This window comes from Choloepus didactylus, chromosome 19 (genome assembly GCF_015220235.1).
Source record: "Choloepus didactylus isolate mChoDid1 chromosome 19, mChoDid1.pri, whole genome shotgun sequence".
NCBI classification, from domain to species: domain Eukaryota; kingdom Metazoa; phylum Chordata; class Mammalia; order Pilosa; family Megalonychidae; genus Choloepus; species Choloepus didactylus.
In genome coordinates, this window is record NC_051325.1 from 24,592,544 (window position 1) to 24,664,632 (window position 72,089).

A 72,089-nucleotide genomic window follows, 5' to 3' on the forward strand; every position below is an offset into this window, starting at 1 on the left:
TTCCAAGCACATGCAGATATGCACTGGAGACCATCTGATTCTGGTGGGCAAGTTTTTTGACATCCAGTTCACACCCAGGTGGTAGGTGGTGAATCTGTCCCAGGTGGGGAGGGAGGCGGATTCTGCCACTATGGCACACACACAAGAGAGGGGTACTGCACACTGAACACTTCCCTGTGTCGGGCAAAGACTGAGACCTGCTGGCTATGGGGAACCGAAGCCCACTCATAAAGTTGGCCTTGCTCTGTCTATTCTCTGTGAGTAAAACACTGTTCCATCCAGTGCTGCATGAGTCCTGCTTCTGTAGGTGACCCTGACACCTGTATTTAAGTGGGTTGGCATCTCCTTAGGTGTCTCTCCTGATCGACCAGAAGAAATTAGGCTCTAAAGAAAAAAAAATTTAAACCTTTGGGCCACTGTACACTGGAATTATGACTACTGGAATTAGTACCTATTTCTCATAGCTAATAGATGCTGTTCTGTGATTATCATAGACTAAAGAAAATGTCTACGTGTTTATATCATTTCAACTTACAGCTTGAAAGTAAATCTGCTCAAACAGACGTGTTGCTCTGATTGCCTACGTCTGGGTCCTCCTCCCCGTGCCTTCCTTTGGTTTACCTTGCAGTGTGAGACAGAAAGAAGGTTAAAAACTAAGCACTCATTGAGCACCACTGTGTGTACACCTGGAACTAGTAGCCCTACAGATGTGACTCTATTTGAGTCTCAGAGTATTTATTGAGCAGCATATTGTTATTCCTACTTAATAAATGAGGAAATTGAGACTAGGATAATCTGTAGCTTGATCCATGGAAATGCAGCTAGTAATAGGCAAGTGAGGACCTCAAACCCAGGTCTGCTACCTGCCCAAACAACTCTTAACAAGTTTACCGAAGTATTAATTTAAAGATAAGTATATGTACAGAGGAGAGTGTTCCTTTCTAAAGTCCATCTCCTCTATATACACTGCTGTAGCACACTCTGTTGGTGCCCCACCCAGATCCCCCTGAATCCCTTTACCTGTGCCAGGCACCAATCCCCCAGTTTTCTGCAGGGCAGCCCATAGTTCCCCACATGATCTTCATAGACCTGCCCGTGAGCACTGAATGGCCTTGTCACTCTCCCTCTAGCTGGTAGCCAGCAGCTGACGGATGCAGGAAACAGAAGTCCAGCGCCTTTGCCTGTGCGCTAGAGCTCCCCAGGGGTTAGACTGAAGCCAGGGCCTCAGTGCAAGCTCACCTTTATCTGCTTGCTCCACTTCCCTCCCTGCTTCCCCCTCCCTTCCTGGTCTCCCCTGGGAGCACTTCCTAACAAATCACTTGCTCCAGAATTCACAGTTCAGGATCTCCCCCGGGAGAACAGGAACTAAGGCACTACACACAAAAGAATAAAAGAGGTAAGTACCGATAAAATCACTTTGATATTCTGGATTTCTGAGCCAACATTTATTTTTTTTTCTTTTAAATAATATTTTGCTTTTTATTACAAAGTAATACATGTTCATTGTAGAAAAAGTAGATAATACAGCTAAGCCAAAATAAAAAAACACAAGTAAGATAATTCATAATTTTAACACCAAGAAATAATTACTATTTAAATGTGTGTACATATTTACTCTTGAGATTTTATATACACTATTTGTACAGTATATATATATATATATATATATATATATATATATATATATATAAAATTCTATTTGTAATTTTTTTGTTACATTGACAGATTGTCTTTTTGTGCCAGTAAAATTCCCTTTACAAAATCATTTCTATGCTTATATAAACTGCTGTACTATAATTTGGGGAGTGGGGGGCAAGTTTCCAGGTGGTGCTGTTGCGAGTCCAGAGACCACTCTTTGAATATAGGCCTTTTTTAGGACTTTGTCTTTGCTCTGTTAGGATTTGGTGTTAAACCCCAAATAAACTCAGCCACTTGAATGTCTCCTCGCAAATTCCCATTCAAACATGTCGGTGAACTTGTTAAAATGAATATAAACTCTTCATATATGGGGAACGAGAACTAATAAGGCCTAAATGAGCACATTCTCTCAATTTACTTTTGCAAACGGCTGAAAGGGAGTTCACTGTATGTGGAAAGTGTTGACCCACTAGTATGAAAGCAGAAAGTGACGGCTTCTGAAAACCTGCTTTTGTAGACTGGTTTTCCTTGTTCCCGAATGACAACATGGGTAGACATTTCTACTCACATTAAAAAAAAATAAGAGGCCTCTAGTTATTCTAGGAAATAACATATCTTGCTGTCAAAAGCCAGCTTGAAGGGACTTCAACTGGCCAAATCAAGGACAATTTGAGATTTAAGTAAAGGGTTATAACCATTATATAAAAAAAGAAGGCATGAGCTCATATTGATTTAAGTACATAAATTAATGGAGAAGAAGAGAAGTCTTCCCAAGAGAAGAGAAGACAGCTAAGTATAGAAAGAATGATGAAATTAGAAACTTACCTTATGGCAACCATCACTGTAATACTTATTTCAGGCAAGAATCATCCATGGATGTTAAAAGTAGTGGGTCAAAGTTGTGGAAGTAACAGGAAATTTAAAGTTTCAAAGGATCTATGAACAAAATACTTATTATATACAAAGGGAAAAATAACTTTACAGTGGAGAAACTCGGTAGACACCACTTCAACCACGGGATTAAATTTGCAAAGTTTCCATCTCACGTGCCTCCTGATAATCATCCAGAAGGGCAGAGTATCACATCTTTGGTATTCCTGCCTAAAATTCATCACCTGAATCTATTACGGAAATATCAAACGAAAACTGAGGATCATTTTACAAAATAACCAGACTGTATTTTTCAAATATACCAATGTCACAAAATGCAAAGGCTGAGGAACTGTTCCAAGCTAAAAGAGACTTAAAAGATGTCACAACTGAATGCTGCCCATGATCTGAAAGTTTCTTTTGCTATATTTTTGAGACAAAGGGCAAGATCAGAATAAGGCCTGTAGATTAAACAGCTAATTTAAATGTTAATTTCCTAATTTTGGCAATTGTAATGTGGTTATGTAACAGAACGCCCTTGCTTTTCGGAAATATACACTGAAGTATTTAGGAGTTAGGGACATCATGCCTGCAACTAACACTCAAATGGTTCAGGAAAAAATTACACACACATACACACACATGCACATATAGAGAGAAAGAGATAAAGCAAATGTGGAAAAATGTTAAAATTTAGGTAATCTGGGTGAGAGGTATGCAGACATTCTTTGTATAGTTCTTACATTTCCATAATCTAAAATTAAGTAAAAATTTAAAAAATGAAAAGACCCTCATATAATAAAAATCATTTCTAATAGCAAATTCCAGGCTCCATATATTATAAAAGTTATAAGGAAGCCTAGTTTAGGCCAGGCTTAAGGGAAAATGGGACTGATTAGTTGTTTCACTCTCTCTTATCCCACCTCCTCCTCCGGTCACTAGCTACTGTTAAAGGACCCTCAGTGGTTGGAAAGTGGGGGGCAGGGTGAGGGAAAAGGAGCTTCATGCTTTAAGGCCAGGAGAGAGTTGCAGTCTGGAGTTGGTGCCCTCTGGGTAAGGCAGATTCTAAAGTGGCCTCTGTCAGCTGGGCTCTTGTAGATGATTTTCAGAGCTTCTGCCCAGCACCCACTGCGTTTCCTGGTGTGGTGAAGTCGTCACTGGCTTTTTACTCATGAAGTACCTACAAGTCCTGTGATAGACAGTTTTACATGTCAGCCTGGCTGGGATATGGTACCCAGTCTTCAATCAACACTAATCTAGTGTTGCCATGAAGGTATTTTGTAAATGTGATTAATATCTATAATCAGTTATCTTTATGAGAGATTCTCCTTCAAAATCTGGGTGGGCCTGATCCAATCAGCTGAAAGGTCTTGAGATTAGAACTGAGGTTCCCCTGAGGAAAGAAAAGTTCACCTGTGGATTCTAAAATCAGCTTCTGCTCAAGCCTGCCCCTCCTCCTATTAGCCTGCCCTGTGGATTCTGGAATTGCCTAGAAGCCCCCACTACCATATAAGCCAATTCCTTGCAATGACTTTCTCTCTCTCTTTCAATCTATATCTATATCTGTATCATCTCTATCTCTATCTCTATTGATTTATCACCCATCTATCTATCTCTGTTTCTGTGTATTACACATGTCTGATGGTTCTGTCTCCACTGGAACTCTGACTGACAGACCTTTTCAAGCGTGAGTCAGGCCCCAGCCTGCATCCTCAAATCCCAATGGACACGTGATAAGGTTTCATGGTGGTTCTCTTAAATCACACACATGCAACCTCCCCCACACTTCCCATAAAGAAAAGTCCCATAAAATAGCTAATCATTCCCAATTATATATTTTTAACCGGCATCTGGGATTTTTGTCCCAACTACCGGCGATGGTTTGAATACCATCAAACTGCCCGTCAATTGCAGAAGATTCTGAGAGGAAATCCTCCATGCTGTGGAAAAGTTTAATTTGTAGTAAACAAAAGATAAACTTTTACTTTTAAAATGTTTGTTAGGGGACTCGGAATTGTAACTAATACCATAGACATTGTCTTGGTTTAAGCCCTCCTGAAACAACCTTAATACAAGGTTGAACTGTATGTGGTTCCCCTAAGAGATGATAGAATAAACACTGGAAGAGAAGGGGAAGGTGAGATGGGAAGGGAAGGAGGCCAGTGAGCAGTGGGTTATCAAGCAGTTTACCACCGCGAGCAACTTGATTTTGATCCAGCAGGAAGCTCGAGGAATCAGTGAGAACATGCCCTTAAGAGAAATCCCACCAGAGGGGTGAAGGAGCTGGGCTGTTTATCCACCTAATCTGCTCAGTCATTGGTTGGAGACTCTTCCAGGAGGAGCTGATCTCAGGCCCTCTGGGGATGCTGGACGAGTCTCCATGCATCAGGCAGCCCTGGGGCATCAGGCAGCCAGGCCTGTCAGCACTACAATTGCAAGGTCAAGGGGGAAATGGGTTATTTGACACAAGTTACCTACACGTCATTAATGTTGGTATACAGGACACAAACTCTTTACTTAAAGGACTAAAGACCACGGAAACTGTCATGTCTGCTCTCAGAAAGTGCCCGAGGTCTCGCCCTCCAGGTTCACTTAGAACTCAATGCCATTTCCTCACTTCTTTGCAGAATTTGCTCCTATTATCTTTAATGTTCTTCTCTGTTCTTCTACACCACAGTTCATCCTGAGGGACCACAACTAGAGTTTGCATCCTAATTGTCACCTTTTGGAAGACAGAGGAAATAATATTTTTGTTACATGTTTGGGAAAATGGATCTAAAATAGTCCTTATTGTTAGAGGTGCCTAGAGGTGGGGGAGTTGTTTAGACTGCCTCTGGCTCCACTCGTCCACCCTGAAGGCGGAGGGTATTACTATTTTGCCAAAAAGTCAGAGCATAGCAGCACCCAGGCTCACAGGCTGGGATGCCCAGAGAAACAGCTGGGAATGCTGGAGGGAGCCCTAGGCCATGGATCTGGGCTCTGATAGTGATGCTTCCTGTTGTTCTTCTGGGCTCAGTTACTCACTCTTTCTGATGCCAGCAGCAAATGGAATCACATTTGTATGCTGCAAAGTGCTATAGCAAAGCCACATAGTATAGTTTGCATTATCTAGTCCATCCCTTTGTCCTCAGGCAGAAACATACTTCATACAGAACTTGCTTGTGCCCCTAAAACTGTTCCATGTGCAATAAGCTGTTATCTGTGAGGCAGTGTATGAGAGAGGCACTGACATGGTCTAACAGAAATAGCCCAGAGATAAGAATTGAGCCAGCTACATTCTTGTCTGCTACTTAAAAGCACTTGGGCAAGTCATTTAACTTTTCTGTGTCTCAGTTTCTTCATTAATAACTGTCAGAAGTGGGACTGGATAACGTATAAATGCCTTTCAGCAGAAGTATTTTTGTATTACAATACTAAGAAATTATATAATGCCTATTTTTATATTTCAGTACAAAGATGCTACTTTAGTAATTAACAAAATGGAAACCCTTTCTACAATTTCATCCCTAGTAATAACATGTTTTCTCAGACATCAATAAACATCCTTGATGTACATGTGAATTACTTCCTTTTTGAATTTTCCTTATATTAAATTGTTTTCATCATTTTCCACTAGAATTATATCTTTTACAAAATAATGGTGTGCATTTGGTAAATTTTAGACAATAATACTACCTATGTTTATAATCAAAATGCCATTTATTTCACTACATTCTTAAAGTAGATGGGGGGATTTATCTGGAATGACATGTAATTCCTTGCAAATTAAAATACATCTTCTCTAGAACAGCTTAGACTATTTATAGTTGTTAAAGGGAAAACAAGTATTTGATCACAAATTCTTAATTCATGAATTGCTTTGGCTTAGATGGAAATATCTACTTTTTCCAAAGTTTGGTCTCTGGGCCTTAAAACATTTACCCAAAGCAGCAATTGATGTGATTTAGATCTTCAAGGCAGCTTCTAATGCATGAGCTTTCTCAGTGATGTTCTTCTGAAAGGGCATCATGAAATCTTCAAAGTCCACCTCATATGAGAACCGCTCACGCAGAAGTTCTCGCTTCCTGATCAGCTCAGCTGTTGTGGCTTCAGGACTCCAAGCCTTAAAGAAACAGCCACACCCACATCAGGTACCAGTTTGACAGACAGTAAATATGCTAATAGCACAACCCTGTTCAATACACATGAACAACCTAGACTGACCAGAGCAGACCTCAACAAACCAATCACAACAAAGAGATCCAATCAGTTATCAAAAAGCTTCCTACAAATAAAAGTCCAGGACCAGATGGCTTCACAGGGGAATTTTAGCAAACTTTCCCAAAAGAACTGACACTACTCCTACTCAAACTCTTTCAAAAAATTGAAGAAAATGGAATGCTACCTAACTCATTTTATGAAGCCAACATCACTTTAATAACAAAATCAGATAAAGAAGCTATACGAAAGGAAAACTACAGGCCAATCTCCCTCATGAATATGGATGCAAAAATTCTCAACAAAATACTTGCAAATCAAATCCAAAGACACATTAAAAAAAATCATACACCATGACCAAGTGGGGTTCATTCCAAGCATGCAAGGATGGTTCAACATAAGAAAATCAAAGTGTTACAACACATTAAAAAGTCAAAAGGGAAAAATCAAATAATCATCTCAATAGATGCTGAAAATCATTCGACAAAATCTCGCATCCTTTTTTGATAAAAACACTTCAAAAGGTAGGATTGAAGGAAACTTCTTCAACATGATAAAGGGCATATATGAAAAACCCACAGCCAGCATGGTACTCTGCGGTGAGAAATTGAAAACCTTCCCTCTAAGATCAGGAACAAGACAAGGATGCCCGCTGTCACCACTGTTATTCACGTTTTGCTAGAAGTGCTAGCCAGGGCAACCCGGCAAGACAAAGAAATAAAAGGCATCCAAATTGGAAAGGAAGAAGTAAAACTGTGATTATTTGCAGATGATATGCTCTTATGTTTGGAAAACCCTGAGAAATCAATGACAGCTACTTGAGCTAATAAACAAATTCAGCAAAGTGGCAGGATACAAGATTAATGCACATAAGTCAGTAATGTTCCTATACACTAGAAATGATCTAATTGAAGAGATATTCAAGAAAAAGATTCCATTCACAATAGCAACTAAAAAGAATCAAATACCTAGGAATAAACTTAACCAAGGATGTAAAAGACCTCTACACAGAAAATTACATAAATTTACTAAAAGAAATAAAAGGGGGCCTAAAGAGATGCCAATCCTACCCAAACTGATCTACAGATTCAATGCAATTCCAACCAAAATTCCAAGAATCTACTTTGCAGACTTGGAAAAGCTAGTTATCAAATTTATTTGGAAGGGAAAGGGGCCTCAAATTGCTAAAAATATTCTAAAAACAAAGTGGGAGGACTTAAACTTCCTGACATTGAAGCCTACTGTAAAGCCACAGTAGTCAAAAGAGTATGGTATTGGTACAAAGATAGATATATTTATCAATGGAATCAAATTGAGAATTTGGAAATAGACCCCCAAATCTATGGTTGACTGATTTTTGATAAGGCCCCCAAACCCACTAAACTGGGACAGAACAGTCTCGTCAACAAATGGGGCTGGGAGAACTGGATATCTGTATCCAAAAGTATGAAAAGAGGACCCCTACCTCACACCCTATAAAAATATTAAAGTGGATCAAAGACCTCAATATAAGAGACAGTACCATAAAAGTCCTAGAAGATAATGTAGGGAAACATTTTCAAGACCTAGCATTAAGAGGCCGCTTCTTAGACCTTACACACAAAGCACAAGCAACAAAAGAAAAATCAGATAAATGAGCACTCCTCAAAATCAAAAGCTTCCGTACCTCAAAGGAATTTGTCAAAAAGGTGAAGAGACAGCCAATGCAATGGGAAAAAATATTTGGAAACCATGTATCTGATAAGAGACTGATATTTTGCATACATAAAGAAATCCCACAACTCAATGACAATACAAACAGCCCAATTATAAAATGGACAAAAGACATTTCTCCAAGGAGGAAATAAAAATGGCTAAAAAACACATGACAAAAAAATGTTCAACTTCACTTGCTATTCGGGAGATCAAATCAAGACCACAATGAGATATCATCTCACACCAATAAAAATGGCTGCCATTAAACAAACAGGAAACTACAAATGCTGGAAAGGATATGGGGAAACTGGAGTTCTTATTCATTGCTGGTGGAATTGTACAATGGTATACAGCCACTCTGGAAGACAGTTTGGCAGCTCCTCAGAAAACTAGATATTGAGTTACCCTACAATCCAGCAATTTCACTTCTTGGTATATACCCAGAATATTTGAAAACAGTGACACAAACAGATATTTGCACACTGATGTTCATAGTGGCATTGTTCACAATTGCCAAGAGATGGAAACAATCCAAACGCCCTTCAACAGATGGACAAAATGTGGTATATACATACCATGGAATAATACACAAGAGTAAGAAGGAAAGAGGTCGTGAAACATATGACAACATGATGAACCTTGAAGACATAATGCTGAGTGAAATAAGTCAGACACAAAAGGAGAGATACTGTATGTAACCACTAAAGTGAACTCCATGAAAAATGTAAAATAAGTGTCTTATAATGTAGAATATAGGGGACCTAGAGATAGAAGCTAGTGATGGGGGAATGATAATCTAATATGTATAGATATGATAATGAGGGTGAACATAATGGTATGGGAATGGTCACATGTGACTACGGTTCATTAATGGGATTATAAGAATCAGTGATGCATTGAAGGCGAACATGTCCATAAATTGTTTAAAGGCACGTAACTCACAGAGTAGCACCACAAACCTAAATAGGTGTTAGCATGATATACAGTATGACACTGATGACACTGGTGCAGAGGGTTAACAACAGAGTGGTATGGAGAAACTACCCATTGCATATAAAAGACTATATATAATAGGAATATCTTACCAACACTACACTAATACTAGGGATGAATAATTAGCACCGATAAGAGCTCTGGGATGAATTATGTTATGATAAGTGTTTAAAGTTGAGAGTGATGATGATTGTACAAGTAAGTGAAGATAAGGAAAGAAACTGACTGTTTTATCTTGGGATAGAATATATGGTAAGTGAAATTAGGAACACACTACTTAATAATCAAGCCCTCAACTTGATGCTTGGTCTTGTAAAACTTAGGGTTGTAAATGGGAGGTTGTGTCTTCCTATAATTATGACTGAGAGGCACCTCCAGGGAACCTGTTTTGTTGCTCAGATGTGGCCTTTTTCTAAGCCCGACTCAGCAAATAAATTCATTAACCTCCCCACCACAAGGGACATGACTCCCAGGGGAATGAATCTCCTTGGCAACAAGGGACATGACTCCCAGGAATGAGCCTGGCCCTGGCAGTGAGGGATTGAAAATGTCTACTTGACCAAAAGGGGGAAAAAAGAAAGGTAACAAGCTGAGGTCACAGTGGCTGAGAGATCCCAAATAGTCGAGAGACATCCTGGAGGTTTCTCTTATGCAAGCTCCATCCCAAATGGCCACAGTATGCCATGCCCCTGCCAAAAGTAGTCCCCAAATACCTAGGTCCCTACCTGAGAGTCTATAAAAGATTCACTCACTAAGTTTTATCTCAGAAATTAAATCCACCAGAGTGTTCCTATGCCAGCCAAATCCTAAAACCCAGAGGCAACAACCTCTTTAAGAACAACAATCAGATGCAGCCCCCTTCCCCATACTGTCAACACCTCCTTTAATATGACAAGTTAGGGTGCTCCCTGCCTAGATACCCCTGAGGATGGAGAAAAAGATTAAGTGAGAGGAAGGGGTAGCAACAAACAAGATAAGATTTAACAAAGTCTATGAAAACTGAAACTTTACATAAACATGTATTTTTTTTTAGATACTGGAGTGTTAGAATAGTGGGAAGGAGGTAAATGTCATGGGGGAATTGTAACCTATAACATCCTTTGAAATTTGCTCTATAGCTACCCATTGAATTGTGCTTTGAAAATCTTCACCTTTCTTTATGTACCCTATATTCATAATCAAGAAAAGACTAAAACTACGAAACTATAACCCATAGACTTTTGAAATTACCTATATAACTGCTTATTGAGCTGTACATCAAAAGTTAACACCTTTCTGTATGCATGTTATATTTTACAAGAATGGAAACAGCTGAAGTGGAACTGTGACTCATGCCATTCTTTGCAATTTGATAACTACTTGTTAAATCATACTTTTAAAGATATCATTGTTACGTATATATGCTAAAGTTCACAATAAAAATGCATTAAAAATGTAGTTTTGTACCATTCAATAAAACATCTGTATTACAAAAAAAATAATAATACAGGGAACTAGGTTTTTGGAACTGAACAAGTTGGACTTCTGAGTTGGAAGAAGCAGACTGGCAAAAGGACACCAGCCAATAATAACTCTGAAAGGTAACATTTGTTACTTTTGGACAGCTGTTTGAGTGCTCTGCATATAAAGTATTTGCAGAAAGAAATTCTGGGCATATACTGTGCAATGATCTTCTCAAAGTACTTACCCTCCGTGGAACAAATGTGATATCCACTCTCTTTGTGAAACCACTGGTGATCAAAGAATTGAGATGAACTACAGTATCCTTATGATCTTTCTTTTCCCCCTCTGACATGGCTGGTACGGTATAAACTGATGAAAATGGCTCCTGGAATCAAGACGAAAAAAATCTATCAATTACCAAAACCTATTTATACTTTGTTTTTCTACATCTTCCTCTGAAGCCAGGGAAAAACCAAACTAACAAAAATTGCCATTATACAAATAACAATTTGATATGAAATACAGAATATTAGCATAACTTTAGCTGGGCAGATTGATCAGTTTGCCTCATTTAACTCTATTTAGTAGCATCATTGACTTATATAAGTCTTTAAGATATCCATTCTTTTTTTAAAAAAATTCAATTTTACTGAGATATACTCACATACCATACAGTCATCCATGGTGTACAATCAATTGTTCACAGCACCACTACAGAGTTGCACATTTATCATCACAATCAATTTTTGAACATTTTCATTATCACACACACAAAAGAATAAGAATAAAAGTAAAAGTGAAAAAGAATACCCAGAACATCCCATCCCCCACATCCCTCCCTATCATTCATTTACCGTCTGTCCTCATTTTTCTATTCATCTGTCCATACACTGGATAAAGGGAGTGGGAGCCACAAAGTCTTCACAATCACATGGCCACACAGTGTAGGCTATACAGTTATACAATTGTCTTCAAGAAACAAGGCTACTAGGTTGCAGTTCAACAGTTTCAGCTATTTCCTTCTAGCTATTCCAATACACTAAAAACTAAAAAGGGATATCTATATAACGCTTAAGAATAACCTCCAGAATTACCTCTCGACTCTACCTGAGATCTCTCAGCCACTGAAACTTTGTTTCATTTTGCTTCCCCCTTTTAGTCAGGAAGGCTTTCTCAATCCCACAATGCCAGTGAACTACAGTATCCTTATGTTCATCCCCACAAGTCATGTCCCATGAGTCATGTCCCATGTTGCCAGGGAAATTTACACCCCTGGGAGTCATGTCCCACGTAGGGGGGAGGGCAGTGAGTTCACCTGCAGAGTTGTCTTAGAGAGAGAGGTCACATCTGAGAAACAAAAGAGGTTCTCTGAGGGAGACTCTTAGGCACAATTTTAAGTAGGCTTAGCCTCTCCTTTGCAGTAACAAACTTCATAAGGGCAAGCCCCGAGATTGTGGGCTTGGTCTTCTAAATTGGTAGACCCCAATGCTGTGAGAGTATCATTAATTCCCCAGGTGGGGAAATTTAATTTTCCACATTTTCCCCCAGTCCCTCAAGGGGGATTTGCAAATACATTCTTATTCTCTGCCAGAATTTCTCTGGGATTTATCGGGGCTTCACACTAACCTGTACAAACCAACTGGACTTCACTCCTCTCTCAACATTCCATGTAATTATGTTGTTTGAATAAACTGACCATACAAGTCAAATTATATAATGTGTTACAAAAAAATATGGATTTTGCACCTAATAAATATCTCTTCCTGTGGTCCCACATAGAAGCCAAAGCTTGAAAAGCACTATCAATATCATCCTTTACCCTTCAGTCTCATTTACTTTAGTCCTACTCAAGTCCATTTCATTCATATCTCTAAATGAAGCCTGATCTCTTTTTTCAGACTCTGACGTTTGCTGTATGGGGTGATGCTGACATTCATAGCTGCTGGACTCTGGCTCTGAGTCTCAAGTGTCACACAGATACCCAAAGTTCCAGGGATAAACCAGGTTATACACAAAGAACTCAGCCTCTCAGAATTTAGAAATAACCGTTATAACTCAGGAATAGATTTAACTGCTGTAAGAGCTTATAATCTAGGAAGCTTTACAATAAGCCTTTCCCTGATAACCTATGCTCTCAGACTCAATTCTCAGAGTTTGTACACCATATTTTGTCTGTTTTAGTGAGGCATTATTATGTTTTTCTTTTCATTCCTGGTTTATTTCACTCAACATACTGTCCTCAGTGTCCATTCACCTCACAACTTCACTCCTTCTTGTGGCATCTCAATATCCCATTCATGGTTCACCATTCCGTTCATCAGTCGATAAACCCTAGGTCACCTCCATGCACTGCAAATTATGAATACTGACACTATAAACTCCACTGTGAAAATGTCCATTCATGTCCCTCTTTTCAGTTCTTCCAAGTATATACCCAATAAACAAGTTGTAGGACCATATGGCAACCCCATGCTTAGCTTCCTGTGGAACCACCACACGGCCCTCCAGATGGGCTGCACCATTCTACTTCCCCACCAATGATGATCAGGCACATCCCTTTCTCCACATTTTCTCCAGCACTTGTATCCCTCTGTTTATTTTTTAGACAATTTTACTTACACAACATACATTCCATCCTAAGTAAACAATCAATGGTTCCCTGTATAATCACAGTTATACATTCACCACCATTATCTATATAAGGAAATTTCCATTTCTTCCACAAAGAAAGAGAAAGAGGTGAAAAAAGTGAAAAGAAAAAGAAAGAAAAAATGACAACTAAAAAGCAAAAGAAAAAATAAAATTAAAATAAAATACAATAAAAAAGTCAAACACCATTGCCAAGAATCCCATACCTGTCCCTTACACCCCCCTCTTATAGACACCGAGCTTTGGTATATTGCCTTTGTTACAATTAGTGGAAGCATATTACAATGTTACTGTTAAGTATAAACTCTAGTTTGTATTGATTGTATTTTTCCCCAATACCACCCCATTTTTAACATCTTGTAAAGTCGACATTCATTTGTTCTCCCACATATAAACACATATTTGTAAATTTAATCACAAGTATTGACCACTCTTGGTTTCACTAAGTTATACAGTCCCAGTCTTTATCTTCTCTCTTTTCTTCTGGTGTCCTACATGCCCCTGACCTTCCTCTTTCAACCATATTCACAGTTGTCTTTGTTCAGTGTACTTATATTATTGTGCTACCATCACATAATATTGTGCTCCAAACCTCTCTCTCCTGTCTTTTCCTATCTGTTTGTAGTGCTCCCTTTGATATTTCCTGTAGAGCAGGTATTTGTTCACAAACTCTCTCAGTGTCTGTCTGAGAATATTTTAAACTATCCTTCATTTTTGAAGGACAATTTTGCTGGTGTGCTAGTTTGGATGTATTATGTCCCCCAAAACGCTATGTTCTTTGTTGCAGTCTTGTGGGGGCAGACGTTATTAGTGTTGATTAGGTTGGAACCTTCTGATTGAGTGTTTCCATGGAGATGTGACCCACCCAACTGGGAGTGACACCTTTGATTAGGGTGTGATCTCTTGATTGAATGTTTCCATGGAAATGTGGTAGACAAGTTTGTATATTTATGTCCCCCAGAAAAAAGCCAAATTTTTTAATGCATTCTTGTGAGAGCAGACATATTAGTGTGGACTGGGTTGGAACCTACTGGTTCAATGTCGATGTGACCCACCCAAATGTAGGTGATAATTCTGGATAATTTCCATGGAGGTGTGGCCCTGCCCATTCAGCGTGAGCCTTGTTTAGTTTACTGGAGCACTACATAAGCTCAGACAGAAGGAGCTGGAGCTGAGACAGACATTTTGAAGATGGCCATTGGAAGCTGATGCAGATATTTTGGAGAAAGCCATTTTGAAATGCAACCTGGGATCAAGCAGATGCCAGCCACATGCCTTCCCAGCTAACAGAGGTTTTCTGGACACTGCTGGCCATCCTCCAGTGAAGGTACCCTTTACTGATGGATACTTTATGGCCTTAAGACTGTAACTGTGTAACCAAATAAACCCCCTTTATAAAAGCCAATCCACTTCTGGTGTTTGCAAATGGCAGCATTAGCAAACCAGAACAGCCGGATATAGAATTCTTTGTTGGCAGTTTTTCTCTTTCAGTATCTTAAATATGTCATAACACTGCTTTCTCGCCTCCATGGTTTCTACTGAGAAATCTACACGTAGTCTTATCAAGCTTCCCTTGTATGTGATGGATCACTTTTCTCTTGCTGCATTCAGAATTCTCTTTGTCTTTGACATATGACAATCAGATTCTTAAGTGTCTCGTGTAGGTCTATTTGTATCTATTCTGTTTGGGGTACATTGCGCTTGCTGGATCTGTAATTTTATGTCTTTCATAACAGATGGGAAATTTTCAGTGATTATTTCCTCCATTATTGTGTCTGCCCATTTTCCCTTCTCTTCTCCTTCTGAGACACCCATGACATGTACATTCATGCACTTCATGTTGTCATTCAATTTCCTAAGATGCTGCTCCTATTTTTCCATTCTTTTCCCTATCTTTTCTTTTGTGTGTAGGATTTCAGATATCTTGGCCTCCAGTTCATGGATCTTTCCTTCTGCCTCTTCAAATCTGCTGTTGTATGTCTCCATTGTGTTTTTCATCTCTTGCATTGTGCCCTTCATTCCCATAAGTTTTGCAAATTGTTTTTTCACACTTTCAAGTTCTTCCTTATGTTTGCCCAATGTCTTCTTTATATTCTTCATCTCTTTTGCCATATCTTCTCTCAACTCATTGATTTGATTATTGGATTGATTCAGGAGAGTTGCTTGATTAATAATTAGTTGTTTCAATTCCTGTATTTCAGTTGAAGTGTAAGTTTGTTCCTTTGACTGGGCCATATCTTCATTTTTCCTAAGGTGACTTGAAACTTTTTGTTGTCTAGGTATCTAGTTTCCTTGATTACCCCACTAAGATTTTCCCAGACAAGATGGGCCCAGGGCTCAGGAGGAAGGTGTAATCAGTATCACATTTTCCTGAGGATGAAACCAATCCAGTTTTTTTACTTTCCTATGAGGCTCTAGACTCTGTGCTTTTCCTATCCTGCCCCGCAGGTGGGGCTTTTCAGCCCACAGCTCCCCACTGGTGTAAAGAGGTGTGGTCCCTTTAATTCCCAGCAGACCCTGTCCTGGCCAGGGGCCGAAGGTGTCAGAAGTCAAGCTTAAGTTGCTTCTCTTTTTTTTCTTTCCCCCAGGCCCTGGGGTCTGAATTCTCTGAGGGAGGGCAGCCCCACCCCCCTTTTCTTAGGGAAGATACACCCTTTAGGGAGTTATCTTCTACACTTGAATTCCTGTTTTGGCTCTCTGACTCTGTTAATTCCACCCTTGCCTGTGTCAGTGCTGACAACTGAAAATGCCTAAGGCTTTCTGTAATGAGCTACTTGGAATGGGAGAAAAAAAAAGGAAAAAGAACAAAAGCCCCTTTTCAGAGCCAGTCCCCAGCCACACAGTTCTGCAGGTCAACTGGTGTTGGTACCCAATTCTCTGTGCCCCTTTTCTTAGGACACAGCCGCTTTCCAATATTCTGAGCTCAGCCATCTCCAAAAGCCTCTGTTTTTATTTAGTTATGTATTTTTTTTCCCTTCAGCCCTGCCTCCTCTCTGGCGGGAGGAATTCCTGCTTGCTCCAGGTTTATCTGAGCTTGTAGCTTGTATTCAGTAGTTCAATTTAGTTAATAAAAACTGCAATTGGAGCTTGGTTGAGCTACATTTCCTCGCTCCCATCAGGGACTGCTTCTTTCTCCCACAGTGAAATTTTGCAACTCAGCCTGCCATGCTCGTGGGTAGGAGCACCAGCTCCACAGTTTAGAGAGATTTACTTACAGTTTTTATGCTGTGATCTTAGCCATTCCACCCATTCCAGGCTGGTGTACATGTGTGAACAGTCATGGATGTCCCCCAACAGTTGTTCCAAACTATTTACTAGTTGTTCCTGGCTATTTCATAGTTGCTCTAGAGGACTAACAAAATTCCACACCTCTTTATGCCCATTCTTGACCTGTAGACATTCCATTAAGTAGAAGGAGGGGTTCCTACTAAAATTATAATGGTGTAGTCAGACCTTTAGCTGACTGATCCTCCTTCCCCTCTGCCATCCTTCCTGAAGTCCTCTATCTCTTTCTCCCCACTCTCTGCAGACTATCCCTCCACCCTATTCTTTCCCTACCACTTACATTTCCCCAACCCTTTACCATTTGAAGACATTAAGGCTCTCCCTTTCTTAGTCTTCCTCCAAATCTCCTGTCCGGTTGTTGCTGAGAATCTCTAGAACTGTCTGCCTCTCTAAAAGCTGTGACCAACCTAAAAAAGCCCTAAGGGCTTTCCTGCCCTTGGCAAAATCTTATGTCCCAGTAATTCACATGGGCAACAGCTCAATCCTCTGCTGGTAATTTAGAAGCACCTCAACCATTCCAGACTTCTAGGAACAGTCCACCTGGCACCTTGAAAACCTTCTAGGGTCATTTTACAGGATATCCAAGTTATAAGTGGCCCCATATCCCAGAGCTCAGTGGTATCCATTAAAATTCCCTGGGGAGGGGGTGGGACCAAAATGGAAAATCATGCTTTGCTTCCTTTCTCATAAGGGCTGCCCCCTTCCATGTTTGGCTGATCTCATCAAACCTGTATAATTTGGATCAAATATATACATATTCAATACCAGTTCCTTTTTTTTTTTTTAAACACTCATTGGCTGAACCAGTTTGGTTTTGGTGTGGATTCTGTTTGCAATGGATGCTTTTTAGATTTTTTCAGTAACAGGAATTTTCTTGCTGATATTTCTTTAAAAGTACTATATGATGGTGCTGAAAATGGGAATTGCATATTATTTTGCCCATTTGTTTAATGATATGTAACAAGTTTTTAAGGAGTTCCAGCTACTGATGGGTAGTCAACCTCTTTTCTTACCTCTTCTTTCTTAATTTCAGTGCCTTCAGTCTTCAGTTTAAGAGGTGGCTTGCCCTTCACTTTTTGATTTTCTGCTGGTTTGGGCAAGTTATCCATCTTTTCTTTAATCAGATGAATTACTCTATAGTCAGCATATGCCTTTGCAACATCCATGGCACTGTGCCCTATTTAAAACAAATTCAGAGTTTCAATAAACAGATTAGTGATGAACCATGTAGAAAAACCTTAGCACATGAGCCCGAAGCATGTGGTGCTAAGGGTGGTTACTAAAGTAATCAGCATGCACAAGGCCACAGGCCTGGGTCAGATATTCCCTAAGGTAGGCCCAGATCCAAAATTCCTTAATTTAAAGTGCCACTTAGTATCACAATTTTTTTTTCCTTAATTGTTTAAAGTTTCTCAAGTTTATGGGAAATATTAGATTACATTTTGAATATCCAATTGATGGTTCTACTACCTTAACCACATTCTCTTTTGTTGTGACCTTTTTGCACTATCCTCCCATTGACATGATGCGGGGGCAGGGGGGTGTGGTCCCCAAAGACCAGGGAGGCTGGTGGCCACAGGACTCTGTGCAGATGGCTGGGCATTACGACAAAATACTCCCTGTGACTCAAGAGGCGGCGAGAGGCACCAAGGGGCGTGAATGTGCTCTCAGATCAAAAGGAAGCAATGGGTTCTGATATAAGAAAATGACTTCTGCATGTAAGGAGCTTAAAATATTTATGCAAATGCTTTTTTAAATTGTGGGTGGTATTTATGACATAGGGTGTGCTTCCCATTTGCTCCTGGAGTCAAGGAGGCTGCAATTTAGGAATTACTTTGGCCAGCTTTAGAAGGAATCCAAAGTCTAAGAAGTCTTCAGTCTCTGCTGATTATTAGGAATTGGCAGTTAAAACAGCGTGATGACTCCTGTGATCTGCGAACTGGTACAAGTCCACAAACTCATAGTTACAGGTCCCCAGTAAAATGCATTTAGAAACTTTTATAACAGTCTGAAACAAGGATTTTGTTTTTGTCTTTCAAATCTAATGATAAAAAGGTTGGGCTTGCATTTTATGATTTGTTTTTAATTTTCTTTTTCTGGTAAATCATTCTTTTATTTTAGAAAAGTATCAGTCCACAAGCGACTGTAAATACAAAGAACTGGTCTTTCACCCCAGATGTTTCAAGAAGCACTGGGATAAAACAAACTACCCAATGCACATTCCCCAACATTTAACTCAGGCTTGTGTTTGCACCAGTAACTCACAGAAAAATATGGTCCTACAAGAATAGAATCAGGAGTTTGGACTCTAAAATAAATTCTCCTGTTCTAACATTAACTAACCATCAATAATATAAATACATACCTTTTCTGTTCTCCAGCTGGAATTTAGCACCAATATCAAGTAGGTATTTTACAGTATCCAGTCTACAACTCTCAATGGCTCTACTTAAAGGAGTTGAGTTGTTGATTGAAAGTGCATCTACTACAGCTCCGGAATTAACAAGAAGCTCAACAATATCTTGTTGGCCTGCATGGCATGCAAAATGAAGTGGAGTCCATAGGAAATTGTCTGTTGCGTTGATGTTAGCCCTATAAAATAACATAGATGCACAAACTAAAAATATGGGTTGTTTCAAGTACTGAAGGCTAACATTGCAAAGTCAGATTTCATATAGTTTTATCAAGCTGTGAAACTTTAAACCAGGGAAGCTCTGAGTAAAAAATAAACTCTGTGCCATAATTTTTCTTGACATCTTTTTGCTCCTGCATTATTTGACAATTTTAAATTTCTTTGTGGATCTATACATTTTGGTTAGTTTCAAAGGACACTTAGATCCTGGTGGTTACAATTTTTGCAAAGGGTAAAATAAAGGAAAATTATGGAACTGGATCCAATGAAGATAAAAGCTGACAGGAAATTTAAAAGCTGTATTACTCAATTTCGTGTCTACTTTCTTTGCATGTTATGAATTTTAAAATGCACCTTCAATAATAAAATTCTAAATATTATTATGTATTACTTAGAATCATAGTCCTTTTTAGAAATTCACTGTCCAAAATTTCAAATTCTTATTAACTGCTTTATTCTTCTCTTGAGAATATATAAATATGAATCTTTCTTCAGCATTAAAGTTTATAGTAATAATAATAATACCTTTAATAAAGTTTGTTATTACTGTGCTAGTAAGTGCTACGCATCTTTTAACATTTAATCCTCAACAAACTCTGTGAGTGCGTTCCATTAGAACCCCATTATATAAATAAGGAAACTGAGGCACAAAAAAGTTAAGAAGCTTACCCCAGGTTATACAGCTATGGTAAAAGAAGGAATTAAACTTGAGCAATTGTTTTCATTCAAAAAGTTAAATAAAAATGCCATGCTTTGATCCTTTAAAAATATTTACAAATGAACCAAGGAAAAGCCTGATCCCTTAGGGGGTAGTGTGTTTTAAGGGATCAAAATGTGTCTTTAGTCATCATGACCACCTTCCTAACTTGTTTGAATTTATTGGCACCCCTTCCCTTACCACATGAGCGGGGCTCGTACACACACAAAAAAAGCCAGATTGAAAAGTGAGTCCACATGTAGAGACCAAATTGGGTTGCCCAAGTTGGCCGGTGATACCCAATCAGAAGGCTCCTTCTACTCCCCACAGTGAAAACTTGCTGGCCTTCACTATGAGCATAGCTGCTATTGGCAAACATCGTCATCTTTGTGTATACTGAATTCCATAGCCCATTAGCCTGGTTCCCCATATGAGATCTATCCATAATCTAGACTTAAGTGATGCAGTGCTTTCCTGTGCTACTTAAACCCCAAACTGACTGTTTATTTCTCAGGCATCCTTTCACTTCCTTGAATTGTGAACTCATAAAATCGTAAGCCTCACTCAACCAAAAAACATACCCTTTTTCAAGAAGAAATTTCACCATGTCTATATTTCCACTGGCACAGGCAGTCATCAGTGGCGTTTTGTAATAATTATCCTTCATATCTACAGGGATTCCAGATTCGAATGCTTTTTTCAGAGATGCCTGGTCTCCTGCCTTGGTGACGAAATTGATATTAGAAAACACCTTCCCCGGTTCATCAATGTACCAGGCAGAATCATCCTGAATGGGATGTTCTGGTGGATGGTCTCGATTAAACCGACTGCAATCAGTTAAGTTCTTGTAGGTTTCAATCATGTAATACCGTGGCCCTCCATCTTGCCGGCATGGAAATGCCTCGTCTGGGATAAAGCAGATTGGGAGAGGTAAAACAAGCTTGCCTTTCTTTCCCTTTTTGCCTATCCCTTTTTTCTTTCTCTTAGGCCCAAAGGACCCCAAAACGTAAGACTTGCTTAAGTATCTGGTTCCTTTGAAGAACTCGTTAATGTTGACACCTCCTCCCCGGGACTTTTCATGAAGTTGAGCTATGGCCATCAGTTGCTCCAAGTTGGCAAAATCCTGCCTGTCCTCGAGTGTCAACACAAAGTTCTCCTTGCTGACCGTTCCATCATCCCTGTCCGCAAATGCAAAGGCTTCCCGAAGGAAAGTCTCCCGTTCTATTGACCAATCGTGGAGTCTCAAAGCCCAGAGTGGATTGGGATTTTTGACTCCTGGCTTGGCCAGTCTATTAGCGATGCGTTCTGCCCGCCGGATTTCTTTGCTTGCTGCCTTGAAGCTGCCATCCTTGGCCACAGCCCTGGGGGTTTTATGGTCTAAGTTTTTCCATTTCAGGTCACATCCTAAAAATGAAACATCATCATTAGGCACGGTGGTGAGGCATCTATGTGCCTCTACAAATGACACTCATCCAACTCAATAGTTTTGAAGAGTCACTAGTCAAAAATTTGTCCCCCAAAGTATACTTACATACAGACGTGCCTGTTTAGCTATTATAATTACAAAATTAAGCTATTTTTTTTTTTTTTGGTGAGCTTCACTTTGATGAATTCTGAGATAGATATGTTGCTAAAATTCCCAGACAATTTTACCTCGCTGAGCTAAATATTTACAGCAATCTGCAAAACCACCCATGGCAGCGTAATGGAGTGGTGTGTTCCCATTCATTGCAATCAGCCCCATGTCTCCGTTGTAGGCAAAAAGAAGCTTCAATATCTGCAAAGTAAATAGCCAATATTGTAGAGGAATAGGAGTGTACATTTCCTGAATGAAGACTGGCACCTAGACCCACGCTAGCCAATATATTAGCTGTAAGCCCCATGTGGCTATTTCAAATGGCAATGTAAAATTTTATTTTATAGCAAAAAATTAAAAGTTCAGTTCCTTAGTTTCACTAGCAACATTTAAAGGGCTCAAAAGCCATAGGTGGTTACTGGCTACCGAACTGGCTAACACAGATATAGAATACTGCCATCATCACCAAAAATTCTACTAAACACTGTTGATCTAGGTTATAGAAAAAGAGTAGACCCCACAGCACTTAGCCATGCGCTATCATTTTGGTAAATCTAGGGAATTTAGGAAAGCATCAGAATATGGCAAATTCCAAATTATGTATAATTTTAGCACAAAAATAAATGACAAAAATAATAACTGTTAAAATAAAAATTTTCATTTTATTTATTTCACTCAAAAAATTGAGTAAAGGAATTGTAGATGAAATTCAGAATGTTAAAAAACAGGAGAGCATTGGTTCCTATTTTGTATTTGCAATGTCACTGCATCTATGAGATATCCTTTCCTGATATGTCCAGATACTCAGAATACTTAGAGTTTAAAATTCAAGTGACTCAATAGATGCATATAAATATCCAGGAGTATCATAAGAGTATGATAGCACTGTTCTCACAATTGGATCATATCACATTTCAAAAATTACAAATATGTTATGGAGTCATAAAATAGAGTAGTCTCAAATGGCAGAAATTTTTAAATGGTCATACATACAGAAAAATCTTAGTAAATGAATAAATTAGTAAACAGATCAAACTTAATGAAGAACTGGAATGTGTTTTTTAAAAAATAATATTTGGTAAAACATAAACTTTTTTAATTATTTGGGAGAAATCAAGATGAAAACAAAATAGGTAACTCAGAAAAAATTCTGCCTTAGTGTAACCTATGTGATACAGAAAAAATTGAAAGAGAACATCTTGGCAATACATTTAAATTCAAAAAGCATATTATTACATCAAAATAGCCTCCTTTGGCAGCAAAATGGGCAGCGTGATGTCTGTCATTGTCAAATGCATTCACTTCACCTCCTCTTTCCAGTATCCCTCGAACTAGTTCCAACACCCCTTCTCTCGATGCTTCCATTAGAGCAGTGCGACCTGTGGACTGGAGATTAAATACATCAAGTGCTGTTTATACCTGTCACACTAAGTAACACTGGGGCTGCCAAATTGAAAATTCGGCATAAATATGGTCTAAATCCATCTGGCCTTTGATTCATACCGACACGTTTGGCTCTCTACATTTTTATTGGTTTTATGTAATAATTAGGAAGAAGTAAGCAAGTACAGTGGGCCAATGCCCGAAACATAGAATTCTTAAACCAGGGTCAAAGTCTTGTGAAAAAGAATCATGCAAAGAAATCAGATTAGAAAGGGAGGAAAGTGGGAAAATATGCTAAAATCAGGTTATAGGTGTTTTCTAAATTAGAAGGGAATCTATTTTTAGTGGCTGGGAATGTCATTACAAGATACGAAAACTCAAAATAATTAGCCAAATGAGGAGTGGAAGCAAAATGGATAAGGGAAATGGCACAACTGCATATTTTCTAAGAAGATAAACTTTTACTAGGCATCAGTGATATCCTTTCTACTGTTTCCTCTAATATTTTAACATTATGCATAATAAATACTAATTTTCCAAGCAGAATTAGGAAAGAGACTATATAATAATGGCAATAGAAAGATAATGGAAGTATACCATCTTATAGCATTTTAAATAGAAAGGAATATCCTATAAGCTATCAGGGCAATTTTAAAATGCAAAATTATATAATAATAAAAAAAAGGAATATTTATAATCACAGGAATAGTCATACTGTGTTGATAGCATTTGGATTGGCTCCTTTTTCCAAAAATGTCAGGCACACATCTTTAATATCATGTGCTTCTTCACAAGCTTTAAGAAATATTGGTTTTCCTTCATAGGTAGAATTATTGACATCTGCACCATGTTCGAGGGCAATCAGAGCACAGCGATAGTGCCGCTTAGTAGGCAAAATGCAGTAAAACAAAACACCTGCAGAAAGATAGAATCCCCAAAGAGGACTGAATTAGTAGTCTATATATATCTGATAAGTAGAAAAAAGAGGATAATTTAAAAATCCATAATTAACTAGCTAGTTGAAGATGGCAGAGCAAAGGCACATCTGAAATTATGAAACAAGACAGAAGCAAACAAGAAACTCGACCCGTGACCGAGTTAGAAAACAGCCACAACTAAATGTGATAGGACCTGGCCTAGGGGAGAATCCGAGTGCTGATGTGTGATGCACTGCTGACTGTGGGATTTTGGCATCTGGCAGTGCATACCTAATGTCCATTCTTGAATGGCCTTGTGTGCCAGAGATACTTAGAGGTCCTTGGCCCCTTCTAAAATGGCACAGTGGTAAGAGAGACGGTGTTGAATGGTGAAATGTGCAGGCCAGCCACGTCAGTAAGAAGCAGGCTGTCAGACGGTAAGTAGCTCTGTCATTCTGGCAGATAATTTTGTTACAGTGAAGGAAAGAAAATGGTAAATCCCCATACCCAGAGCCTATGATGCACAGGCTCTTTCCATGAGGTAGTTAAAAAATATACAACTGATTAAGGATCCTGTTACACTCCCACAACAGAATGTTGGTAAGAAAGCCCTGGTAAACATCACAACTTCAAACTGCCTATACAACTGGCTTACCACAAAAGAGACCTCATTCAAAGAGAGAAAATGACCATCAAGCAGCCAGATGTGGCCTAGGAAAGAGATACTCTGAGAAAGGAAAGGAATGGAATCTGATCATGAAAGCCAGGCTCAGAGTGCATACTAGAAAAATTGTGCCATGTGGAAGTCACTGAGTGTCCTGTTTCCATGGTATCAAAGAAATTAAATATTAATTTAAAACTTTCAAATATTAAAACTTTTTTTCTGAAACGAAAGTGTAAAAGATAGACCAGGCCTAAAAGAAGGACTGAGAAGACAACTGACGATAAATAGACGATGAAATTGAGCCAGCAGAACTTAAGAAAGAAATGGTGGGTGGGTGCTTGGGGGGGGACACTAAAGAAATGAAAATCAAATTAGAAGCAGGAAAAAGGAGAACAGACTGCCAAAATCATGGTCAGAGACAAGGGGAACAAACTTAAAAAAACTAAGAAAGTGACTGGTCAGAGACATGGAGAACAAACTTGAAAAAAACTAAGAAAGTGACCTGTGAGCATCCAGGTAAAACTTCAAGTCTTCTATAAAGGGGGAAAACATTAAGCTGGCTTCAAGACTTGCCACAGCAATATTCAATGCTAGAAGATAACTGAGGAGGCCCTCCAGTGTCCTTTGGGAAAGGAAACAACCTGAAACTTTATACCCAATGACTTTAAGGATGCAAGAAATCAGGGAATACAAGCCTAAAGGAGTGAGCTAAATCACTTTATGACAAAAGTCTGAGAGACCACTAAAGAATATGTGACTCAAAGATCAGTGATAAACACTGAATCTTTTCAACCATAGAATCAAGGCTACACAACCTTAGGAATTACGGATATGGAAAAGAATATCATAACTAATAATATAGCAAAATGTAGCTTAACAAAAATTGGGAGACATGTAAACATTTGCTTTTTTTCATATTTTACTACTAGAGATAAAGAGATATTAATGTAAATACAATGACAGATGTTTATTATTTAAAGATATAAAGGGACTCATTGAAAGAACTGCGATGATTATAATCGACCAAAAGTGGATGGGAGGGAAGGTTGGTGAGAGGAAGGCTTACTGTAATCTCCTTTCATAGTTAAGAGTCAATGACTACTTTTTATGGTGATAACTCAATAAAAAGAGGTTTAAGTATGTGTAAAGCCATCAAGTTAATCATTAAAAGAACCAAAAACAGACCATTAATTTCAGAAAATACTACTAGAAGGAAAAGACACACACATAAAAATAAAACAAAGAACATATGGACCATTTAGGAATATATATTTTACAGACATAATATAAAATAAATGACAGTTTTAAAGCCAATCCTATGGGGCATCTAAATAAATAAAAATTGGATTAACTTTATCTTTAAAATAAAAAAGAACTCATTTTATATAAAAATCAAAACCTAAATATAAACAAAGAAAACTAAAATAGGATAACTCAAAACAGTTAAGAGTAGAAAGGCAGTCAAGGACATGGCTGAAAAGAGAAATATCAACGACAGAGCAAGGCATAGCAGGCAAGAACAGACCAAAAAAGCAAAACAACAATAACAGGAACCTAGAAAATACCAGAAAAGGTGAATTTATTACAAAAGGTTTTCAGGCACTTCATGAAGCTAGGGACTTTATAATGATGGTGTACACAACCCACAGTTAGAAGTCTATTTGGGCTGGCTCTTTAAGTCACAAAGAAAATGAATCAACATTCCAAAACTGAAGGAAAAACAGAGAAAAAAGTGTATTATATAATAGTAGAACTGGCCTACTATATTTAGGACTGGGTATGCATTCCTAGAAATGGGAGAAACAATGGAATTGGTGCTATAAGGAACTACTCTAGTTTAACCCATCAGGAGACTAATTCCAGACACTGTAATCAATTCTCTAGAATGATTTACAGGTAGCAGTTTATTGGCTTAGAGTTTTACCTTCTCAATATTCTGCAAAATTGCTCCAAGAGAAGGCACAGCTATGCCCAGAAAGTATTGTAACCATTAATATGTTTCGGTTTCTTTTGGAAACCATGCGCAGTGAGCCAAATATCGGTCATCAGAGAATAAGATATAAGTGGCAGAGAGACTACTGTGGAATAAACAAAGCAGTTCGGCAAGGGATAATCAAACTGAGGGATGTGGGGGAGAAACCAGGCACTGTTAGGGGCATACCATGGGCTATGTAAAGGCTATATGGGACAGCACTGACAACGTTCAATGTCTGAAATAAGATTTTGTATTTGTTTCAAGTTTTGTTTTCTATTTTTAATTCTTCCTATGCAACTTGTCTGTTTTCTCTTCCACTCATCTTCCAGAATCTTGGTATGTTTAATATTAATTTAAGTGAGCATAGATATTACTGTGACATTCATACAAATATTTACTTGACTTTGTTTCCAATTTTACCTTAACTTTTAAATTTCAATTTTACAGTTTTAGATTTTTATAGTATAAATATTCTCAATCTGTTTTCTTTGTGATTTCCATCTCTGTTTCAAAGTCTAGAGGGGAAACTTTTCTCCATTGTTATTTTCCCAGTTATTTCACAAAACTCCAGGAATACAGTTGTCATAAGGTAAAAACAAGGGGGGAGTGTTTCTAAAAAAATTTTTTTAATGGAAAAGCTGTATCAAATAAGTATGGAAAATGTCACTGTCTATGGTCTGTCTGACAAATTTCGGTGAAAAGAAACATGTTAAAGTTCTTTGATCCAATGTTTCCCACACAGATACAACAGTGGAAAAATTTCTGCATGTAGCACTCTCAATGTCCCAGTGATTCAGTGGTCCATGGAACACACTTTGGGAAATGGTATTCGATAGAGCTCTGAGAGACTTCTGGGTTTTTTGGTTGTTGTTGTTTGTTTTTTTCATATTTTAACACTTTTAAAACATGTTTGACCCTTGAATGTATCTGAAGTTTATGTGGTGCTATTAAATAATTGATCCTTCTCATTGCTCTCCTATTTTAAGAAAGTCATTTATCAAACATCATGTCTATAGAGTTACAAGAGCAGGTTTTGTTCCTATCAACAAATATTAACATTATAAAATGGGATTCAGTTCTCCAATGTGGGGCTGTTATTAGTTTTACACTTGTATCAAATTCTGGAGGAAATTAATTAATTCTACCAATGTATATTAAGCTTGATGGTGATACTCTTAGTGTTTTCCATGAGGCTGGGTTACAGCTTGCAGGTTCCTCAAGTTATCTGAACAAGCAGCTCAGGCTATGCTCTTGAGATGGGATTAGGGAGGGGAAGGAGATGTGGGCATGGGGCTGCATTGCCTGGATAATCACTGAAATGACATGTTTGAAGGCAACAAGAAGGATAGTTCCAAATACATTAAGAAGTGACCCTAGAATGTTAAGAATTTATGTCAGAAACCACCCTGGCCCTCTCAAGTTCCCAAGTGCAACTCTTTCTACATCAGGCTGCTTTTTAGAGTGAACAACATCCTTTTAAGTCCTAAGTCTAATAAAACCTGAGCATTCTAAAATATAAAAAAGAATAAAAAAGGAGATAATGCCATGTTCTTCCTCATATTTTCTCCTAAATAAGAATTTATATTTCATAATGGATGATTATGATTATGGTAATATCACTGTATGTGATGCTGAAAACTCTCCACATTTAAAATAAACCGCCAAAACATAGACTAATTTAGTACTGATTTTCTTTTTGGATGAGCACTCTCAAAATTGATTTCTCTATACCATATTCAAATTATGTGTAGAGAGTATCCTTAGGTACAGGAGTGAGAATCTAGCATTTCAGGTAAAACCATACACAATTTACTTCTGAAGTAGGAGAGCAAAGATGCCCGTTATGCGGACTCTGGCTATAAGGTGAATTGCATCTGCTGGACAGACTGTTGGGATTGTTACCTTTTCCTTCATTATCAACTACAGTCATATCAGCCTTTGCCTTGGCTAATTTTTCCATTGACAACTCGTGACCCAGCTCTGCGGCCCTCATTGTAGGAGTACAGCCCATTCGATCTTGCACATCTGGGTGAGCACCAAGGTCAAGGAGAAAGCTGACCATATCAATGTCATTGAAAACCGAGGCTAAGTGGAGAGCGCTGTGGCCATTGATGGGTTCGGTGAAATTGATTAGTTCAGGGTATCCAAGCCTGGTCAGCTTCTCAATCTGCTTCTTGTCTTTGTTCCGAACACACTGAAGAACTTTGTAGACTTGCAAGTTCTCAAGTCTCTTATCTGCTAAAGCCATACTCGACTAACTTGAAAATACTTGCTGGACCAGAACAAAAACTACAACAGCAAAACAACAAAACATAAAACTCAAGTTAATTTTATCATTTTGGTTTTAATTAAATGGCAATACTATTTTAAGGCCTTTCTGAGAGGCTATTTCTTGTGAAATATTATTACCATAACTTTTTGCAACTGATTTCATGAATGTAGGAATTAAATACAGTTACAGAAAATATTCAACTGTGATAAAAATTTCAATATTTAAAAGCAGGTATCTTCTTTTAAAATTAATACTAGCCCTGCTAGGTAGCTTTCTCGGTATCTCATTTAATCTTCCCTCTTTGCCATAGCCTTCCCATTTTACCCATGAAGATGGTGAGGCTAACTAATTTGCCAAGTTAAAGATTTGATCTCCTACTTATATGGCCCCATAGCAGTGCATTCCCCACAATGTAGAGAACTTATGAGTTTTAGTGGTTAAGAATGTTGTCACGAATGTGTGTAATTTTGAGGTGCTCATTATAAAGATGAACCTACTGGCCTTGGACTTGTGAGAGTCCAAAGATGTGATGGGTAATTCTTGTGTCTTCTTAAGTGGGAATGAGGTAGGTAAATGGTTGAAAGACAACCATATGTTTTCATAAACAACCCCACTGTTCAATTGTGATGGACATTCTGATATGTAATCTTCTCTCTTATTGTTTATGAAAAAAATCTTTTGGATGGAGTAGTAAGGCATGCCAGGGACGGTTCTGTCTGCCCAGTTGGCTTTCTTTCCTTCATTTTTTTTTTCTGGGAAAAGAACCCCATTATCATATGGGGATCTCATTCCAGGTAGTTTGGATGTGGCTGCCCCTTCTGTCCCCTGCCACTGTGATGTGCATGTGACCTGAGCTTGGCTCATCAGAGTGGAGGACCATCTCCTCTGGTACAGTGAATGGCTCAAGCATATGCTCATAAAAGACAAAAGCAAATCATCCTACAAGACCCTTTGGCCAGAACTCTATAGAAAGACCATGCTTTCTACAGAAGTTGTTAAGTGGTAGGGTGTAGGGCTGGGGTTGTAGAGAGCATGTTTGAGACATGGAAGAAGACTGAGACTAATGACATCAGTTGACCCCTGGACACTATGCCAGAAGTTGCCTACCACTTTATGTTCAAGATTGCGTGGGAGAATAAACTCTCCCTGGACCTTTTATCTTGGGTGACTCAGAGTCACTCTTCTGGGAATGTCATCGAAGTATCAAGGAACCTTGGAGGGTTTCCCCCAATAGACTTTATTAACTACTCCATCCAGAAGCTGTTCCTAATGTCCTGGACCCTTACAGTAAAATGACATGCAGATTCCTTTTTCTAATTGGGGTAAAATTCACAAAATGTAAAATTAACCATTCTAAAATCTACAATTCAGTGGCATTTAGTATTTTCATAAATGTTGTGCAACCACCACCTCTATCTGATTCTGAAATATTTTTATCACCCCAAATAGAAACTCTATACTTGGTAGGCAGTAACTCCCCATTTACCCCTCCTCCAGCCCCTGGCAACCACCAGTCTGCTTTCTGTCTTTAGGGATTTACCAATTCTGGATATTTCATATAAATGGAATCACATAATATGTGGCCTTTTGTGTCTCAGTTCTTTCACTTCGCATAATGTTTTTGAGGCTCAACCAAGTTGTAGCATGGATCAGAACTTCATTCCTTCTTATTTTAGCATAAACTATACAGCTGGATTGCTGTCATTTGCAATGTAAAGCTTCCAGATTAATACAAAAGTATGCACCATCTTTTCCCCACTCCAAGCTTGCTCCCTCTCCTACATTCAGGTAAGGACTACCTGCCTCACTGGCCACTCCTTCTCAGACACCTTTACTAACTCCTCTCCTGCCAGAAGCCTAATTGTTGGGATGCCCAGGGCTAGGCGCCTGGGAACCTTCTTTATCTATATACACTTGCCCCTCGGGATCTCATCCCATCTTGTGACCTTCACCCCAATTTGCAGCTTCTGATTGTCCACTTGCACATTTACACAGTATGACTGGATCCTCCCCAAAGCTCCAAATACATCTACCTGTCTGCTCTTCGTATTCATTTGGACATCTAATAGGCATTTCGAACTTTAAATGTCAGAGCAGAACTCTTGATATCACCTGGCCATCTCCAGTCCTCCCATTTTCCCATTTTGGTTAATGTCAATATCATCCACCCACTTAGATTAAAATACTAGGCATCACCTTTCATTCTTTCATTCCCTCACAGATCCCCTCACCCTTCCAGAAAATCCTCTTAGCTCTACCTTGAAACATATCCTGACATCAACCCCCAGCACCACTATCCTAGGCCAAATCATTGCCACAGCCTTCTGATTTGCCTCCTGCTTCTGCAATGGCTACCTATGATCCATTCTCTAGACTGTGGCCAGAAATATCTTTCAAAAATGTAGATCTGATAAGATCAGACAAAATTATCCCCTACCAGAATTTTGATATAAATATTTTTAGCAAAGGCTAAGTTGACACCCACACATCCACTGACATCTTACCATTAATGCTTTACTTGCTTTATCTCATATTTATCCATCTGTCCTTTCCTCTATTCACTGACCCACCTCATTGTAGATACATTTCAAAATTTATTTAATAAATAAATTAATAAATAAATTTATTTATTTCAAAATAAATTACAGACATACTCTAGCATTTGTATCATCAACTGGAGTTCAGTCATTGTTTATTGGTCTTTTGAATACATAAGGCACAAATATTAAGGGTACCAGTCCACTGGTTTTTTTTTTTCATTTTTATTGAGATTGTTCAGATACCATACAATTATCCAAAGATCCAAAGTGTACAATCACTTGCCCCTGGGTACCCTCATACAGCTGTGCATCCATCACACTTAATTTTTGTTCAATTTTTAGAAAATTTTCATTACTCCAGACAAGAAATAAAGTGAAAGACAAAAAAAGAAAAAAAGGGAAACTTTAATCCTCCCCTATCCCTAACCAACCCCCCTCAATTGTTGACTCATAGTATTGATATAGTACATTTGTTACTGTTTATGAAAAAATGTTGAAATACTACTAACTGTAGTATATAGTTTGTAATAGGTATATAGTTCTTCCCTATATGTCCCTCTATTATTAACTTCTAATTGTATTGTCATACATTTGTTCTGGTTCATGGAAGCGATTTCCAGTATTTGTACAGTTGATCATGGACACTGCCCACCACAGGATTCAGTTTTATACATTCCCATCTTTTGACCTCCAACTTTCCTTCTGGTGACATATATGACTCTGAGCTTCCCCTTTCCACCTCATTCACACACCATTCGGCGCTGTTAGTTATTCTCACATCTTGCTACTGACACCCCTGTTCATTTCCAAACATTTAAGTTCATCCTAATTGAACATTCTGCTCATACTAAGCAACCACTCCCCATTCTTAAGTCTCGTCCTATATCTTGGTACCTTATATTTCGTGTCTATGAGTTTACATATTATAATTAGTTCCTATCAGTGAGACCCTGCAATAATCGTCCTTATGTGTCTGGCTTGTTTCACTCAGTATATTGCCCTTGAGGTTTTGTCATTAACCCATTTTTTTTTTAATATGGTTTTGTTCACTCACCATACATTCCATCCCAAGTAAATAATCGATGGTTCTCTGCATGGTCATAAATTTATGTGTTCACCACCTTCACCACTATCTATATAAGGGCATCTACATTTCTTCCACAAGGCAGGAGGGAGAGTCAAAGAAGGTAGAGAGGCAAAAGAAAGAGGAAAAAAAAAATGACAGCTAGGAAGCAGCAAAAGGAAAGATAACCTTAAATCAAAGTAAAGAGTCAGACAACACCACCAATGTCAAGTGTCTAACATGCCTCCCTATCCCCCCCGTTATCTGCATTTACCTTGGTATATCACCTCTGTTACATTAAAGGATGCATAATACAATGATTCTATTAGTTACAGTCTCTAGTTTATGCTGATTGCATCCCTCCCCCAAAGCCTCCCCATTTTTAACACCTTGCAAGCTTGACATTTGCTTGTTCTCCCTCGTAAAAGAACATATTTGTACATTTTATCACAATTGTTGAATACTCTAGATTTCACCAAGTTACACAGTCCCAGTCTTTATCTTTCCTCCTTTCTTGTGGTGTCTCACATGCTCCCCACCTTCCTCTCTCAACCGTATTCATAGTTACCTTTGTTCAGTGTACTTACATTGTTGTGCTACCATCTCCCAGAATTGTGTTCCAAACCACGCACTCCTGTCTTCTATCACCCTGTAGTGCTCCCTTTAGCATTTCCTGTAGGGCAGGTGTCTTGTTCACAAAGTCTCTCATTGTCTGTTTGTCAGAAAATATTTTGAGCTCTCCCTCATATTTGAAGGACAGCTTTGCTGGATATAGGATTCTTGGTTGGCGGTTTTTCTCTTTCAGTATCTTAAATATATCACACCACTTCCTTCTTGCCTCCATGGTTTCTGCTGAGAGATCCGCACATAGTCTTATAAAGCTTCCTTTGTATGTGATGGATTGCTTTTCTCTTGCTGCTTTCAGGATTCTCTCTTTGTCTTTGACATTTGATAATCTGATTATTAAGTGTCTTGGCGTAGGCCTATTCATGTCTCTTCTGTTTGGAGTACGCTGCGCTTCTTGGATCTGTAATTTTATGTTTTTCATAAGAGATGGGAAATTTTCATTAATTATTTCCTCTATTATTGCTTCTGCCCCCTTTCCCTTCTCTTCTCCTTCTGGGACACCAATGATACATACATTATTGTACTTTGTTTCATCCTTGAGTTCCCGGAGACGTTGCTCATATTTTTTCATTCTTTTCTCCATCTGCTCCTTTGCGTGTAGGCTTTCAGGTGTTTTGTTCTCCAGTTCCTGAGTGTTTTCTTCTGCCTCTTGAGATCTGCTGTTGTATGCTTCCATTGTGCCTTTCATCTCCTGTGTTGCGCCCTTCATTTCCATAGATTCTACTAGTTTTTTTTTGAACTTTTGATTTATGCTGTATATATGCCCAGTGTTTCCTTTACAGCCTCTATCTCTTTTGCAATATCTTCTCTAAACTTTTTGATTTGATTTAGCATTAATTGTTTAAATTCCTGTAACTCAGTTGAAGTGTACGTTTGTTCCTTTGACTGGGCCATAACTTTGTTTTTCTTAGTGTAGGTTGTAATTTTCTGTTGTCTAGGCATGGTTTCCTTGGTTATCCAAATCAGGTTTTCCCAGATCAGAACAAGCTCAGGTCCCAGAGGCAAAAAATATTCAGTATCTGGTTTCTCTGCGGGTGTGTCTTAGAAAATTGCTCCACCCTTTGATGCCTCGGGTCACTGTGCTTTTCTGCCCAGCAGGTGATGCCTGTTAGCCTATAATTCTTGACTGGTGTGAGGAAGTATGGCCGTGTTCCCCCAGGCTCTGGCGTCTGGTTCTGAATGGAAAGGGCCCCACCTCTTTCCTCCTAGAGAAGACAGACTCCCCAGGTGTAGGTCATTAGCATTTCAATGGTCTCTCTCTGCCTGTGCTGTCTCCACCCTTCCCCAAGTCACAGCCCTGGAAACTGAATATGACTGGGGCTTTCTCCACTGAGCCGAAAAAGAAACAGATAGTCCCCTTCAGACCCAGTCCAAGGCGACCCTCCAGCTCTCCAAGGTCAGTCGTCACCCAAAGCCTCTGTCTGTTTTTTGGGGATGTGTACCTGTAGTGAGCAGTTCATACTCGCTACTTAAAACCCCAGTTGGAGCTCAGCTAAACTATATTCACTTGCTGGGAGAGAGCTTCTCTCTGGCACCACGAGGCTTTGCAGCTCAGGCTATGGGGGAGGGGGTCTCATGACTTGGTTCTGCAGGTTTTACTTACAGATTTTATGCTGTGTTCTCAGGCATTCCTCCCAATTCAGGTTGGTGTATGATGAGTGGACAGTCTCGTTTGTCCCCCCGCAGTTATTCTGGATTATTTACTAGTTGTTTCTGGTTTTTTGTAGTTGTTCCAGGGGGACTACTTAGCTTCCACTCCTCTCTATGCCGCCATCTTGCCCCCGAGAACCCAGTCCACTGGTTTTGACAAATGCATACATCTGTATAACCCAAACCCCTATCAAGATAGAAAACCCTTATCCCAGAAAGTTCTTTCCAGACTGTCTTTTAGAAGCACTTTAGTAGCTTTCCATTGTAATCAGAATAAACCCAAACCCCTCGGGATGATTTCTTGAGGACCCTTGTCCGACCCCTCTGGCCTCATCTCACTCACTCGCCCTTCACTTAGTGACCGAGAGCCATTCTGCTCTTCCTGGTTATGGAACAAAAGCTCATTCCTCATTCCTGCCCTGGGCCTTTGTGCTTCCTATTGATTCTGCCTGAAATGCTCTGGAATGGTGCTTCTCACCAGCCAAACTGAAGCCACCTCATCTTTTTTTATTTTCTTCAAAGAACTTGTATTATTGAAAACATTTTAGAGAGAGAGAGATTTAAATTGTGCATTGTGTCTCCTTGTAATGAGTAGAATTGTGTCCCGACCCCCCACCCTCTCCTCAAATGACAAGTTCAAGTCCTAATGCCTGGCCTGGTGAATGTGACCTTGTCTGGGATTAGTCTTTAAGATGTTATTAGTTAAGATAAAGACAAACTGGATTAGGGTGGGCCCTAACCCGATATGACTGGTGCCCGTATAAAAAGGGGAGAATTGGACACAAACCCAGAGGAAAATGTCATGGGAAGATGGGGACAAAAAAGACCATGTGGAGAAGGAGGCAGAGATGCATCTGCAAACCAAGCAATGCCAAGGATGGCCTGCAAACCCCAAAAGTTGAGAGATGCAAGGACAGATTCTCCCCTAAAGGCTGTAGATGGAGCACAGTCCTGCTGACACACCGAGATTTCAGACTTTTAGCCCCCAGAACTGTTAAGACAATAAATTTGTTGTTTTCAGCCATCCAACTTGCTGTACTTTGTTACAAGAGCCCGAGGATCCTAAGACACTCCCTCACTAGAATACAGTCTTCATGGAAGCAGAAGTTTTGTATAATTATCTTTACTTCTCCATCACCCAGAACCTGACTCAGGAGTCACTCAATAAATGTTTGCTGAATGATGGTTCAAAGTTAAAAGAATTAAGGGAGAAGAAGGAATCAAATACAATCTCTAGGTTTCTGTCTTGAGCAAGTGAATAACCTGTGTTTGAGACAGGGCATTCAGGGTGGGATTCAGCTTGGTCAGGGAGTGTAGACAGTTAAGCTTTGCACATGCCAAGTCAGAATCCACAAGCCAGTAATGTGCATAACTCAGGAGTCAATTAGTCTTTTCCGCAACTGCAGGGTGGCCTGAGAATGGGAGAGGGTGAGGAGGAGAGGGTGTCAAATGAAAGGGAGATTACCAATGTCCATTTCCTGGTGTTGTCTCATCCTTTTTGTTTTTCTCCCACTCTTCTGCCTGCTTTTTATACTTTGTGCTTCCTCCTTTGCTGCTGGGACATCAGCCATCACATGGCTTGTGGCTTCTGTGTCATGTTATTTTAACTGCTTTTTATTGCTTTGTCTTATTGTTATCAGCCAGTTTCTGATTAGGTGCAGGGTCATCGTGGGTATATGGAACAGGATTAAGATGCTCCTACACAGCATATTGATTGTACTGAATCAATTTCATCTCATTCATGTGGACAGGGACCTCCTAATCAGAAACTTGTCAGTGTGGTCGCTGAATCACCCACGCTGATAAAGAATTAGTATCGTGTGACATTGTCTAATCAGGCTACCATGGAGAAAGCAGCAGGCCAAGGCCCAGTGCACTGTGGGGTGCATCCCTCCCAGCCACAGCCCCTGGGGAGAGAGTGGGCCCTGTACCTCAAAGCTGATCATTATCCTTGCCCCCTCAGAGAAAGGAACAGAAATCTGCTGTGTAGTCCAGGGATCCTCTGAAATCGTGTAGGGTATTTGATAGGTCACCACATGTACACATACCTGTACTCTCCCTTAGCATGGCCTGGGACCCCTTGGTATCCCCTTCTATCCACTATATTGACAGTCTTAAAAGACAGTGGACTAGAGCATGATTTCTTAACCTGTTTGGGAATGTCTGTGAATACGCTGAAATTATAGGAAAATCGGTAACAATAGCACCCACCTCATGGGGCTGTGTGAAGAGGAAATGAGAGAAGCCTTATACTTGGCAAAATCCCTCAGTGTGAGCTGGCTATGAATAAATAAAATTTTTGTGGGTTTCTGTTTACCCCTCAGCGGCGGTTTCCATTTACTGGGTAAGCGAAAGAATGACAGAGAGAGAGAGAGAGAGAGAGAGAGAAAGAGAGAGGAGAGAGAGAGAGAGAGAGAGAGGGAGAGAGAGAGAGAGAGAGAGAGAGAGGAGGGGGGAGGAGAGAGAGAGAGAGAGAGAGAGAGAGAGAGAGAGAGAGAGAGAGAGAGCGAGAGCGAGCGAGCGATCCAGGGTAGCAGGGAACCATGCTCACCTCTCAGTCGTGGGGAGATCCCGGGCCGCGGAGGGCCGCGCGCCGATGCCCGTCGGCCGGCGGGGGCGCCCGGTGCAGTCCCGGCCCCCCTGCCTTCTCTCCCGTTGAGCGCCCGGGGCAGAGCAGGCAAGCCGGCGCGCGAGGCAGCAGGGGAAGGGATGTGTGTGTCCGTGGGACCCGGGTCCGCGGAGCGCGATGGCGCGGCCAGGCGGGCAAGGGGCGGGGTGCGCAGCTGTCGAGGCGACGCCGATTGTGAGCTCCGGCCACGCCAGGCGCCGCTGCCACGGCAACCGCCCAGGTCCGCGGGCCGGATGCGGAAGCGGGGCTCAGCGCCCCAGGGCGGGGGAGGCGAGGGGCCCTGGGGCGGAAAGCGGAGGGCCAAGGCTTCCAGGACTCCTCCCTTTTTCCTTCGGCTTCTGCCACCTCCTGTCTTCGTTTAAAAGTGATTATAGAAGAGGGGAGAGGGGAGATGATATAACAAATGTGGCCAAATGTTAAAAGTTGGTAAGTCAAAGTAGGGGGTATCTTGGAGATATCTGCATTGGTTCTGTATTGTTTCTGCAATTGCCCAGTAAATTTGAAATTATTTCAAAATAAATTAAAAAAATAAAATTGATTTCATTAGAAAAATAATAGCTTCATATGGTAAAAAATAAATATACAATAAAATGGTAAGTAAGAAGGTCAGATAAAATAAAAAATAAAGAATCCAATAAAATGAAAACCGAATCTACTTGTCAGAGACAACAGATTCTCAGTTAAATTTCCCAGAAATTTTCTTAAACTGTTTATACACAATGGGACCAAATATATCATGTAGATAATTACATTTCAGGGGTGTCAGACCAGAGAAAAAAGAGTCTAACATATAGAAGAAATGTCTGATCCAGGGTCCCTGCTGCTTATTTCATAGATTGCAGGTGCACCATAAACTAAGGGTTGAAGGCTGTTTTAGAAATCCCAGTCACAGTGGCACCTAGACCGCAGGGGGCGGACAAGGCAAGATCAGATAGGCCCATAAGATGAACGACCACGAACAAGCCAAAAGGCCTGCTTCCTCCACATAGATAATACAGTGCACATCAAAGAAGAGTAGTGTGTTAGAACCCTAGTAACCAGTCAGCTCAGAAATTGATAAAACTCACCCAGTCGAGGCACAGAACACACTCAGCAGGACCCTTCCCCCTCCAACACCGAACATGGGTTTTTCCTTTAAAAAATGCTGTTCTCAGAAAGAGGGCTGGAGCCATTTTTCCTTTCTTTCTTTTCACTGGCTCCCATGTGCTTTCTTCTGCTTTCTTCCTCTAATAAACGTTAAACTCTCTACTTAAACCATGCCTCGCTGCATTGTGTGGATTCCTGAACGACCTAACAAGGGGATACAAATGCGCCCTCGCGTACACACACATGCACACACACATATGCATGCACACACTTTTGAGGAGAAAATTTTTGTTTATTTGCAAAACATGCACACTATTTTAAAATAGCATGGGATAGCTTCCGATTAAAAGCAACAGTTTCCAACCCTTCCTATCTTGTACCCAAAGACTTCTGTTTAAAAATATATGTAAAGAGGAGGGACTTCGTCCACCATCAGCCACCTCTTCAGACATGGACCCAGACACTTCCCCACCCTTTCTTCCTGGTGAGCTTATATATTCCAGCTAAAGAAAAGACATAACTCTTGAGGAAACTTTTCGAAACTGAGACCGTTTTGGCACAAGAGAGAACCTTCTTTATGGGTCTTAATTACTGGGAATTAGCTACCTTTCTCTCTACAAAATCTTTACAGCTTCTGGGTTCTAGACAAGAGGACACCAGCCTCTCAGGATCCACCTGGGACTCTGCTCTGGGTCCCAAGGTTTCCAGCATCAGGTTATAAATGGACTCTTGGGACTGTTTGTGTGCTTCAAAATCCAACATGAATTTTACTTTGATTCTTAGACTTAACACTTTTTTAGAACTTAGTTTTATTATTAAGAGGTCTTTTTAGACCAAATAATTCAAATCTGCTAGCTATTCAATTTGCTATGGATTAAAATCACTACTTAAGCTGCAAAAAAAAAAAAAAAAAAAAAAAAAAAAAATGTGTAAAGACTGTTTGATACACGCAAACGAATATGCTTCCCTAATACTGTGCTGTTTGGTATTGCATATTTTGGGAATTTATAAAAAATGATATCAAATGGTGTATCTTTTGATGATTTTTTTTTTACCTTTGAATATCTTGTTTTTGAGAGATATCCTTGTTGATATGTTTAGCTGTAGTTCCTTTATCTTAACCACCGTATGCTGAGCCATTTTATGACCATTCTCCACTTCTTTTAAATCAATTCCTCTATTGAGTGAAACATAAAATGTTTCCAGTATTTGTTATTAAAAGCAATGCTGCTACAACCAGGTTTGTACATGTGTTTAGATACATAAGTTCAAGAGTTCTCCAGGGTATATGCTTAGGAAGAAAACTTCTCGAACATAGGTTATTTATAACCTCAACTTTACAAGATAATGATAACTTGTTTTCCAAGTATATATAGCAATTCAGACTTCCATCAGCAGTGTGCTTCTTGGACAAAACTTAGTTTTGTGATGCTTTAAACTAAGTTTTTTTCTGAATTTAGGTATAAAGCTATATATTTTTCTCAATATTCTATTTATGTATTTGCTCTTATATATGTTCTGTTCTCCACCTCTCTTTAATGTTTTCTCTTTGTTTCTCAATGCTGTATTCTGTAATTTTTTAGCTCTTATATTTCACCAGTTCTCTCTTGGGTAGATCTAATCTGCTGTTTAATCCATTCACTGAACTTAAAATTTTCATTACACACATGCATGCACACACACAAACATAGTTGTAGAAGTTTGATTTGGCTCTTTCAACAAAATCTACCAAGTTATTTTTAATAGTTTCTTATTACTCGCTCATGGTTTTGATTTCCTCTTGTGTTTCCTTAAGCATCTACATGTTTATTTAATGTTCTGAATCCAATAATTCTACCCATAGGAGTCTTTGAAGATCTGATTCTTCTTTTTGCTGATTTTGGTTCGTGTTTGTTTCATCATAGCTTTTTTGATTTGGGTAAGCTCGTGTTCATTGGGATTTTGTTTCTAGGGTATTTGAGCCGAGGCTGTATTCTTCTAAAAAGGATTTGTATTTTTATTAGGTATCCAGGAACTCCTCCACCCAGGCTTTAAGCTAATTTCTGTGTTTGAGATTTTTCAGAACCAGGGTACTATAAACCCATACCCTCAACCTGTCCTGGCCATGTAAGTGTTGGTCTGAACTTACAAATTCTTACAAATCTTACGGAAATTTCTTTTTCCCTTCACATTAAACTAAGGCATGAGAAATATACCTTTCCTTGTCATCTCTCTTGTGGGCCAGACATTTTTTTCTGGTCAGCATTTTCCCCAAAAGGTTAAGCTTATGGGCTCCAGATTTAAGTGTGAATATCTGTTCCAGTCACCCATTTTGCATGGAGTAAAGACCTTTTCTCTTGTTTCCTACATGTCCATTGAAAATGAGAGCTCTGTGTTCTCCCATATTTTCATCAAAGCACACTAAATAGCTGTAAAGCCAAGTGTTACCCCATTTCACTGAACATACGTTTAGTTATAGCCAAAGTTGCCCTAATAATACTTGGTGATAAACAAAGGGAGAGAAACCCAGACAATGCAGTAAGCATGCTTCTAGAGACAGTGAGATGAAAATAATGCCTGGTGTAAATTTTGCCCAAAGAACTTACAATTGAAATGTATTTATTATCATTGATGAGTGATTATAAGGTCACAAAAGTCAAATTATTACTTGGATTATATGTAAGAATCCATTTTTAGGTTTACACATTGGATTAGACAATATGTTGTAGGATTTTTAATTCTGTATATTAAAACCTTAGAAAAGAGATGCTGTGTTCTGAGATGGCATATTTACTAAGTCAAAGTCGAAATCGAAAGCATGGAAAATGCTTTCATTTGAATTGTAAGGTATGCTCTTGAGTATTGAGACTGTTATATTTTGCAAATGTACCGACTTTAACGGTGCCCAAGGTAGCCGTTATTAACATGCTTTCAACATAGCAGCAGAACAGCTGCAGAGTAGTTCACAAACTGGAAAAAAGCATCTCCTCTGAAGCACGTGAATCTAGAAAGTGCAGTTAAACTTACCAATATCAGCAAAGTTAAGAGAAAGGCAAAGGCCCAAATCTCACAGTACCCTCATACAGAAACTGTTCTATGAGTTAGAACAGCAGTTCTCATCCTGGGGTCTGCAGAACAAATTCTGGTGGGGGAGTCTATGAACTTCGATGAGAGAAAATGACATTTTACTTTTATTAAACTCTAACAGAAATTGAGTGCCTCTTTCAAATATGAATCCAAACCACAGCAGTTATTAGCAGCTTTTGTGACTTTGTCACCAACAGAAAGCACAGATATTTTCCTATCATTTTACATTTCGTTTAAATATTTCAAGGTATTGTTTATGTTCATCTCTTCTATGAAATATGGGTGGTTTATTAGATCTTACTAGATCTCATTATTTAATGACTTCAGAAGCACATATATTACTATATCATTTTTTTTTATTTTGAAAACGAAATTCTACTTCAGTTTGTTTTCTTTGTATTCCATGTGTTTTCTCTCAAACTTTTAAGAACATTCTGAGAGCCTTCCCAGGTTTCACCACACGGCCACAGACGTCCACGTCACAAAGAAGGTCAAGGTCCCTGATTTAGAAGGAATGAGTTTGCAGTTCTTCCTTTGACATTGGCACATTCTGTGGCCTGTACAATTCATGTTAAAAATTACTACACTCTCCATGTGTAACAGAATAGCACCTGCCTCTACAAACTTACCGGATGTGGGTTGGGAAGGTAGGGAAGATAATTTATGGAAATTCTTTGAAAGAAAAGCACTATGCATGATAAAGAAAGGTATGTATATATGACTTTTGTTAAGAATAGTAGTAAAACTTCACCCTTGATCTTTTAAAGGCCGTATTTTGGTGTTTCTACTTTCCCATACAACTACCAGACCCTGTTTAATGAGCTATAAAGAGAGAGATTTACTGAAGGTAGAGAATATTGCAATTTCCTGAAAGTTGGAGAGCAAGTGTGCTTATTGCTAAGCTACTTTTGAGTTACCTGATCGTAAAATTAATGAGGGTGTTTATGGAATCCAGAGAGCATCCTTAAATCTAGAGAAGCATCGCAAAACCTCTTAGGCACTCAATAATTTCTGCTGATCATAGAGGTGATTAATGTTATATAATACAAGATATCATTCCTTGGAGATATTTGATAGTAACTTTATATGCAAGTTATATTATTCATCCACAAGTATTTATCACATCACTCTTAGATTATTTTAACAGAATCAGAGCATTTCTTGAGTTACTGTTTCTCAGTACAGGGAATATTTCACCACCTTTGAGTCTGGTTTGTTGACAATGATGAGCAAGTCACTCAGGTTACTTGGGACTCAGTTCGTAAAATCAGAATTATATTAACTTCCCTTTGATGCCATCAAGGAAGTAGGTGTAACAATGGAAAGATCTCCATCTTGGCTCTGGTGGACAGATGTGATTGATTATTGAGAAATGATTTTGTGGACGAACAGTTCTTTATTACTGGTCATCAATGGATTTTTAAAGTGACAATCTTCCTCATTTTAGAGACAAAGTTGATATCCATAGCAATCTGTTTGACTCTGGAGAAGGTTCCTAAAGATATTTGAGAATCTGGGAGTTTGGGGGAGGAAAACTTATCCAGAAGACTGACGGGAATAGTTTGGTAAAGTATAGACTATGCTTGGATTATATAAGAACTATAGGTGCCAAATATTTTAAGTAGAAGCTGGGTAAATATCTGTTAATTGATTAAGACTTTGAAGATAAGCAAAGCAGTCTGACTCTTATCCTGACTTGGTTTCAGGGAAACTTTTTCCTTGAAATGAAAGTTTTCAAAGGAAAACTCCCTGAATTTCATAAAATCATTTTTTTTCATAAAATCGTTTTGTGAGCTGGTAACAAAGTCGCTTAGCAATAGATAATCACATTTGATTTCAAACTTTTTGTAGCCTAGGGAGATCGAGCTCCTTAAACACCAACTTCATTCTACTAAGGAGGCAGGCATAGCCCAGGTAAAATTTTAGAAATCCCACAGATTAGCTAATAGACACAACTTTTGCCCTCTTTCACCAGAGAGCTTGGAAACACTGCAACATCTTAACCGGAACTTAACCTTCTTTGCCCTTAGCCATTTGGCAGTAAAGTCTTCAGAACTTGGGTAACAGAAAGGAAAAATGGGAGGAAAGGGCACTAATAACCCTACAGCTTAAAAGTTTGCACTAATTGAGACCTGATAGAAATGTTTGCGTCGTTTAACCAACCCAAACTGTGATACAGACAGTGCATTGGCTAAGTGATCTACCATGAATCTTACTTGTATTTTTCATCTTTACTTGGTTTTAAATAACGTTTTTCCTTTAAATTACAACTACTCAAAGGAGTTGTAAATTTAGTACTTCTTACATAGTCCCAGGCATTCTGCAAAATCCTTGGTAAATAAAAGTAATTATATTGAATTATCTCACACATTTGTATAAAAACTGTCATTAAAATCCTGTAAGAAATTGCATTAGCTCCAGAAGTTCTTAAATTCTTATTTACTGTCCTGAAAGGCCATAGAATAATTGGTCCATAGCAGTAACTATGTTAATTAATTTAAATTAGGAGATATCCATATAAACTAGACACTAGTATGGCATGCCAGGGGTGATGGTGTATTTCATTAGAAGTGACATTTTTGAATCATTATGGCTGTTTCACAAGATTGAGGCAAGGTTAACAGAGGGTGGCTTTTTAAATTATCTTTTCACAAATATTTACAAAAAGTAATCATTTTCTACATTCTTTTATATGTTATATAACCTATTTTTTTTCATTGGTTCAAAGTAAATTTTATAGGGAGTTGTGTCTTCTCCATCCATTTTTCTATATTCTTTTAATTCTAATGTTTAATATTTTTGCCCTACAAGAACAACTAAATCTTTCAGGGTGTCTGTATTTACTGCATATTTAAAATTTCATATGTTGTACAAATAAATGGTGGATTGATAAATGTTTAGTTCTTTCTTTCCAAAAAGGCAATGAAAACATGTCAAATAACTTTGAAATGAGAAATGTTACTTGATAATATAGAATTCTGCTTAAGGTTTATATTAAGAACTTATTTTTTACTTTTTTATATTGTAGCAATTACAAAACCTTCTTGAATTAAAGAATGGTCAATAGCTATTCCTTTGAAATGTGAGTAGTTTGTGATAAATCTATTCAATTAAAGATCTGGCATGGGGTAAAGCCTCTTTTAGATCACATAAGAGAACTTTCATGAATTTGAGATAAATACCTCAAAAGTTCTCTTGGTTCCTGAGAAAATTCCAGTTACTTTTAGGTACTGAGTGTTGGTTCTCTTGAAATCACTCTTCTGTTCCTAAGACTTTTCTTCTTTCTGTGATCTGGAATATTTAAATAAAAGTGGGATTGTTTATTCTTCAAGAATTGGACAGAATTCAGCTGTTGAAAACTTCTCATCTACCATTATAATGATATATTTTTAATCACTTTTCCAAAATCTATTTGTGTTTTCTATTTTTTCTGAAGTCAATTTGAGAATTTCTAATTTGTTGTGAGATCTTCTATAACCCCTCAATTTTTAAATTTATTGCCATGTAATTTTTTATAATTAATTGAAACTTCTTAATCATAAACTCACACACACACAAGTAGATATTCACTTTCTTTTTCCTTATTCTGAATGAGGACTTTAATTTTACAGATCCTTTCAGAGAAGTGACTTTTGTTATTTATCTATCCTTTCTAATATATTTTTTTTCTATTTCATTAAATTCAGTTAGTATTCCTCTATTAATTATCTTTCAGTAGTATCATTTATTTTATTTGCTATCTTTTTTTAATCTCAAGATTAAAAACTAAGTTTTGTTTTGCTTTTATGAACATTTTGAATAAGTTATCTCACTGCCTTCCTACCTTTATTGTTTCTCCTGAGAAGGCAGCTGCTAATCTTACTGAGCTTCCCTTTTAAGTAATGAGTCATTTTTCTCTTACTGATCTGGAGACTTTCTCCTTGTCTTTGACTTTCAGCACTTTTACTATGATGTGTGTGTTTGTGGATCTCTTTGCATATATCCTGCTTGAAGTTCATTGAGCACCCTGCATAAGTAGTTTATTATTTTTCAATAAGTTTGGGAAGTTTTCAGCCATTGTTTCATCAAATGATTTTTCTGTTTCTTTCTCTCCTCTCTTTCTGATACTCTCATTACATGTATGTAGGTGTGATAATGGTGTCCCATATTCCTTTGAAACTCTTCATATTTCTTTATTCTTTTTTCCTCTCTTAGGTTTGTATAATCTCTATCACTCTAAGTTTGCTAGTTCTTTCCCCTGCAAATTCAAATCTGCTGTTAAGCCCCCTAGTGAGTTTTTAAAATGTCAGTTATCGTACTTTTTAACTCCAGAATTTCGATTTGTTTTTTTAAAATAATTTCTCTTTATTGATATTCTCTATTTCATATGACATTGTCATCATTATACATTCCTCTACTTCTTTAATCATGGTTTCCTTTAGTTCTGTGAACATGCTTATAATGGCTATTTTGAAGACTTTTTCTGATAGATCCAACATCCAGTAACTCTCACTGTTAATTTGTTATCTGCTTTTTTCTGGTGTATGGGTCATCATCCTTGGTGTTTCTTTTCATGCTTAATATTTTTTTGTTGGAAACTGGGCACAGACCAAGCAATAAAATAGTTATTACAAATGAGAATTTAATTTTTTCCATGTTAAATTCCCATAAGTTAAAAATAACTCACGCTCAAAATTTTAAAGAACAATAAAAAACATATTCTAACTGAGTGCAGAAGGAATGATAGAACACCACCGTTTTGGCTCCATAATGAAATAATGGATCTAGGCAATGATAAAAAAAAATAATAATTCATGTTCAATACAGTGCAGACTTGCTTTTATAAAATAGCTCAGACAGAAAACTGTTACTGTTCCTTATGTTGCTGTTCTTAATATTTTAATGGTTTTAAAGTGCCTTTCAGATATTTTAGGAAGATCTTTTAGGAAAAACAGAATTGCAAATAATAAATTCTTATTGCATTAAACTTTGAACACTAATTTTTTCACTTTAATTACTTTTAAAATTATCCTTATGTAGGAATGCCCTCTGGTGATGCAGAAAGATGAATCCAATATACTGATCTAGTAAATTTGTATTCTAGTTGCCATTAGTTACATCGTTGTTTGAATCTAGAAGCCATCCAGTCATGACACAAAGCCAAGATAGTAGATGTAGGTGATGGCAGGAAATAATAACATTTAGATATTTGTCTCCACCACATTATAATTTCCTTTCATTGTCATCGCAGCAATTCATTCACCATTCATTCCCTATGGAGAGTTTTGAATTGAACAATTTTATGTATCATCTCCTATGCAAAAGGATATTTATTCTTTGGCTCTTTAGTTTAACAGATCATTATCAAGCACCTATTACATCTCAAGCGCTGGTTTAAACACTGGGGATGCAACAGTGAACAAAACAAATGAAGTCTCTATTCTCTTGGAGTTCATGTACTAGTGGGGGAAAACAGATGCATACAAACAAGAAAATACAAAAATCAGGGAGTGATAGTGCTACAAAGAAAAATAAACCATAGTAAGGGTTACATGGAGTGTTGGAGGGAGGTACTAGTTCACGTAAGTTGGCTAGAGAAGGTGTCTCTGAGAAGAAGTGAGAGATTGGGTCCAGTCAGTGGTGAGGGAAATGTATTTCTAGCAGAGGGAATAGTATAATAAAGATTCTGAGGCATACCCATCCTTGGCAGGTCAATAAAACAGAAGGAGGCTACGGTGGCTGAAATAGTATGTGTGTTTCATCATGATGGTAAGAGAGGGCTGCCTCACATAGGGTCTTGAAAATCATGCTAAAGTCTTTGGCTTTTACTCTGAATGAGATGGGAGGACATTGGAGGGGTTTGAGCAGAGGAATGACAGCATTTTACTCAGGCTTTAAAAGGATGCTTTGGCTGATCTATGTAGAATAAGACAACAAATGTGGAAATAGTGAGGGAGGTCAGGGAGTGATTGCAAAAGAGAAAGTGGGAGAAACACCCTGACTTCTCCCTTGCTCCCACCCTCCAGACTCTTGGAAGTGCCTCTCACTGGCTGAAGCCAATTGGAAACAAGTGGACACAGGAGCCTGGGAAACAGCCTATGGGACTCAGCCCTCTGAAATACACAGCACAGCGGGGGGCAGGAGAGGAATGGATTGGAGGCCAAATTGGCCAAACTCTGGCAAGAGACCTTTAAAAGAAAGGAAATTTATAATTTATCATTATAGATGCCAAAGAAAAACAAATGGGAAGGCCTAGTTGAAAGTGATTCCCCTTCATGCTTCTCAACTTTGGCTGCACATAAGAATCAACTGAGGAGCTTTGATTGCCCAGCCTGAAACCCATGCTGCACCCAGACTAATTATATCAGAATCTTTATGGGTGGGATTTAGACATTGGCACTTTTGAAAGCTGCCAGGAGAGTCCAACAAGCAATCCAGGGTAAGAATCCCTACTTTAGAAAAAGTGATTAGGGTAGATAATATTTTATATAGTTTACTATGAGGAATTATAATAATGGAAAGCATTCTTTTTCTACTAACCTTGTGTTGTAGTAGCAAAATAAATGGGCTAAGAGGAGAAAGGAAGGATACAAGGACAGACAAGGAAACGTCACAAATGGGTTGGTTTTTCATAGAGAGAATAGCATTTTAGAAAGACATCCGAGAGGTGAGCAAAATATTGAGTTGGCAGTCTTGATCAGAGGACCACTGGATATTGTAGAGAGAGCCACAAAAGACAAAAAGAGGAAGAACTGGGAAAAAGATTGCATTCTTTTGACACTAAAATGGAGAGGATCCGGGAGTAAAATAGAACCATTAGAAGTGGAGTTCCAGTCACTAAACTCAGTGCACCTGCTACTTCTGGTTGCCTGGCAACAGGAGCCCTCGCTTCATGCTAATGATAGTTTAATTGAGGAAAACCACATGCATATGCAGTAAAGAATAATTAGAGATGAAGTCACACCTGGCCCAGGGAGCGTCCTTTGGGGAAGGCCAGGTAGGAGTTCGGGAGGGATTTGTGTGAGAGATTATGAAGAGGATGGATTGTGTTTATGTGTGAAAGTGGGAAGTTGAGACTTTTGTAATGTTTGGTGATGGACAGTTAATTAGCCATGTAATTCTTTTCCATTTGTCTCTTGATGTCCATGCAAGTTTCACCTGGGAATGGGAAAACCAGGCAGCAGGGGCTTGGCTGGCTTTCTACTAATTTTAGATGCAGGAAAAAATAAAAATTTACAAAGATCACCCTGCCTTTCTTGGAATAAGCAAATGCCATTTTGTTTTAAGTAGTTATCCTGCCTTTCCAGTTGCTAAAATATTTACACCTGTTTTGACAATTTCTGATATTGGGAAAAGTGTTTTCACAAAGTATCTTCATATTTGAAGATACTTACAAGCATTTTAATATTTTGGGAAAGAAATTTAAATAATATATTTTACTGTTTAAACAGTTTCATTTCTAGTGGTTACAGCAGAAAACAAAATGTATGATGTTTTAAAAGACTGTTTCTCAAACTTTAGAATAAGAATCACCTGGGAATCTTGTTAAATTTTAGATTCTGCTAGTCTGAGGTGAGACCTGAGATTCTGCATTTCTAACAGACTCCCAGATGATGCTGTTTCTGCTGGTTTAAGGACAATACTTTGAGTAGCAATATTTTAATTCATTATATTAGTTACCAATAAATATAATTGGTAATCAGGTAGTAAAATGCTGACCAAACCCAGATTATTCATTTCAAGATCTTTTACATTGGTAGAAAACAACTTTTATCAAATTTATTTTCCTTTTATAAATTGCAAAAGAAATGCATTGTGGTAAAAAAGAAAAATTCAATAATTATAGAAATCTATGGAGTAAAAGTAAAAATCCTTCTTCATTTTAATGTTCTGGAACAGATAATAGTTATTAAAAATTTGGTAGACATTACCTATAAAATCATTAAATTTTGGAATATATGAGGGTACAAATGGTTAGATCTTTGACTATCTTTTCAAGTTCTTCAATAATACTGGTTTTCAAACATATCTTTAAAATCAATGAGCAAACAGTAAAAAATACCCATAAGACTCTCTTATAGCTTTACTTTTTAATATTTCTCCATTTTCACTTGAGAAGATTTATGCTGCATTGTTGGGGACAATTAAGGTAGCATATATAATATTCACCTTCAGCGATACCGGTAACATGCAACATGGCCGCCAGGGCTGATGCAAGAACAGCCTAAGCTATAATTAGCCTTCTTCAAGGAAGTAACGGTAGTTCGCGCCAAAAGCTCTAACTGTACTTCTGCCGCCCACCCTAGCAACAGCAGCCACCAATCCTAGGCCGCCACCCGTCCTTACTAGCCGCTCCCTCTACCTTAGAGCATATATACCCTGCCTCTTCAATAAAATTTTGCAGCTTGATCAGAAACCTGTCTTGCTGTCATTCCTCGTGTCTCTTGTCCCATACCATTCTTCCCTCGCAGGAGTCAGAGCCTCGGTTGATCGTCCCGCGGGCCGGGACACTGCATGAGAAACCAGCCCCCATATCCAATGGTTTACAACAGCATTTGTCCTCTCACCTGAGTTCTGCAGGTTGGCTGCTGCTTGTCTCATCAAGAATAATCTTGGCTGGGCAGTTCTACGTCAGACTCCTTATGCCAAAATTGAAGTTTCCGGCTGGAGTTGGATTTAGTCTGTTCCACATGTCATTCTGGATCCTAGGTTAAAGGGGAAGGAGTATCAGCTAGTGGGGCACGTTCTTCTCATGGAGGATCAGGATTGCCAACAGGTCAAGCCCAACATGCAGTCTTATGTCATGTCTGCTAATCTTATTCTTCAAAGCAAGTTACATGGCCAAGCCCAGAATCGAGGGGTGGAGCTTGGTCCACTCCAGGCATGTCAGAGTTGTGCATTTATAATTTTATTAACAGGAAGTTAAGAATTGAGCAAAGTTTAACATCTACAATACCACTGAGGGTATTTCCCTTCTAGCCTCACTTTTGTGTTCCATCCAGTCTTCTATCCCCAGTGAAATCCTATGCATTCAAGTTTTCATACCTTGTCATCCGGCTTTTCCATCAGAAATCATGAGATGGAGAAAAAGAGGGGCAAACCCCCTCTCATCTTTAAGTGACCCCACCTTGGTGATGGTCCAGGAAAGTGACTGGTAAAAGGGGAGTGAAAAAGTCCCCAGTGGTTGCCAGGTGTTCATCCTAGGATCAGCTGAGTGGCTGTTACTTCATATTCATAGTTCAGTGAGGTCCTTGGTTTATAAGCCAGAACAATAAACACATTGGCTTATTTCTCCATTTTTTCTATGGTAATAGCAAAAGGGATTTTCATTAAGGGGATCCAATGCCAGTTTGATCGTTTTGTCTGCAAGATTTAATAAGTAATCTCAGTTTTCAAGCTAATTTTAATTGCCTCCCACCCTTTACTAATTAACTGTATGTTCTCCCTTTCACCTAGATGACAGAAGGAGGTGGTTGCTATCGTTTTTCTCTGGGCTGAAAGACTTGGCCCTTGCAAAATCAACTCAGAGTCTACAGCAGAAGCCACTGACACCCCAATCTAAATCCCCTCAGCTCTGTTCTGAATTCGCTGCAGCTGTAGGATACACTGATCACTTCCCATCTTAACCACTCACACCTCTCTGCTCTCTGCCTGGGGGCTTTTTGGAACTAGGGGAGCTTATTCCACCTGCACGCAGGGCGGCCTAGAAGTGCTGTGGATTTAATGCCCCGCAGCAGCCTTCAACCAATGAGGGACTGGAGCCTGTGCGTAAACACCCCACTCCGGTTCCCGGGTCACTCAGCAGGACACATGAGCTCAGAGGGTCTCCAGAAAGACTTGTGTGGCATGTCTTCCTTTCCCTATCTCACTTCCCCACTCCCTCACAGTGCCTCCTGGGATCACCTCCCAAATCAACTACTTTTACCCCAGTCCTTCTCTCAGGGTCAGCTTTTGGAGGACCCCAAACTAAGGCAGGTTATGAACAGAAAAAGCTGAGGGCTTTCTCTAAAATGCACCAAATCCAGAGCACCTAAAGCTGTAAAAGTAACTTTATTGATATGAAAGTAAAAAATGATGGCAGATGGCACTGCTCTGTCAGAGCTGGCAGGTTACAATAAGTGGCAGCCAAATACCAAAAACATGAATAAAAGAAAAACTCTCAGGTGGTGGTCTGCCTTGAAAGCATAGAGAAGGTAGAAGTTGGTCCTAAGTGAGGGCAGTGCTTTCAATGCCCTGGGCTTCTTCCTCTCCCCAATTAGTTTCACAAGGTCCTTTCTCTCTAAGTATTTGAGGGAAAGTAGCAGGTGTGGGTGCCCCCTTTTCCTGAATATCACCCAGAAGGGATGGGTATGGTCCTGTGTTCACCAGAGCAGACAGATTTGCAGATTCTTACGATTCTAAGAGTTGTTGTCAGACCCCTCTTGTACCCTAGCTCACATCCTCTTGGCTCACCTTTTTTATAGCAACCATCTCTGTGACGGTGTCCCCTGACAGCACCTTGTGTCAGCTGCAGCATTCATCTCTTGCTTTTTGCCTTGGGACTTCTCTGTTGCCATCTCTTAAGATGCCTGTGGGAAACCACTCAGCTACTCTGAGGCATGTATGATCCTCAAGTACAGGATAGTTAACACCCTTTGGGGCAACTCAATCAATGGGAATAGAAAGCTGATGGATAATTACTCCTCTTATTCCTTCTGGTGGAAAGTTCTGAGGTGTGGTCTACACAGCATCTCAGAGAGCCCCCCTGAAGGTTGTGGCCCATTTGCCGCCAGCTTGATAACACACTTCCTCTGTTTCAATCTTTCTAGTATCCCACTCCAGTTCTTTGAGATCACTGTCCAAAAAAACTTCCTGCATGCACACCTTGTCCCCAGCTCTGCTTACAGAAGGAGTCCACAGTGCTACTAGGTCCTCATTCTAGCATGACTAGCTTCCCCTATTTCTCCTTTCCCAATGGCTCCTCATACACCATCCCAACTCAACACCATCATGGTCTCCTATTGGCTTAAAATGAACAAAGGTATCTTAGTTTTCTGGCTGATAGAACAAATACCATAGAAGGGGTTGGCTTAAACAACGAGAATTTATTGGTTAGTGGTTTTGAGGCCAGGAGAAGTTCAAGATCAAAGAGTCAGCAAGGGCATGCTCTCTTCCTGAAGGCTGTGGCCTTCTTAGATTGCTGGCAATCCTTAGATTCCTTAGATTCTTGGTTTTTCCATTCCATGGCAATGCACACAGCAGTGTCTTCTTTATCTTCGTGGTTCCATTGACTTCCAGCTTCTGTTTCCTCCCTGTGGCTTTCTCTTCCCATGTCCAATTTCACTTGCATATAAAGACTTCAGCCATATTGGATTATGGCCCACCCTCATTGAGTTTGGGCACACCTTAACTAATAACATCTTAAAGGTTTTATTTAAAAATGGGTTCATACCAGGGGTTGGAACGTGAACATGCCTTTTTTGGGGTACATGATTCAATCCCCAACAAAAGGTTTAAAACCAATTTTTGGTTTAAAATGAAGAATTATGCTGCTAACTGCTTTTAAGATAATAATCATTTGTAAAGATATGAACATATGTTTATAATTCTAACTTCTTAATGTTCTTGGTGGATTTCTGGGGACTCTGATAAGCTTTTCCAATCCTTAGCTGATCACCTTCTTTCATTAATTTCTGCTTTTCTCAGAATATGCAGTATTTATACCTATGGCTATGGATGTGGGGATTTATTGATTCAGAAAAGTGTTGATATTCATGGCACTTGGCTAGGCAGTTTGTATCAGGAATGCGAAGTAGGTGAGATGCAGTTGCTAAAATTTAAGGATAATATAATCTAAGGATGAAATATGAACTACTTTACAGATAACCAAAGCAAGTAAGAAAATACAGAAAACACTAAGTATCACAAATAAACTATTGAACAGTATTTTGATGGAGAGAGAAATAACTTCTAGTCAAAATGTCAAACTGTTGTTCAGATGTGTAGGTAAGGATGTTCCACTTGAACCAGGCTGAGATCAGAAAAATGAGGCCAGTCTTTGCCACAGTAGCAGAAGTGCTGATGCTTGGTTGGCTAAGGTGTTTTAAAGAAACATTTTATAATTTAATTCTTGAGAACATTTTGGTGTCTCTACATACTTTGAACTCCAAAGGCATTTCAACAAGTTTTAATACTATGTTATTGAATAGGGTGTTTAGTCTCTTCAAGGTTGAGCTTTTACAGTAATGAGATTCAGATTTTTCTGGGGTTATACATGCATTTTGAAGCATTATAATCTTCCATGCCTCCTGGGTATTTGTGCTCATTTATGAGACTGTCATTGTTTTTCATGTGTAGATGGCAATTTGAATGACCTAGAAAGAACAAAACATTAAAAATAATGATCACATAATTCATGCCATCCCTAATTAACGATATTTTATTTTCCAAGAGCTACAAGTGCTATATTACTCATAACAGTCTGTTCACATATTATTTATGTCACACAATTAGATGTTTGTTAGCTTGAAACACTTAAGCAAATTCTGTTTCTTTAAATTGAAAAAGATATCAGGGTCTATTTGGTCTGTGAGTTAATGGAGCTTATTAAGTCCATTGTTCAAACATCACACAACTTATAATAGTCATGTCATCAAAGGGAAATATTTAATTTGTATATCTATATTTTAATTAGGGAGGCTTTAATTTTATTTTTAAATCTATAGGGCTTCTTGGGTTATTTATGAAACTATGCTGAGTTACTTAATCTTTCTAGATTGCATTCATATTCTGTATGCGTGTAAATGAGTTGCTCAGCTAGTTGAGGTCTAAAGCTTTGCTACTCAAAGTGGGTCTTTGATTTTTAAAAAGCTTTTAGGAAAGAAAAGCACTTGATTTAGGAATGACGGAAAATGAGGAGATGAATATGCTGAGCCAGGGCCAAGATTCAAATAATTTAGCCAGTCCTCATTTTTAATGGAAAGTAGAGTCAGATATTGAAAGAGCTATAGACCATTTTTATCTTTAAGGATATCAGTATATTAAAAAATGAAGAAATAACCAACCTGGGTTAATCATTTTAGTATATTTTCAATGTTTATTTTTAACAATCCGAGTTGTAAGATCTTTCAACCTTTTAGCTTCCTGCTACGACTATGCAGGGGACCCTGCAAGCCTTTGGGGTCTTCCCAGGCACAGTGGAGTTGACACATCACACTGATTTGCTCGCAAAGGAAAGTGATTGAATAGCCAGCGGAGGCAGAGATGAAAATCAGGGGGATGATATTTATGGATTGTTCAGGAAATGAGAAAAGTTAGAGAGTGTAAACAAAAGTTTAGGAGGGGGCAATCTAGTTTTCTATTTGGTTTGTGAAAATGTAACTAAGATGCATGGGGGTGAACATTTGATTAGGGACCTTTGACCAGGGTCTGGAAGTCTGTTTACTGTTCAAGCTGATATTGCCTTCCTTTGTCAGAAAAGTCAGCACAGCTGGGAGAGGTAAAAGATAACAGTGCCGTGTTACTACCTCTGCTGGGAACTAGGGAAGTTAGTTACAGGGGACTTTTACAAAGATTAACACAGTGATCCTATCATCAAAGCTGGGAACCCAGAGACCCAGTTGCAGGGGCTCTTTCAAATGCACATGTAACCTGTGTGGAAATCACATCAGGAATCCAAATTTGGGGCCTGCTGTAAATGTGAGGTCAGGCCCTTGCCCCTCACCCGCCCCTTGAGAGAGGCCCTGAGGAGAGAACCTCATTATTTCCTCCACCCTTGAGAAAGAGTCACACCCGAGTGAAAGCAGTGAGTTCAGCAAACCATTCAGGTTCATACTGGGCAATGTTTGCCAGTATTGGTTTCCATATTTGTTATGCTCATGAGACAAATTTTATCCCACTGTTCTGAAGTAATAAATGAAAATATAAGTGAAATGAAAGGAAACATTTTTACCTGGATGGAAAAGCTAAGAGCAATATTCTATACAAACCTTCAGATTTTTCTTTAACATGAGTTATAAGATGACCTTCTTGGCACTCATGATGGTGATATGAAGAAGTGATGGATGCATGAAATCGCCTCATCTTTTAAAACATTTGCCTATGCTACTTTTGTATCTCTAGCATAGTGCCTAACAAATGCAGGTATCTCATAAATAACTGTTGATTGGAAAGATAAATAAATGATGCAATCTGGGGGTAGGGTGGAGATCATTTCATTAGCTATCCAAAGGGAATAAAAATTGTTAGGTTTGGGCCCTGTCACCCCCACCCCCACCCCAGGAACCCTGCAGGTCTTCAATAAGCCACCTCCCCACCCTTAGAAATCCGGAATGTTGAAAATTTTAAACTTTCCTGCTCCCAGCCCTGCTCTCAAACCAGCCAATGGAAACTTGCCAGCTACCCCCTTTCCCAAAAGCAGCCACTGAGAAACTGCCATACCTAGACCTGCCAGCATCCCCTTCCCTGGACAAAGAACTTCCCGCCATCCATCCTTTATAAGCCCTACTGTTCCCTTGGCTTGAGGCTGTCACCATTTTCTAAGGCTTCAGCCTGCCTGCGCACGGCCGAGCAATAAAACTCCTTTTGATCAAGCTTTCGTCTCTTCTCTTCTTGATTGAAAAACCTAACAAAAATCTCTGTTGAAATAGGTTATTGTGCCAGTTTGAATGTATTATGTCCCCCAAAACATCATTATCTTTGATGCAAGCTTGTGTGGGCAGATATATTAGTGTTGATTAGATTGCAATTCTTTGATTAGGTGTTTCCATGGAGATGTGCACCACCCAATTGTAGGTGATAACTCTGATTAGGTAATTCCATGGAGGTGTGGCCCTGCCCATCAGGGTGGGTGTTAAATGGGTCACTGGAGTCATATAAAGGAATTCACAGAGGGACTCAGAGCAACTGAGAGTGACATCTTGAAGAAGAGCTGCAGCTAAGAGAGGACAAAATGCCCCAAGAGTAACATTTTGGGGAACACCATTTTGAAACGCCACCTGGGAGCAAGCATGTGCCAGCCATTTGCCTTCCCAGCTAATAGAGGTTTTCCGGACACCAGTGGCCATCCTCCAGTGAAGGTACCCTATTGTTGAGGCCTTACTTTGGACACTTTATGGCCTTAAGACTGTAACTTTGTAACCACATAAACCTCCTTTATAAAAGCCAATTGATTTCTGGTATTTTGGAAAATGGCAGCATTAGCAAACCAGAACAGTTATTAAAATATTATTTTAAGCATAGCATTCTTATAGTATATTCCTTATTTCTATTGTATATCAAGGAACCCTGCATTAGATATTGTACCAGTTTGAATGTATTATGTCCCCCAAAATGCCATTATCTTTGATGTAATCTTGTGTGGGCAGATGTATCAGTGTTGATTAGATTGTGATTCTTTGAGTGTTTCCATGGAGATGCGCCCCACCCAACTGTGGGTGATGACTCTGATTGGATAACTTCCATAGAGATGTGGCCCCACCCGCTCAGCATGGGCCTTGATTAGTTTACTAGAGCACTATATAAGCTCAGACAGAAGGAGCGAGCTTGCTACAGCCAAGAGGGACACTTCGAAGAACGTACAGGAGCTGAGAGAGGACATGCAGTTTACAGAGACATTTTGGAGACAGCCTTTGAAAGCAGACTTTTGCTCTGGAGAAGCTAAGAGAGGACAAATGCCCCAAGAGCAACTGAGAGTGACATTTTGGAGAGAAGCTGAAGCCTAGAGGGGAACGTCCTGGGAGAAAGCCATTTTGAAACCAGAACTCTGGAGCAGACGCCAGCCAAGTGCCTTCCCAGCCAACAGAGGTTTTCCAGACGCCATTGGCCAAACTTCAGTGAAGGTACCCGATTGTTGATGCCTTACTTTGGACACTTTATGGCCTAAAGACTGTAACTGTGTAACCAAATAAACCCCCTTTATAAAAGCCAATCCATTTCTGGTATTTTGCACCCCGGCAGCATTAGCAAACTAGAACAGATACATGGCCAAAAGATTAGTATGGTGATGGTGATGACTCATTCTTTTCCAACATTAAATGCTTCTGTTTCTCTTGTTATTTATTTGAAACCAAAAATGTGGTCATATAAACCCATGTGCTTATAAAATGGGGTGGACTGGGGTATTTACATTGTGACGCATTTCAATCAAGTCTAATGAGAAAATCTAATTTAAACTCTTAAAGAGAATAGTTATTCTCTTTACCACCTTGATGCATTGAAAATATTTCAATGGACTAAAAATTCAGTGTATACCTAGCAAAGTTATTATTGCAATCCAAAATTGAACACAGGGATCAAAGTTTGGAATGTGAATAAATTCCAGTTTAATCTAAAAAATTTAAGTATTTAATTTCTAATGCATTTATCTAGTATTAAAAAAAAACCTGTAATATGCGTGATGCTGCTGATTTCTAGAACAATGAAATATGGGCCTGATTCTTGAAGAGCCTGTAGGTTAGTGAGAAAAGATAGGGGTATAAACACAGTCACAGTACAAAATCAGTGTTTTGGGGTATATCCAAAACAATAAGAACTCACAGTAGTGGTGGGAATTTATTCTGTCTGGGGTAATCAGGAAAGACTTCACAGGAAAGGTGGTATTTTAGTTTGAACTTAAATTTTGTTTTTTTTTTTGTTGTTTTTTGTTTTAGTTTGAAAAGGAAGCAAAGAAGAGAGGAAATGATGAGAATGAAGAAATGTCTTGCCAAAGGGAAAAAGCAAGGGCAAAGGCAGGTAGGAATTTAAAAAACATGGTGTCACAGCACACGCCCCATGCAATAACTGGAAATAGGATACAAATCATGGGTTGTTCTTCAGTGTCAAGTTAATTGACAGGCAGGCCATATGGTATCCACTTGGCTCATTTAAAATGTACTTCCAAAGGGTAGCAATACAACAAATTGTATTTCAACTAACTTGCCTTTTCCTGAATGAGGAATCTGCTCTTTCTAACCCCCTGTTGTAAATGGAAACAAATAGGTTTGCATCAGTAACTATTGCATTTGTTTAATATGAATGTTCAAAAACAGTAAGTAAGAGGGGACTGGAATTATTGCAGCCACAATTGCCCAGCCGAGACCCAAGCGGAACAGTCATCGTCAGAATGTCGGGCAAAGACCGAATTGAGATCTTTTCCTCGCCAATGGCACAGACCAACATGAAGGCTCGATTAAAAGGAGCACAGACAGGTCGAAACCTCCTGAAGAAAAAATCTGATGCCTTGACTCTTCGATTTTGACAGATCCTAAAGAAGATAACAGTGACTCAAATGCTGATGGGCAAAGGGATAAGAGAAGCTGCCTTTTCACTTGCTGAGGCCAAGTTCACAGCTGGAGACTTCAGCACCACAGTTATCCAAAATGTGAATAAAGCCCAAGTGAAGATTCGTGCAAAGAAATAATGTAGCAGGAGTTACCTTGCCAGTGTTTGAACATTACCGTGAAGGAACTGACAGTTTTGAACTGACTGGTTTAGCCAGAGGTGGGGAACAGCTGGCTAGGTTAAAGAGAAATTATGCCAAAGCAGTGGAACTACTGGTGGAACGAGCTTCGGTGCAGACTTCCTTTGTTACTTTGGATGAAGCTATTAAGATAACCAACAGGTGTGTACATGCCATTGAACATGTCATCATTCCTCAGATTGCACGTACCCTTGCTTATATCATCACAGAGCTGGATGAGAGAGAGCAAGAAGAGTTCTATAGGTTAAAGAAAATACAGGAGAAGAAAATGATTCTCAAGGAAAAATCTGAGAAGGATTTGGAACAGCAGAGAGCAGCTGGGGAGGTGATGGAGCCAGCTAATCTTCTGGCTGAAGAGAAGGATGAGGCTCTTCTTTTTGAATAGTCTTTCCTGCTCTGGTCCTTTCAGAAGCCCTAATACTGGCTCCATTTTAATTCATGGTGTATAAGTCTGGTATTGTGTGGCTATGTACTTTTTGGCCTAAAAGTTTCACTAGTGGTAAAATTTCCCTGGGCATCAGTTTATTGGATTACTTTTGCAGAATCACATTTCAGTAAACATTTATCACAGATAGGAGATTTGTAGAACCTGCCCAGGAACTTATAGAATTTACTAAGCAGTAGTGTCACCCTGCTCATTTACATCCGTGTTACAGGTGGTCTGCTTAACAAGCATATTAAGAAATAATCCTTAGGAAACATCAGTGGTCTCAGGCCAACAACTGCATATGAACCCTTTGTGGCTACTCACTTGCAAACCTTGATGCTGTTGGCTGATTTGCGGCATCATCTGTTTTTACCGTGGTACTTCTCTCCTCAAGCTTTATGAATACCTTCACTTACTTTTCCTTGCATGGCAGTTCTCTATCCTCGTCTGTCATGAGAGTTCTGCCAATTTAAATGTGACTGTGGTACAAACAGAGTAAAATGATGGGTTTAAAAATTAAAAAATAAAAAACAATAGTAAGTATGAAATGAAATTACTTCAATGCTCCATTATGATCAATAGTCCTCATTTGGATTTTTTCCCCAAAAATAAATCTAAGTAAATATTGAAAAAATGTGGCATAGCTTTAAAAAAATAAGAAAGTCTAGGTGACTGGCTGATGGGGTCCTTGGGGAAGCGTATTAAAGATGAGTTTGAAATGATAACCCCTCCAACCATGGACAGGTGCATTGTTAGCAAGGACTTGCTTTCTTTCCCCTTCGCTGTCTTACCCTTCCTGCTCATTCCCCATTAGCTGCCTCCTCCTTTAGCCTGGACCTATTGGTCCAACCCTTGCTTCCAGATGAACCTTGCCCCAGCTGGTCTCCAGTTCCTTTTCTTCCAATTACCAACCACCACCAAGACCAAGGCCAAGCCTCGTGGTCTCCAACTGTGCACCCTGCCCACAGACATCTCATTTTTCCTTTATTTTTTTTGCCATTTGCTTTAATACAGAGAAATACATCATGATAATGCCCACTAAACCCTGAGGATTTTTAAACAATAAATTATGGATATGATTTTAAAATTTGAACAATTTAAAAAGGGATGAAATGAAAAGTGAAATTTTCTCCTTCCCTTACAGGTGTCTTCCCCCAAAGAGGTAAATGTTGTCATCAATTTCTCGTGATTCTTTCTGGGAAAACTAAATTATAAATATGCTACATTCTCTCACTCTCTCTCATCCCTTTTGTGTGTGACACAGAAATTTTACATGATACTATACACATTTCTGCACCTTGATATTTTTTACTTAATATATATTGGAAGCATGCTTTGGTCTATTTAATGGCCATATACAGTTATATATTTAACAAGTGTACAACCATTTGTTTTGCGATCCTGTTGACAAACATTATATTGTTTTCAGCTTTTTTCCCATTAAAAACAATCCTGCTGCGAGCATTCTCATCCTTGGTGAGTGCTTTTGGGTGTCTCTCGACTATAGTCTGTGGATATGTTGGTGAGATTGCTGGGTCAAAGGAGGCAGGAAGTTTTAATTTTGATGCATATTGTCAAATTGCTCTCCAGAAAGGCTGCCTCAGCCAAACTCCCATGCTTTTGTTAGTCTTGGATGGCATCAAACTCCTTTGTGCTTCACAATCTGACAGGTGAAAAATCATTTCATCATTGTTTTGATGATTATTTCTGTACTTATGAAGGAGATTGAAGATGTTTGTGTACATTTTTGGCCATTTGTGTTTCTTTTTCTGCTAATTGCCTGTACCACTCCTGTGGCCATATTTTCCACTGGATTGTCTTTTTTCGTAATGATTTATTATGTAGGCATTCTTTGTAAATTAAGGAGAGTAGCTCTCTGCAATTATTTTCTGTTTGCAAATATTTTCCCTTTTTTCTTTTGACCATGTTTACAGTATTTTAAAATTTTATATAGTTGTTTCTTTTAGGTTTCTAATTTTGGATTGATTAAACAGGCTTTCCACTCCAGACTTTTCATAAAATCACTGCCATAAGTCAGGTTCCCCAGGAAACGAGTTCTGAGACTGTGATTCTGGTACAGGATGTTTTCTGGTAGTGTTCTTGGGAACAGCACCCATTGGCAAGTGAGGGAAGCAAGACTGGGTAGAGGAAGAAATTGGCTTATGGTGCAGCCACTGCAAAGGGCTCCACCAATCAATCCCACTAGGTGCTCTGAAGCTAGAATGACCCCTGAAAAATGCCCTAAATTGAGGGCCGGGCATGTGTAGCCATCTATGGATCAAGCATTGGCCGTGAGTTTCTCCTGGCAAGGGGGTATGTTCTTGGGCAAAGCAGCTCCCGTCAGCCAAATGCAATTCCTAGAGGGATTGGTGCTCCTCAGCCTTTATTTTTTTCACCCATATTGTTTCCTAGTATTTTTATGGTTTCGTGTGTGTGTGTGTGTGTTTGTGTGTGTGTGTGTGTGTGTGTTTCAATAGTTGCTGCTTCAGGGATTTATTTTATCTAAGAATTCAAATTTGAACTGGGCAAATTTTCACAGGAAAAAGAGTAGAAAAACCCAGCTCTAGCTATCCCATGGCTGCCATGACACGAGGAGGCATCTATAGGGTTAATCTGGTTGGAAAACATTCTACTGAATTTCTTTACACAACTGATCATTATTTCAGGGACATTAAAGCAAGAGTACCTGTGACAAAAACTTATGGGGTTTCCGCCTCCTCGGGGAATAAATGCCACATCGGGAATTTAGTCCTGAATTTAACCCCTGTTTTATGATCACATTATTAGGAAAAGGGTTATGGTACTAGTTAGGGAATTAGCTTTCACATAACTTTATTAATTCTATCATTTCTTGGGTCAAGCCCATGAATTCTGTTTTCTCCAACAATCTTCAATATTGCCCAAATTTTCAAAGGAATTTGTAGTTTGCAAAATAAATTCTTTGGATGGTTTTATTTAACCTCTTGTCTGTTTTTGGTTTTTCCCCATTTTCCAATTTTAATTCTGTGTTTCCTTCCTTTTGTTGGTTAGGTTAATCAGTAAATCACCTAGTTTATTATTATTTTGCCCTTAACTACTGGCTTTTCAATTTTTCCCCCCACTTTTTTGGTTTTCTAATTCATTAAATTTGCTTTGATCTTTATTACTTCTTCCTTTCCTTAGGTTTATTTTGTTATTATTTCCTAACTTTTGCTTTTGAGTAGCTAATTCTTTTGTTTTCATTCTTTTCTGTTAGTTATGTAGATATGTAAGACTGCATTTTTCTCTGCTCTTAATGTTTATTGTTTTAATTATAATCATTTTCTAAATACCCTGTAATTACAGTTTTGTGTGCTTATTTGATCCCGGATACTTTATGGGAGGAAAATTATACATTTCTGGGTGGTTGCAATTTTTTTCTCCACAATTTTGGTTATTTTTCATGTGTGTCTGTGTGTGTGAGTGTGTGTGTGTGCATCTAAAATGTAGTCTGTACTATTTCTATTTTTGTTCTAATATATCACCAATTTTTTTGTAAATATGAGTGGTTAAAATGAAGCATATTCTCTGTTATCAGGATATAGCGTTTAATATATATTTATTACTTTAGTTTCAGTGATTCTGTTGAAACTTCAAATTCTTACATATCTATATCCTTATCTCTATATCTATATCAATATACGTAATACATATACATTTTCCCCCTTTGGCTTGGTCTGACATGGAGTAATAAGTGTAATTTAAATTCTCACACAACTATTTTGTTTCTGTCATATTTTCCTAGCATTTTTTGTAGCTTATTGTGTTGATTTGGATATATTAGGTCCCCCCCAAAAGCCATATTCTTAATGCAACCTTGTGGGGGCAAATTTATTAATCTTTTTGATTAGAGTGTGACCTCTTGATTGAATGTTTCTGTGGAGATCCCACCCATTCAGGGTAGGTCTTGATTAGTTCACTGGAATACTTAAGAGAGTTCCAGGCCAAGACATTTGCTGATGCTGATGCTTGGAGACATTTGGAGATGCAGACAGAAGGAGCTCAGAGTAGCTGAGAGAGAGACTTTTGGAGAGATGCTTGGGAGCTGACAGAGATGCTCAGAGATGCTTGGAGATGTGGACAGAAGGGCATTTGGAGATACCAAGCTAAAGATGAACAGGAGCTGAGAGAGGAGCTGAAATAAAACCCATGACCAGCAGATGCCAGCCACATGCCTTCCCAGCTGACAGAGGTGTTCCAGACGCCATCGGCCTTTCTTCAGTGAGGGAATCCTCTTGTTGATGCCTTAGTTTGGACACTTTCATGGCTGTAGAACTATACATTTGTAACTTAATAAATCCCCTTTATAAAAGCCAATCCATTCTTGTGTTTTGTGTAACAGCAGCATTAGCAAACTGGAACACATGTTCATGAATTTTTTTTTTGACTATGTTATGACTGTTTACATTTTTTGCTATCTTATTTAGGTATATTCATGTTATGGATTAGTTCATTTTTATATGTTTGTCTCTTTAAATTTCTGTTCCTTGAATTTGAACTTCTCTGACACTAACATCATATCCTCCACTATCTTTCTATTTATATTTTCCTTGTCTGGATTTGTTCATTCTTTAAAGTATAGCCTTTAAGAGTCTCTTTATACTAGCTGAGTTTTATACAATTTATATTTGTGCTGTTTTATCCAATCTGGTATACTATTTTATTAATTTTAACAGATTTTGTATATTGACATCTTTTAACCCTAAGCTATCAAATCATGTTGTGAATTGGTTTCAATTTACCTAAGAACCTACAGCACTTATTTGTAAGCGTGTATGGCTTGGTAGGGCTTAACAATATTGAATACTTCACTATGAAAAGCTAACTCATCAACAGGGATATTTCATCCCTGACCCCACAGTTACTAGAGGGAAACACAAACCAAATGATCACAGACTGACAGAGATCATCCAGATGATGGGGAGCATAGGGCAGAATTTTTCAGGTCTGGTTGCACATTAAAATCACCTGGGATATTTTTAAAACTCCCACGCCACTTTTTTTTTCTCGGCCGCCAACATGCCTTCTAGATTGAGAAAGACCCGGAAACTCCAGGGCCACGTGAGCCATGGCCACCGCCGTATCCGCAAACACTGGAAGCATCCGGGAGGCCAGGGTAATGCTGGTGGCATGAATCACCACGGGATCAACTTCGACAAATATCATCCAGGTTACTTTGGGAAGGTTGGTATGAGACATTATCACTTGAAGAGGAACCAGAGCTTCTGTCCAGCTGTCAACCTGGATAAATTGTGGACCTTAGTCAGTGAGCAGATACAGGTAAATGCTGCTAAAAACAAGACTGGAGTTGCTCCCATCATTGATGTGGTACGATCGGGCTACTACAAAGTTCTGGGGAAGGGAAAGCTCCCAAAGCAGCCTGTCATCGTGAAGGCCAAATTCTTCAGCAGAAGAGCTGAGGAGAAGATCAAGGGTGTGGGGGGAGCCTGTGTCCTCGTGGCTTGAAGCCATGTGGAGGGAGGTTCATTAAATGCTAACAAATGCTTTTCCCTTGTGGTCTGAGTGTAGACTCTTTGATCTGAGTGTAGACTCTGAGCATAGTCAGCATCAGGAACCCACCTTAACCAGGTTTTAAGAAGAAATGTGGAGGCCTTAGCTAATCAGCAAACTTGAACCTTACTTTCATTTATAAAATGAGAATGATACCTCTTGATAAAATTTTAGATGAACACCTGTTTGCATTATTTACACTGGGTGGGAGAATGTATAGCCTCATCTATTTCTTGGGGATTGAGACAGTTTTGATGGGTTTGAGGCAGTTCTATAGAGCTAAATTCCTGATCCTAAGGGTTGCATCCTGGGTTCCTTACCTTGGACTGAACCATTCTAGACCATTCTAGTTATAACTAGAATCTAGAATTAGTAGTATTTCTTACAGTCAAAATGGTAAGGAGAAAATATGGAAATCCTGAAGGCCAGAAACTGAGTCAGGTTTGATAGGGTCTATTTCTTCCTGTTGAAGCCAAACTATAATGACCAATGCTCCTGTGCAATAAAACCTACAGAGAGTGGCCTTTCCTGAAGACAAATTCTAGTTTTTACCACAGAATGAAAGAATTTGCTTATAATACCCCAAATAGCAATTTCTCAGCTTCAGTTATTTAAATGTTTATTCTCCATTGGCCTCTTATTTACAAAATCAATAAGTACAATAAAATAAGGCCTTGAGAATATATATGTATATGATTAAGCCATTATGTCTGTCCAGTTTCAAATAATTTAAAAGCATATTTGAATGATTCTGGGTAAGAACATTCTCTTAAGATAAATATTTGGATAAAAATTAAAAAAAAAAAAACCTAAAAAAAAAAAAAACAAAAAAAACCTCCCATGCCAGGGACTTACCCTGGGCAAAAAACAATTATGTTTTCAAAAGCTCCCTCAGTCAGGGTTGAGATAGGGCATATATGTTTTATGCAATTTTAAAAAATATTTTGGATAGTATACCTATACAGATATCCCATGAAGTCCATCATCCTATAACCTAGTTTTTATTATAAGGCAAAAAAAAAAAAAAAAAAAAAAAACCTACATTAGTTAGTACATTACTTATACATATCAGAAATTAAATCAATTTTTTCAGGATTATAATGCATTAACTTTTAGAAAAGGCTGTCTTCTGAGGGACAAAGATGATTTACAATGCACATCAATTGGATAACCTAGATTAATTTGCTCATTCAAAACACACGATATTGAAAATGACTAAAATTGCAGTTGGCAAACTCTGAGGTTTTATTGAAAGTTTGACTTTTGAAAAAGTGTTAAAAATTTCATCTAACCAGTTGATTACTTTGGGTGAGGTTTCAAATTCTAGTCTGCAGATACTTTTGAAATGAACCAAAATGGAAATCCTTTCGACATCAAAGTCTAAGTATTGCATGTCTTTGTTTTGACCTTAAAATAATAAAATATTAATCCGGGAAAGGCTACTGATATTATTTGCACCATGTATTTGTTTTATGGATGAGCAAATTGAGATCCTGAAGGAAAGGTAGCCTGAGTAATGGATATTGAGTACTAAAGAGATGACTTGTTTGCACAGAAAACTAAAATGCATGGCTTTTTGATGTTTGGACAGCCTGTCTGAACTCATAGGGTAATTGATACCTGTGGGATACAGGTGTGCACATGGTGTCTTACACTAATTGTGAGCAGGAGGTGCAATGGGGACATAGGGATAAATTATGAGTCTCCAAGAAATTTTACTCCAAAAGTTTTCCCCTTGACCCTATAACTGCTCCTGAAAACTGTCACCTTGTCCCATGGGAGCTCCCACATCCTGTGCACCCCCAGGTATTAGCTGAACACTTGGGGAGATGTTGAAATATCCTCTGTGTAAATTACCATCTTGGCTGACCAGGTTTCATAGTAGGCTTCATATTTTTAACCCATTTATTTCTGTAAAAATTACAGGATGTTAGAGCTGAAGAAGTCTTAGAAACCATCAAATCCACTCCCCTTTTCTCTTCAAATGGGGCATCGGAGATCTAGGAAGGCAGTGACTTGCCACAAATAAATTGCCAGTAAGCAGTGCAGTCAAAGATCCTAATTGGACTAACAAATCCCAAAGCTTATATATTGTCAAAATTGTCACCAGAAGTAGAAACCAAAAAAGGGACAATAGGTATGCCTTTTAGGACTAAAGTCCCCTCCTTGCCTTGCAGCTTCTGAGAGCTTGCTCCCTGTTGAGCCATCCACAAAGGGAGAAAATCTTCGCTTGCAGCACTCTTAACTCCCCCAAAGCTGTTAAGGAAATTACGGAGATCCTGGCTGTCAGGCAGCCCCAGTGCCCTTTAGCTGGTCCCACTGTCACCAGAAAAGATGGCTGAGCTCTTCCCCAATTTTCTCCACTCCTAGCTGTCTTTCATGAAAGGAACTTCATTCCCAGAAGATAAGTATTGCTTGCTAATGGAGGTATTGTCGTTTCGGCGTTCACAAAATCTTTTATTGACAAGATTGCCTATTTTCCAAAATGCTCAAATTCACCGGACCTTCCAAATAACAACATCCACTGGTAAATTATTGGACATCTGTGAGAGTCATTTGAGGTTGAATTAAATTTTTGATGTGCTGCAAAATTAGGTCAGTGCATTAACATTACATTTTAATAGTTATTAATGTGCTAATAAAATGCTGTTCTTCAGTGCAAATTGGCAACATGCCCAGACTTGAGGAAGCCTCGAAGACATGCATTTCAAAATTCATGATTAGCAAATATGTACAAGAAGTCAGAAAAGACAAATTAAGAATCCTCTATTAAAGTACACAATAAGCCCTAGATTTATCTTACTAGTTATCGTCTTAAATGGGGCCTCTTTGCATTGATAAAGGCAGCTTTGTTCAATGCTTTTAGTAGCAAGTAGAAAATTCCTGAGGAGAGGAACTCATCTTTCTTCTTAGAATTTGTGATTCCAGTAGAGTTATTGTACTTTGTCAATTGTTTTCTGGGTGGCTTAGAGAAAAAAAATAAAAAAATAAAAAAAAAGGACAAAGAGATGGGAGCTATGGAGGCTCAATTGCTATTGGATAGCATAAAGAACTTAACAACGGGTGCCTTGTGAGGTAATAAAACAGTGTCTTCTGAAAAGTGCTTAAGAAGGAACTGGAAAACCATCTGTCAGGGCTAATATACAAAATATTTCTTATTTAGATGAAAGGTATACTCAATGTCTCCCAAGGTCCTTTTGAATTTTAAGGCTGTGCTGCTTTGTCTACAATATAGATCCAAGAGTATTCTGCTTGAAGAGCTGGTAAGTCAGAAGTCTTAGAAATGAATTCTCACCTAACAGAATTTAGAGCTTAGCAGAACTCAATTGAAGTTTCCAGAATCATTACAGCTTTGGATGCAAAAAGGACCTCAAGTGGAGCTACCAGAACCTGGCAGGATATGTAAATACCCTATAGGGCCAGCAGGTACTCAGAAGGCAAGTGTAAAACAGAATCCTTTGTGGTGGAAGTTGAGGACCAGCCTCAAAAGATAGTATGTACATATAAATATATATGATTTCCTTTCGTATCAAATCATTTACCGTTGATCCTAATCCTTTACCTTAGGAACACATAGAAAATCACCTAGGACAGTGGCAAAGCCCACACCAGAAATCTTTGTTGGATAGTCTAAGGTGCGGTCAGGTGGTAGTAATTGGGAGCAGTAGCTTGAGATGTGATTCAGGTGTGCAGCCCAACGCCCACCAGCTGGGATTCAAGTGTTACTTTACCTATAGACAAACATGATTTTTTAGTTTACCTGGAAAAATACTTTTAAAAAAGTCAAAATGTTAAAAGTCCACAAAGCTGTGGCGACAAAATAGAAGGGGAAGGGCTTGGTTTTAGGAAGTGGTAATAACAACTGCTAAAATTGAAGCAATTTAAGAACTTGCTGCAAACCAACCAGATACTGTTCCTAAGAAAAATGTATGTATAGATCATTAAATGTATGGATTTATACTGCACAAACCTAAATACTGGGCACCTATGGTGGCCATTTATCCAACAAAAATGGAGGCAAAACTGATCTATTCGCCTCCACTGACCCAAAGCAGCAGAACAGAACAAGGGACCAGGGAATTCTGAATAAATCTAGTGTCAGATTTTGAAGTCATTGTTAGATGACAGTGAAATTTTCCCTTTACAATCTATAGTGTTCCTTGGACACTAAACCGAAATGGGATTAAGTCTCCTTTCTGCAAGTTTCACATGCTCTGAGATTTTTTTTTCCTCCAAGAACCATTCTGAAAATACACTGTTCATTCAAGAATAATTACTGATTTCCTTGGCCTAATGCAGTCAAGGAAAAAAAAAAAAAAAAAAAAAACAAAACCCACAATTGGCCAAAACGTCCATTTCCTCAAACTTTCTTTTCTCTCAGGTATTTTAGCCAAACTGCTAGGGAAGACTGAAACAGAAGGTTCAATTTCTGCTCTGTGTCTAACCAATTCTTGAGAGGGAAAATAACACAGGTGGGACTACCTTATTTATCAGGTAAATTGGACTTTTAGCTGAAAACAAAAACCGTGTTTGTAAAGAGGCTGCCAACTCTTTTTTTTAAAAAATGGTAGGCAGTGGGAAAAAGCATTTGTTTATTTTTCTCCTCTCACCTTGAGTAACATGTTGCTTAGATTATCCCAGTTCCAAGAGGGAGAATTAAAGCTGATTAGACCCTGCTTACCTTAAGAAGAACCTCTCGGTGGCGTGGGTGCAGTTTCCTGCAATTCTCTCAGTCTTCACGTGTCTCTTCCACTGCAGAGAATACCTTGCTCTTCAGAAGACAGAACCGCTTTCCTCAGGCAATAAGATGTTTCTCTTAGGGCTGGAAGATGGACAGGCAGCGTTCTGCTCACTTTCTCTGTGTTGCCGGCAAATGGCTTCCCAGTAGCCTTGCTAGAATCCAGTGCCCAGTTTCTGCCCTTGTCGAAGTCAAAGTTTTTTTTCAAACCTCCTTTGACTATATAGAAAAGGACTGAGATGAAAATACCTGTGGCTGCTAGCAAGTAAATAGCATATAGGGTAGCAAAAATGGCCAAAGCAAGGGTGAGATCCACAGCGAAAATGACCAGCTTTGCCAACATGTCTGCATTCCCTCCTTCTTCAGAGAAGATATTTTAAGAAGTCCGGCACTTACGTGCAATTATGTCTTTGTGAAATGTGGGCAGAAAAAGGACATTTCTAAACATGCTAAAGTGTTGTAATTCCTCTTACGTACCTACCATGAGTGTTTGTATAATGCAACTGTTGGTGTCCCAACTGGTACAAAACTGTGGCTAAGGGTAAAGCATGGGGTATTGCTTCAACACCATAGTGGAAAGAAATCCAAGGATTTATTTTCTCCCTTAATCATGTAACTGATTCACTAGGATTATAATTTCCAAGGAGCTGGAACACTCTAATATGTGTTTATAATATGCAAGACTCTTATGGAAATCTGGCATTTCTTGGAAAATTAAACTGTGCCAGTCCAGTGTGAAAGGAAAATAAAGCAATTTTCAAATATGCAAAGACTCAGAAAGAAAGTTTACCTCTCTTGCCTGTGTTGAAAGGAAATTACCAGAGGATTTATTCCAATAAAATGTCTCCTTTATTGAAGAAGAATACATGGCATCTAAGAAACTGTGATCTTAACCAATAAAGCAATGAAATCAAATCCCAGAATCACACGTTGACAGCAGACATACAAAGTAATACATTCAAATTAGCAAAGGAAGTTAGTGGGTTACAGAGAGTTTTTAAGAAGACACTCACTTTCCTATATTAAATAGTAGGATAAAAAGTACGATGATCTAAAAATAAAATGGGAAGGATATTTCTTAGTTAACAAGGTAAATTAGAAGGTAATACGAAAATCCAAAAAAAACACAAAGTTGAATAATGAAGCTACAGCCCTCAAATGAAGCATACTCAACCAAAGCATGATTCTAAGAAATTGATAGGATATGAGAAATGGGAATCTATTTGCCCTTAATACTCAGAATGTTTTTATTCAAGTAGCACCTGTTGAGAACATGAGATTCCAAAGAATTCAATCACACTGCTTGATTTTACAATGAATATTTTAAAACTCATAATCTTCTAAATGCCATTAACTGGTTTTATATTTCCAAGAACCTAAAACAAGGCAAGGCATTTTAATTTATTCTAGTGATAGGACAGAAGTTATAGGTTATACATGTTGACAATTTAAATTTAATGATATACCTGAAAAAAAGTTTGGAAGCATATTGGGGAAGGTGGAGAGAAGTGATGGAATATTAGTTTCCACATCATGCACAGTTAGAAATCAAGAGACACTGTTCAATATTAGAGTACCAAGAAATAAAGATTAGGTGCAGTTAAAAAAATAATAGTCCAATAGGAGAATTAAAATACGAATTATCAAAATTTTTAAGAGGGAGTGAGTAATACAGAGTATTAAATTCCCCATATTCATGGTAGGAAATCAGCAGATACTGTTTAAAATTGCTAAACAACAACTTGGGCTCATAAGCATTTAATCTAGTCCTGTACTGTCCAATATGGTAGCCACTGACGACAAAGGCTACTGCACACCTGAAATGTAGCTGGCCCAAATTGACATTTGCGGTAAGTGTAAAACACACTTAGTATGGAAAAAGGAATTTAAAATGTCTCAATCACATTTTTATATTTATTACATATGAAATGACAATATTTGGGGAATATTGGATTACATAATATATATAATTAAAATTATTTTCACCTGCTTCTTTTTACTTTTTTAACATGGCTCCTAGACAAATAATGTGTGGTGCACATTATATTTCAATTGAACAATGCTGGTCCTACAGTTTTGGAGATAACTATCAGAAGAACCAAAAACAAAACCAAAAAATGTTAAAAAAAAATTCTCTCTGGAGAGAAGAACAGGTGTGGGGGAGAGAAAAGAGTTTACATTTTTGTTTTGAGCCCTTTTGTATGGTCAGAATTTTTATTACCAAATCCATCTATTTTCCCTTAACTAAACATTTAATGCAATACAAATGAAATTTAATGTGCAATACAGAAATAATAAGATAATTTTAAAAACTGAATTTAGTAAGCAGATTGGAGTCAAAATTCAAAAAAGCAAAATAAAGGGTGATTTAGATAAAATGTGAATACAATTCACCTTTCAATCTATAGGAAAAGAATGAAAGGGTATGGTAG

The 72,089-nt window shown here is 38.6% G+C and overlaps 2 protein-coding genes and 1 pseudogene across 4 annotated transcripts; 2 read left to right on the forward strand and 1 right to left on the reverse strand.

The window, feature by feature from the left end:
• Window positions 1-1,717: 1,717 nt before the first annotated feature.
• ANKEF1 (ankyrin repeat and EF-hand domain containing 1) lies at window positions 1,718-37,624 on the reverse strand. Of its 3 annotated transcripts, XM_037811991.1 has the most exons (9): window positions 37,318-37,624; window positions 23,774-23,973; window positions 22,912-23,061; window positions 21,753-21,876; window positions 20,681-21,503; window positions 19,136-19,362; window positions 17,784-17,947; window positions 11,081-11,221; window positions 1,718-6,610 (listed from the first exon to the last, which is right to left on the reverse strand). In XM_037811991.1, the coding sequence occupies exons 3-9, from the start codon at window positions 23,038-23,040 to the stop codon at window positions 6,452-6,454; spliced, it is 1,767 nt and encodes a 588-aa protein (XP_037667919.1). In that variant the 5' UTR covers window positions 23,041-23,061; window positions 23,774-23,973; window positions 37,318-37,624; the 3' UTR covers window positions 1,718-6,451. The 3 variants fall into 3 exon arrangements, with proteins under 3 accessions (XP_037667919.1, XP_037667918.1, XP_037667920.1); XM_037811990.1 differs by lacking the exon at window positions 37,318-37,624 and having other exon boundaries at window positions 23,760-23,906; XM_037811992.1 differs by lacking the exons at window positions 21,753-21,876; window positions 37,318-37,624 and having other exon boundaries at window positions 22,983-23,061; window positions 23,774-23,887.
• Window positions 37,625-58,313: 20,689 nt separating this feature from the next.
• On the forward strand, window positions 58,314-59,348 carry LOC119515806 (annotated as a pseudogene).
• Window positions 59,349-64,427: 5,079 nt separating this feature from the next.
• On the forward strand, window positions 64,428-64,899 carry LOC119515807 (60S ribosomal protein L27a-like). The gene has a single exon (XM_037811993.1). The coding sequence runs from the start codon at window positions 64,428-64,430 to the stop codon at window positions 64,872-64,874; it is 447 nt and encodes a 148-aa protein (XP_037667921.1). The 3' UTR covers window positions 64,875-64,899.
• The last annotated feature ends 7,190 nt before the right edge of the window (window positions 64,900-72,089 follow it).

What these genes read in the sequence shown, in the direction of transcription:
- ANKEF1 (XM_037811990.1), bottom strand. An exon ending in CCAAAGGAGGCTATTTTGAT is followed by an intron (nt 21,877 to 22,911) that starts GTAATAATATGC and finishes TTTACTTTGCAG; the next exon opens with ATATTGAAGCTTCTTTTTGC. An exon ending in CTGAAATTAAGAAAGAAGAG is followed by an intron (nt 11,222 to 17,783) that starts GTAAGAAAAGAG and finishes TCTTGATTCCAG; the next exon opens with GAGCCATTTTCATCAGTTTA.
- LOC119515807 (XM_037811993.1), top strand. Translation starts at nt 64,428, where the DNA reads ATGCCTTCTAGATTGAGAAAGACCCGGAAACTCCAGGGCCACGTGAGC.